At 34.4% G+C, this 72089-nt stretch overlaps 1 protein-coding gene, 1 long non-coding RNA gene, 2 other non-coding genes and 1 pseudogene across 10 annotated transcripts; 3 read left to right on the top strand and 2 right to left on the bottom strand.

Annotated features, from left to right (window-relative positions):
* The first annotated feature begins 3845 nt into the window (after positions 1–3845).
* On the top strand, positions 3846–3952 carry LOC136231574 (small nucleolar RNA R71). Its single transcript, XR_010689947.1, has one exon. It is a non-coding gene; the product is annotated as a small nucleolar RNA R71 (small nucleolar RNA).
* A 12148-nt stretch (positions 3953–16100) lies between these two features.
* On the bottom strand, positions 16101–16207 carry LOC136231556 (small nucleolar RNA R71). Its single transcript, XR_010689928.1, has one exon. It is a non-coding gene; the product is annotated as a small nucleolar RNA R71 (small nucleolar RNA).
* A 24848-nt stretch (positions 16208–41055) lies between these two features.
* Positions 41056–47584, bottom strand: LOC136231194 (proton pump-interactor BIP103-like). 7 transcript variants are annotated; one of them, XR_010689720.1, is made up of 13 exons: positions 47458–47563; positions 47341–47365; positions 45498–45549; positions 45311–45401; positions 45138–45196; positions 44916–44993; positions 44778–44827; positions 44629–44694; positions 44427–44494; positions 42467–42655; positions 42137–42295; positions 41500–41599; positions 41056–41405 (listed from the first exon to the last, which is right to left on the bottom strand). XR_010689720.1 is itself a non-coding variant. In XM_066020505.1 (12 exons), exons 10-12 carry the CDS (start codon positions 42142–42144, stop codon positions 41277–41279), a joined length of 237 nt encoding a protein of 78 aa, XP_065876577.1. In that variant the 5' UTR covers positions 42145–42300; positions 42467–42655; positions 44427–44494; positions 44629–44694; positions 44778–44827; positions 44916–44993; positions 45138–45196; positions 45311–45401; positions 45498–45549; positions 47341–47580; the 3' UTR covers positions 41056–41276. The 7 variants fall into 7 exon arrangements, 1 of the variants encoding a protein (XP_065876577.1); XR_010689723.1 differs by having other exon boundaries at positions 42137–42300; positions 42467–42594; positions 47341–47584; XR_010689719.1 differs by having other exon boundaries at positions 44916–45004; positions 47341–47583.
* On the top strand, positions 46000–47140 carry LOC136229669 (probable WRKY transcription factor 40; annotated as a pseudogene).
* Positions 47585–65388: 17804 nt separating the features above from the next.
* On the top strand, positions 65389–68252 carry LOC136230743 (uncharacterized). Its single transcript, XR_010689516.1, has 6 exons — positions 65389–65417; positions 65496–65604; positions 65743–65901; positions 65986–66144; positions 67896–67994; positions 68095–68252. It is a non-coding gene; the product is annotated as an uncharacterized lncRNA (long non-coding RNA).
* The last annotated feature ends 3837 nt before the right edge of the window (positions 68253–72089 follow it).

Genomic DNA, 72089 nt, shown 5'->3' with positions numbered 1-72089 from the left:
CCCACTTTGAAACATAATCTACGGCTACTAATATGTAATTTTTGCCAAAAGAAGTAGGAAAAGAACCCATGAAATCGATCCCCCATACGTCGAAGATTTCAACTTCCAATATGTTCGTAAGAGGCATCTCATCTCTTCTTCCTATATTCCCGGTTCTTTGACATTTATCACAGCGGACAATAAATGAACGGACATCTTTAAACAGAGTAGGCTAAAAGAATCCGCATTCAAGTATTCTAGCTGCTGTTTTGCTTACGCTATTATGACCTCCGTAAGCGCTAGCATGACATTCCAACATTATAGAGTCATATTCAAACTCACTAACACATCTCCTAAGTATTCCATCGCCGCATGTTTTGAACAGAAATGGATCTTCCCAAAAATATTTCTTAACTTCTGAAAAGAATTTCTTCTTTTGCTGTTGATTCAATCCATCCGGCACAACATGTGCAGCTAAGTAATTGGCTATATCCGCATACTATGGAGCTATGACACTTTGTACTTGCATGAGATGTTCATCGGGGAAATCATCTCGAATGCCTAATGTTTCACCGATGGGACCGTTTTCACCCTCAAGTCTTGATAGATGATCGGCCACAAGGTTTTCAACTCCCTTTTTGTCTTTAATCTCTATGTCAAATTCTTGCAATAATAAAACCCATCTAATAAGACGCGGTTTTGCATCTTTCTTAGCAAATAAATATCGTAAAGCTGCATGATCTGTATAGATGATGACTTTAGATCCTAACAAATAAGATCAAAACTTATCACATGCAAAAACTACTGCTAACATTTCTTTTTCAGTTGTGGTGTAATTTAACTGTGCACCGGACAATGTGTGACTCGCATAATATATAACATGAAGTTTCTTATGCTTCCTTTGACCTAATACACATCCTACAGCTAAGTCACTCGCATCACACATAATTTCGAAAGGTAGATTCCAATCGGGTTTCGATATTATAGGTGTACTGACTAAAGCCGTTTTCAAAGTATTGAAAGCTTGTAAACAATCCTCATTAAAATCAAAAGTTGAATCTTTCATAAGCAAATTAGTAAGTGGTTTGGAGATTACAGAAAAGTTCTTTATAAACCTTCTGTAAAAACATGCATGACCTAAAAATGATCTTACTCCCTTAACAGTGGTTGGTGGGGGTAATTTTTCTATAACTGAAGTCTTTGCTCTGTCCACTTCTAAACCTTTTTCAGATATCTTATGACCTAAAACAATTCCTTCGTCTACCATGAAATGACATTTTTCCCAATTTAATACTAAATTCGTTTCCTCACATCTAGACAATACTTTATCTAAGTTCTGTAAACATGCATCGAAAGAATCTCCATAAACTGAAAAATCATCCATGAAAACTTTCATTATATCTTCAATGAAATCATTAAATATTGCTGTCATACATCGTTGAAATGTTGCTGGTGCATTACATAGACCAAAAAGCATTCTCCTATATGCAAATGTTCCGTAAGGACACGTGAAGGTTGTTTTGTCTTGGTCATCCAGATAAATGTAAATTTGAAAGAATCCGGAATAACCGTCTAAGAAACAATAAAATGCATGACCGGCTATCCTTTCGATCATTTGAACAATGAAAGGTAGAGGAAAATGATCTTTCCTAGTTGCTTTGTTTAGGTTCCTATAGTCTATACAAACCCTCCAACCGGTGGTGGTTCGTGTAGGTATCAATTCACCTTCATCATTTCTTACAACAGTTATGCCTCCTTTTTTCGGTACACAATGGATTGGACTAACCCATTCACTATCCGAGATCAGATAAATGATTCCATTGTCTAAAAGTTTAGTAATCTCATTTTTGACTACTTCTTTCATGTTCGGATTTAAGCGTCTTTGCCTATCCGCTTTAGGTGGCTTATCCTCTTCTAAGTGAATTCTATGCATTACGATACTAGGATTAATTCCTTTTAAGTCTGAAATTTTCCATCCCATACTTCCTATCCTATTTCTAACAACTTCTTTCAATTTTTCTTCTTGATCAATTGTTAATTTGTTAGAAATAATTATAGGTAGAGAATCGCCTTCTCCTAAGAAAGCGTACCTCAAATGACTGGGTAACTCTTTAAGTTCTAATTTAGGGGGTGTTAGAATCAAAGGCGGAACTGGTCCATCTTCTCGAATCAAAGGCTCTGGGTCTTTATCTTCTAATTCCTCACCTATTATAGGTTCAATTATTTCTTCACTATGAATTACATCATTGACACATTCCTCGACTAAATCAAGTTTCATACAAGCGAATTCCTCCATAGGGTATTTCATCGCTTTGTTCATATTAAACTCGATCTTATCTTCTCCTATCCTTAAAACTACCTTCCCTTCCGACACATCTACTAGAGCGCGTCCCGTGTTCATAAACGGTCTACCGAAAATTAAAGGGCAATTTACATCATATGCAAAGTCTAATATAACAAAATCGGTAGGAAAAATAAATTTATCGACTTTGACTAAAACATCTTCAATTATACCATATGGTTTCTTAGTGGTTTGATCCGCTAATTGCAAAACCATATTGGTACGTTTGATATCTTCTTCTAAACCTAACTTGTTAAAAATAGACAACGGCATTAAGTTTATACTTGCTCCTAAATCACAAAGACAACTTGGGAATTCAATATCTCCCAACTTGCACGGAATAGTAAAACATCCGGGATCTTTGAGTTTAGTGGGCAAATTACTTGACACGATTGAACTACAGTCTTCAGTTAACGAAATGGATGAAATTCCTTCCCAACTGATTTTCTTTGAAATTAAATCCTTTAAAAACTTACCATAGTTAGGAATTTGCATGATTGCATCCATAAACGTTAAATTGATGTGCAAATTTTTAAGTTTATCCAAAAACGTTAAAAGTTGTTTGTCATAGTCCTTATTTCGGAATTTGTGCGGAAAAGGTGGTTTGGGTACAAAAGTTTTGGTACTTGTGTCAAATGGTGAACTATTTGTGTTTAAGATATCTTCTTTGGATTTTGATAAATCAGTTCCTAGTAATGTTGCATCTTTGGGCATTTCCGGCCCTTGATAATTTTTCCCTGAACGAAGAGTTATAGCCTTCACATGCTCTTTCGGATTTTCTTCCATATGGCTGGGAAGACTTCCCTCTTTTCGGGATGGAATTGATTTAGCAAGTTGACCAATTTGAACCTCCAAATTATGGATGCTAGATGAGTGGTTTTTAATAAGCTGATCGAATCTATTTTCAATCCGTTTAAAACCATCGTCGTGATTACTTATTTTTCCATTGATAACATCTATAAACTTGTCGATTTTAGAAGATAAAGTGCTAATCGTATCTCTTGACTGATTTTGATAATTAGTGGTACGATTTTGATTAGCACTTGCATTATTGTTATTGTTATCTTTCCAGTTAAAGTTAGGATGATTCCTCCATCCAGAATTATAAGTATTAGAATAAGGATTATTAGTTTGGTTTTGCCCTTGGACAATATTTACCTGTTCGATCTCACTCATGTTTTCGTAATCCACATCCGTTTGGACTGGATTACCATTGGTATCGCGTGGTGTCATAAACTTGTCAATTTTGTGCGATAAAGCAGAAAATTGGGCTTGTAGCATCGCGACTGGATCAAGTTCAACTATACCTTTAACTGATGGTGTGGTTGAGGATGATGGTTTTGCTACCGGTATATGTCCACGTTCTGCGGGCCACATATTGATGTTGATTGCCATTTCCTCCAAAAGTTCTCTCGCTTGGGCTGATGTTTTCTTCATAAATAGCCCTCCCGACATAGCATCCAATGAACCCCTAGTTGTAGGATTTAGTCCATTGTAAAATGTTTGCATTAAAAGTTCAGCGGGTAATTGGTGGTGTGGGCATAAACGTTGAAGTTCTTTAAAACGTTCCCAAGTTTCATAAAGAGACTCATTATCATTTTGAGAAAAAGATGTTAACTCCTTTATGACTCTTGCGGTTTTTGCTAAAGGAAAATATTTCGATAAAAATGCTTGGGCTAATTGTTCCCAAGTGGCAAAAGTTGCGGCTGGCATAGAAGTTAACCATTCTTTGGCTCTATGCTTCAAAGTGAAAGGAAAAATGCGAAGTTTGATTGCTTCTGCAGTCACATCTGGGATTTTAAAAGTGTCACAAATTTCAAGGAAATTTGTTAAATGAGTGTTAGGATTTTCGTTAGGTAACCCGTAAAATGTTACATTATTTTGCAACATATTAAGCAAAGCTGGCTTAATTTCAAATTGGTTTGCGGTGATTCTGGGTCTAACGATACTATTGGTCACACCGGCCACACCTGGCCTAGCGTAATCCATAAGTGTTGGTGGGTCTGCCATTTTTTCTGGCTCGGTAAATGTTTTTACTGGAGTCTTATTTTTGTTTTTCTTGTTTTTCTTGTTCTTCCTAATGGTTTTCTCAATTTCTGGGTTTATAGGGTCTGGTACAATGCCTGAACTTCGAGAACTGCGCATGAACCTGAAATCTTGCACGAACCAAAACTACCTACAAAACGGAATTTGAAAAAAAATAAAATAAATTAGTAAATGAAAATTATTAAATTATAAAAGTTAAAATAAGTATGTTTAAACCTAGATTCGAAATAAAACGTCAAAAATCTAAAATTTTGTCAAAAATTTTGGCGTTCCCCGGCAACGGCGCCAAAAACTTGTTGAGCGATTTCCGCAAGTGCACGGTATACGCTTGTAGTAATAAAAGATATCGAACCCACAGGGAACGCTTTTTAACTAAAACTTTATTTAATTCAGTTTTAATTACGTGTTTAGGTTTAAAAAGAAATTCGTTTAATTGATTGAATTGGTTTAGGTAAATTAGGATTAGATAAGAATATTATATCGAGTTTAGAGAACAGTTCCGTCTTGAGATTTTGATTACAAGACAGATACTTCCGTAATTGGAATAAATAGAAGGTATAAAACTTATTTTCATAAAGCAAAGAAAACAACTTTAACTTTGGAAAGACTATGGACATGTAATAATATAGGGATTTACTCAATTAAATTGCTTTGAACCGTAGAAATCTCTCTGGATCGGAGCAGATTGCTACCTTAATCAAACTAGTATTTTATATCTGATAAGCCGCGATCAGCGATCATATCATCCATAAAAACTAAATCTGTCAAGTGTTCAACAAAGTTCTTATATAAATAAGATGGAATAGAACGTTTTAATAAAAACACCAATTTATCATTTTGAAAATCATTTTGTCAGAACAATATCAAAATAACAACATAAAGAATGTATTGAATAAATAAGTATATCATTAATGAAATGTGAATCTTCACAAGTTAACAGAGAAGTAGAAACTTGGAGAGCATTGCAACGAAAACTTTGAGATCCGGGTTGTCAATCTTTCCCTCAAACTCCGTAGGTTTGTCAGACCCCATACGCTTCAGCCGTTAATTCTTCTCGCTGAATCTTCATAATAGAGACTGGTCAGTCTACTACCAGAATGAAAACTTGTCTCTGATCTACCTTTGAAACTAAACTAATACTGTGTTTATAACTAATCTAATAACAACTTGTGTACATCAAGTTTGTTTACAGAAATGAAATCTAACTTTCTGACTCTTTTCTGATTCAGAAACTCAACATAATAACTCTCTTCTCTAACTTTTCTAACTTAACCAACCTCTCAAATTTCTGAAATGGATCACTTATTTATAGTTGTTGAAGGGTTGTAAATGATGGGCCGTGTCCGCTGGTGAAGAGTCGCTTTTATCCAAACGAACAGACGCGTTTCTCGGATTAAAACATGTGAAATATGTGCAGAATGCTTCACTGTCGCGACTGAGATTCTAAAAATCTCAGTCGCGACAGGGGGTACAGGGGCGAGTTGAAGATTTCGTTCTTCTTCCGTGACGCCTTTCGTAAGTCGCGACTGAGATTATAAAAATCTCAGTCGCGACAGGGACTTGTCTCCCTGTCTCTCGACTGCTTCTCGTCCTCCTTGAGTGTTCTTCTGACTGATATGCATTCTTGGTACGTTTTTTAGGTTTTTCCTCCATTTTAGCTCCGTTTTAGCTCCTATTTGGATTTAACCAAATAATTAAGTACCTTGCATCAAAGAAGTAAATAAAGACGTAAAAGTATTCCAAATGAATATAATTAGCACGATTTCAATGTAAATTTAACGTATTTATATATGATATTTTAGGTATATTTTGGGCTTAACATGTACTAAAACACAGAAAAAAAATATATATATACACCTATTCATTTTAAATGAGAGGTAGATTCTGAAAACAGAAAAATAAATATATACATAATCATCATTTGATATTCATCAACTTACTTTAATGTTTTGGGGATTATGGATATTTAGAAAAGAATTCATAACAATGATCCCGAGCTAAAGTAAACGATTTCGTATGGACAGACTAGAATTTATGACGGATTCATCTATAAGAGGTAATATTTAATATTATTTTCTCTAGTAATAATTATATATTAAAATAGATTATTCGTTAGCGATTTCGGTCACGAACGGAATTGGTGTTAGTTAATTATTAAATTGTCGGTCTAAATGTTTATATATTGAAAAATAATAATAATATAAAGAAAATAAAAATAAAAATTTGTACGGATAGGCTCCTAACAGTGTCACGAGTCTAACTGAACCTTCGGTCAGAATTAATGATATCAGTTTAGTGTGACAGTTTACAATTTCGGTGACGAACATAAATAGTCTAATAGAAATGTTCGGTTTAAAATTTAATTCTATATAATAATTAAGTGACATTAATTTATTGAATTAAAATAAGTTATAAAATTAGAAGGAGTAATACCGATATTTGTTAATTAGGTCGGTATAAAGTTAAATATAAAATTGGTACGTGAATACATGAATTTGAATATAAAATTAGTTCAAATAGACTTATGATAATAAACGAGTCTAACGGTACGTATATTCGATCTAAAATAGCTGTTCGGGTGACAGATAAAAATAAGTTTCAGTTTTAAATGATTTACGTGGTTTTGAATATATTTTATTAAATCGTTTAAGATATATTGTTTAAAATATTTATATACTTTTGATTTTGATTATTTGAAGAATGATTATTTATTATCGTGGTATTTTGGAATTTTGGTCGAGAAAATGAATTCGATGATCTTATACGAATTATTTTTGGATTGAGATAGTTATTGCGGTTGTTATTATTTTGGATGATTTTCATGAGTTGTATAGTTTGAAAGATAAATAAAATGTTTTGTCCATCTAGGATTGCCCGGGGTAGGGTTAGTAGTTGTAAGACCATACCTAAGGGCGGTTGTTGAGCGATTTCCGCAAGTGCACGGTTTCGCTTGTAGTAATAAAAATATCTATCCCACAGGGATACGTTTTTTAACGAAAAACTTATTTTTGAATCTGTTAATTTCGAACTTGTTAGATTTACTATTGAAGTTAATGAAAAGTGAAATTTGTCTAATTGAATTTAGGAAAAATAATTGTTTAATTGAATTTGTGGACTTTGAGTATTTGAAAATGCTAGAATAAGATTTTATATTAGAATATATCGATTGTTAGAAAAGTTTTCTGATTTAGGGATGAATTTTACAAAACAGGAACATTTAGAACTCTTAGAAAAACAAATAAATGTATTCGTTTGCATTGAGCAAAGAAAACAACTTTAAACTTTGTATTAATTATGATGATGAAATAAATGACGGAACCTCTAATTAATTGGCTTTGAACGTGGCAAAACCCTTTAGCCGGCATAATGCCCTTAACCAAATTAAAACTCTACCGAGATAATAATTTGCCTAAGTGTTCAACAAAGTTTCCTTGTAATGATTTTGAATTAACTACGTTTTAATGAAAACACCAGCAATCACTTTAGTGGATTGGTTACCATAAGTGCTGCATAACGATTTATCGAATAGAACAGACTTTATTAGATGAAATATAAATTGATACAAGTTTACAGAGAACATGGAGCATCGAGTTCTTCGAGGGCGTGCAAGTGAACGGCTGATCAGTCCTTTCCTTGGGTTTCCTTAGAGGTTGTCAGGCTCAGGGGCGAACACTCTACTCAATCTTCTCGATGTAACTTCGTAATAGGGATTCGGTCGGCCTCTACCAAAATGCAAACTAAAACTGGAATAATGTCTAAACGCTACTGTGTTTGTAATTAAACTATAAACAATATGTGTACCTCATCTTGTTTTGTACAGAATCTAATTTCTAACTCTCAAATTGTTTTTACTTAGAACTTATACATTAGTTCTACACTCTGATTCTATATCTATATTACATAACATTACATTACATTTTTCTCTCAACATCAACTCTTTATTTATAGATGTTGAAGGGTTATGATTGAAGTGATATGTCCTTTTGTGAAAAGACGTATTCGTTGGTAAAGAGTCGTGTCCGTTGTTTAAGATTTGTGTTCTTTGTGAAGAGTCGTTTCTATCCACCCGAACGAAAGTGTTTCTTGGATTTCAACATGTGTTCATTGTACCTTTGGCAGAATTCTGCACTTACCGAGAATGGGGATCCTCGGCCGTGAATGGGGGAACATCAAGTTTAAGCTTTGGACGAAGGGAGGAAGTAGCTGCGTGTCGCGGACGTGGGTGGTGGATTCGCGGTCGCGACACGGTTCGTTTTTTCACTTCTTTGCTCTCGTTCGTGACCTTGACTTGGTGCTTTTGATTTACGTCGTCTTTGACTCTTTTTGTAGGGTTTTTCTTCTGTTTTTGATCCTTTTTCGTTCCTATTTGGATTTTACCAAATATTTAGGTACCTTGCAAGAAAGAAAGATATTCGAGAGTAAAAGTAATCTAAACAGATATAAATAACACAAATTTGTAATAAAAATGATGTAAATATTAATGATATTTTAGGTATATTTTGGGCTTAACAAATCTCCACACTTAATCTTTTGCTAGTCCCGAGCAAAATTTCACTGAATTTATTCCTTAACTAATCTCTTTATGAAAATAAAACATATATCTTTGTGTTTACCTTTTAAATTAGTTAAGCCGAAAAGACTAACTTCGCATGGCAAATTTATACGCAAAATATCAAACTAACTTAGTATAAATACGATATATCATTCGTCTTGTATTTCAATGTTTAATTTGAAGTATTCGGGACGATGTAAGCACGCTGTTATTGAGTCTTTCATCTCAAGGCATTTCAAAGCACCAAATTTCCTTTCCCAAACTTGAATTATTATATATGATTTATTAAGTTTAATTTATTTGCTTAGTTACGCCCGTGATATGGGTGGTCTCGACCGTAACTTTATATGCATTTTATTTGTGTTCGCTTAAGAGGTATCGACCATGCCATGGGTGGACGCAATCGTTACTTTAAACTTTAAACACGCTTAATTTTTTCTTATTTAAACGTTCCTTCCATACATCGATTGTGATAAGGGTGGTCGCAATCGTGGCCAAAAGTACGCTTTTACTTATTTATTTCTTCCCTTTCATACCTCGACTGTGATAAGGTTGGTCTCAATCGTGGCCAAAAGTTAAGAATATGATTTTTTGATTATGAATTATAAATTGTAACTTGGGAAAAAGAAAGTTAGCACATTCATCCTATATTGACTTAAAATTCAACATGTATTATGGCTATAGTTTCCTTAAAAACTTCAATTGGTGTTAATGTAGGACAAAATCAAAACCGAGCTAAAAATTGTTAGTTCAATTTAATGCCTATAAACCTAATTTGAAAATTTAAAATAAGATCTATTGTATCATGAATTTCATGATATAAAATAGAGATTAAAATTAAAGAATTTATTACTTAAATACATTCACTCGAGACAATTTTTACTTAAAATCGTGTCGAAGATTTGTGAAAATTTTTAACTTATGATTAATTTATAAATGTATAAAAATGTTAAGTTTATAAAAGTGTTGCAATATACGTTGCATTTGTATTTGTTGCATTCATTTATTCATTCGTTGTATAAAATGATATATGTATATATCTCCTCCCACACTGAAATTGGACCATGTCCTCATTGGTGTAAAAGTGAGATAAAACATTAAAGATAAAACATACGAAAATAAAAAAAAGATTAGTAAAGAAAAACATGCAACATAAAATTAAATTTGAAATTGTACGAAACATAATAAATAGAAATGTACGAAACTGAAATTAAAACAATATAATAAGAAAATGAAAGAGAAAACCTAAACATTCGGCGGGGAATCCGGAGGTGTTGGTGAAGTCTCCACATTTCGGCGACGGAAAAATGAAAGCATCCGATGCCGAGTCGATCTATGCTCACGCCTCAAAGTATTGAGGTGGTCATTCATCACCATGTTGTTCTCCACCAAATCATCAATTCTTAAATTCATTTGTCTATTATTTGCATTGATTTGGTTCAAAATTCTCCTCAAATCCACCGGATCATCATCTTGAGTTGCTTGGGCTTGTGGTGCATCGTCCGCTCCTTCCTCCGCACCTCCTTCTTCGGTACCTACATTTTGGGAACTAGAAGTACCTCCACCCATAGTGCCACGAAGATGTGCAACACGGGAAGCATAAGAAATAAAAACGGGAGGAACCGTAGAAACCAATAAATGAGCCCGCTCAAGAGCCGCAATGTCCAAAACCGGAACATACCCATGGTAGGTGGACATGTCATAAGTTGCCAATTCATCCCGTGCTCCCAAAACAATAGCGGTGATTAAATTACCGAGAGGGACTTGATTGGTATGAGCCCTCGAAGCACGATACAAATTGTCAAATATCATTCCAATGCTATCAACCCTTAAACCTTTGAATAAACAATCCCAAACAAACAAATCCCGGACTTGAATCTTCGAACTCTCAACACGACCAAATAGTGAAAAACTCAAATATTTGTGAAAGAAGAACACACAATTGTCCTTAATCAATTTGCTTGAAGTGTTTTTAGAGTCGAAAGAAGTTTGATCCGAAAGAGTTTGCCAAAAAGAGTTATTGTCAAAATCCTTAGGCTTATCATAAAAATCACTAGTAGGGAAACCAAACATATTTCCCATAGCCTCATAATCTATGGTATAGGTAGTACCATTATTCCTAAAAGAAATTTCCGTTTTCTTTTTGTTCATCTTCAAAGTAACCAAAAACTCAACCACATAATCTGTAATTTGGGGAAAACGCATAGAAGCAAACGTTTCCCACCCCAAAGTCTCAATAAAAGTATCAATTTGAGTAGTGAAGTTCAACTTCCTTACCGAATCAAAGTCAAGAAACTGCATGTCCACGAACTTACGAGTGGTGTTTGAAAAATGCTTGAAACGTCCAACTTCTTCCTCGGAATGAATATCGAAATAAGCCCCGCAACTAACACGAAGGCGATTAGCCTCGGTGACAGCCGGCTTGTGTCCAACACGCTTTGCTCTAGGCATGGTTATGGTGGTTAGGGTTAAAAAGATGAAAAGAGAAAAGCTTGAGGTTGAAGATGAAGTAAAAGTTGTATTGAGTCTTGAATTTGAAAGGTGTAGGTGATTGAAAAGGGTAATGAATAAATTGGGAAGAGTAAAAGTAAGGTATTGGGAAGAGGTTAGAGTAAGGGATTGGTTAAAATTGGAGGTGATGTGAGGTTTGTGTAAGTAATAGGGATATATAGGGTTGAATAGGAAGAGTAATAGTTAGATTAGGAATAGGAATAGACTGAAAATAGGCAAAAATCCGGACTGATGAGTGCCTTAACCGCGCGTGTCGCGACCGAGGACGCACATCCGCGGCCGCGGCACGCGTTTTTCAGAGAATTTTTCTTCGAATTTTTGTGTGCTGCTTGCTGAAGTTACCGAGAATCTGCCATTCTCGGCCGCGGATCAGCCCCTGGTCACCCAAATTCTGCATATTAACTCCATTTTGTGTATTTCCTTGATAAATTTTATCCTGAACTCCTTGAAAATGTAATCTGTACTTAAAAACATAAATGTAAAACATTAAACGATAAGGAAAACCAAAGGTTTATCCTTATTAATGGAAAAATAAATGTAAATGCTTTAATTAATGTATGTAAGTTAAGAATATTAAAGGTTTTGAACTAAAATTAATTGAAGCATTTATGTTTGTTTAATAATGTAAGTTAAATGAATCTTTATTTAAGGAATTAAAACTTAGTTATTAACATTTAACTAGTCATGAATTTACTAAAGTTTCATTTAATAGATTCATTAGTGTAGAATAATGAAAATAATGATAGTTTAACCTAATAATCAAAATCAAGATATAATGCAAAAGAGAAATTTTTATTTATTGGAAATATGTACAACATATATACAAACAAAACAAACAAAGCTATGCTATAAATTCGTTCCTTTCAATCGGGATTTCCTTAGCCCTATAGCGGTCTATTTTCATCTGCACGAAAGCTTGACGTTCTGGTGCAGAAAGAAAATGTGGGCCTGATCGAAATACTCGTTTCACTAGACCTTCATATTCTAAAAATTCATAGTCTAGCGTCGGAAAAGATTCATCATCACTCCAAGGAACAGAAATACTTCCCTTGGTCCTTAGAATTATTCCACATATGATATTCCCGAATCCAACCTTCTTAGCCTTGGATCTAGACGCGGCAACAAGACCCTCCATCAGAATCTTTGAAGAATCAACTCTGTTGCCTTGAAATATATCTCCAAGAACATAAAGATCAGTGTCTTTGACCACACTACTGAATGTGCGACCGAACAGACTGTGACTTAGAAATTTATGCAAATACAGCATAGAGTTGGAGTGAAAAGACTGATTATAGGCAAGTTTAGGATTGAAATGCCAGAATCCGGTGAGCATTCTCCAAATATTAGTGGATGTCATGTCTCTTCCAGGATGACGTTTGATAGTATCCTTTAAGGGAAAACCAAACCAAGCATGCAATTCAGGATATCCAAAAGTAAAGGTTTTGCCATCCCGACGAAAGCTAAGACGCACCCGACGCTTGTTAACAAAACGAACCATACAGAAGAATTCGAATATCCAGTCTCCAATTATAGGAAACTTCATATCAACGAATTTGGTCCATCCTAAACGTTCCATATAGCGACTCATATCGTCTCTAATTCCAAGTTGATCGTTAAGAAAGTCATCCATGTATAACATTCCTACAAAGAATGTATATCGATGCCTCAAGAAGCGCCTTCCCTCATCATGATTGAAGATAGGAAAGTTACATCCATAGCGCTCTGATATGTCAGTACGTTTATTGCGTGAAGCAACAACTTTCTTAGATGGTGTGTTTTTAGAAGTCATGGTGTTTGGAATGAGTAAGGAAGCAAAAGGTTCTGAACTTAGTTTCTGGTTTGATGAATTGTAAGAATATCAGAGAATTGTTCTGACAGAGATGAAAAGAGTGTAACAGAAAACTGAACCTCTAGAAACTATTTATAAAATCCTAGGATGAAAAAGAGGTGTTGTTTTGAAGTGAAAAGGCATAAAATCAGAAAAATGAAGAAACTCAATTTTTCGTTTCTGAAAAGTTGTGTCTGCTGGAAGATGAAGAACACAGGTCTGATTTCTGCAGAAATTCACCGTGTCGCGACCGAGGATTCTGAGCCGCGGTCGCGACACGCTGATTTCCTTGCGGAAATCAGGCGTCAAAACCTCTATTTTCTGATCCTCTACCGAGAATCCCTATCCTCGGTAAGTTCAGAATTTTCCTGTCTATTTGAAAATCAATTGAAGTCAGAATTCTCAACTGAGAATCCCAAATCCTCTGTAATTTAAAAGTAAACACAAAGATATATGTTTTATTTTCATAAAGAGATTAGTTAAGGAATAAATTCAGTGAAATTTTGCTCGGGACTAGCAAAAGATTAAGTGTGGAGATTTGTTAAGCCCAAAATATACCTAAAATATCATTAATATTTACATCATTTTTATTACAAATTTGTGTTATTTATATCTGTTTAGATTACTTTTACTCTCGAATATCTTTCTTTCTTGCAAGGTACCTAAATATTTGGTAAAATCCAAATAGGAACGAAAAAGGATCAAAAACAGAAGAAAAACCCTACAAAAGGAGTCAAAGACGACGTAAATCAAAAGCACCAAGTCAAGGTCACGAACGAGAGCAAAGAAGTGAAAAAACGCACCGTGCCACGACCGCGAATCCACCACCCACAGCCGCGACACGCAGCTACTTCCTCCCTTCGTCCAAAGCTTAAACTTGATGTTCCCCCATTCACGGCCGAGGATCCCCATTCTCGGTAAGTGCAGAATTCTGCCAAAGGTGCAATGAACACATGTTGAAATCCAAGAAACACGTTCGTTCGGGTGGATAGAAACGACTCTTCACAAAGAACACAAATCTTAAACAACGGACACGACTCTTTACCAACGAATACGTCTTTTCACAAAAGGACATATCACTTCAATCACAACCCTTCAACATCTATAAATAAAGAGTTGATGTTGAGAGAAAAATGTAATGTTATGTTATGTAATATAGATATAGAATCAGAGCGTAGAACTAATGTATAAGTTCTAAGTAAAAACAATTCGAGAGTTAGAAATTAGATTTTGTACAAAACAAGATGAGGTACACATATTGTTTATAGTTTAATTACAAACACAGTAGCGTTTAGACATTATTCCAGTTTTAGTTTGCATTTTGGTAGAGGCCGACCGAATCCCTATTACGAAGTTATAGCGAGAAGATTGAGTAGAGTGTTCGCCGCTGAGCCTGACAACCTCTAAGGAAACCCAAGGAAAGGACTGATCAGCCGTTCACTTGCACGCCCTCGAAGAACTCGATGTTCCATGTTCTCTGTAAACTTGTATCAATTTATATTTCATCTAATAAAGTCCGTTCTATTCGATAAATCGTTATGCAGCACTTATGGTAACCAATCCACTAAAGTGATTGCTGGTGTTTTCATTAAAACGTAGTTAATTCAAAATTATTACAAGGAAACTTTGTTGAACACTTAGGCAAATTATTATCTCGGTAGAGTTTTAATTTGGTTAAGGGCATTATGTCGGCTAAAGGGTTTTGCCACGTTCAAAGCCAATTAATTAGAGGTTCCGTCATTTATTTCATCCTCATAATTAATACAAAGTTTAAAGTTGTTTTCTTTGCTCAATGCAAACGAATACATTTATTTGTTTTTCTAAAAGTTCTAAATGTTCCTGTTTTGTAAAATTCATCCCTAAATCAGAAAACTTTTCTAACAATCGATATATTCTAATATAAAATCTTATTCTAGCATTTTCAAATACTCAAAGTCCACAAATTCAATTAAACAATTATTTTTTCTAAATTCAATTAGACAAATTTCACTTTTCATTAACTTTAATAGTAAATCTAACAAGTTCGAAATTAACAGATTCAAAAATAAGTTTTTCGTTAAAAAACGTATCCCTGTGGGATCGATATTTTTATTACTACAAGCGAAACCGTGCACTTGGGGAAATCGCTCAACAAGTTTTTGGCGCCGTTGCCGGGGATACGCCAAAATTTTTGACAAAATTTTTATTCTTCGTATTTTATTTTCGAATCTAGGTTTACACATTATTTTTATACAACTTTTACATTTTATTTATTTTCAGTTTATATAACATATTTATTTTCAATTTTGTTTTGAAGGTAGTTTGGTTCGTGCAACAATTTCAAGTTCATGCGCAGTTCGCGAAGTTCGGGCACGCCACCAGACCCTCTTGATCCAGAAATTGAAAGAACACTTAAGAAAAACAAGAAAGACAACAAAAACAAAGATAAAACACCCTTAAAAACTAAAGTAGTCCAGCCAGAAAATATGGCCGATCCACCGACACTTATGGATTATGCTAGGCCAGGAATGGCCGGTGTAACTAATAGTGTAGTTAGACCCCGTATAAACGCAAATCAATTTGAAATTAAGCCTGCTTTGCTTAATAAGTTGCAAAACAACGTAACGTTTTATGGACTACCTAACGAAAACCCTAATGCCCATTTGACAAATTTCTTAGAAATTTGTGATACTTTTAAAATTACTGATGTAACAGCCGAAGCAATCAAACTTCGCCTCTTTCCTTTCACTTTGAAGGATAAGGCAAAAATTTGGTTAACTTCTATGCCTGCTGCAACATTTGAAACTTGGGACCAATTAGCCCAAGCGTTTTTATCAAAATATTTTCCTTTAGCAAAAACCGCAAGAGTCATCAAAGAATTGACATCTTTTACCCAAAATGATAATGAAACTCTTTATGAAGCTTGGGAACGTTTTAAAGAACTTCAACGTTTATGCCCACACCACCAATTGCCAGATGCACTTTTAATGCAGACATTCTATAATGGATTAAATCCTACGACTAGAGGTTCATTAGATGCTATGTCTGGAGGGTTATTTATGAAGAAGACGTCCGTCCAAGCAAGAGAACTTTTGGAGGAAATGGCAATCAACAGCAGTATGTGGCCCGCAGAGCGTGGACATATACCAATGGCGAAATCGTCATCCTCAGGTACATCATCGGTTAAAGGTATAATGAATCTTGATCCAGTTGCGATGTTACAAGCCCAATTTTCTGCCTTATCGCACAAAGTTGATAGGTTTATGGCACCGTGCGATCCTAATGGTAATCCGATCCAGACAGACATTGATTACGAAGGTATGAATGAGATAGAACAGGTAAATTTTGTCCAAGGACAAAACCAAACTACTAATTCTTATTCTAATACTTATAATCCTGGATGGAGAAATCATCCTAACTTTAACTGGAAAGATAGTTATAATAATAATAATGCAAATGCTAATCAATATCGTGTAAATAATTATCAAAATCAAACAAGAGATACGATTAGCACTTTATCTTCAAAAATCGACAAATTTATAGATGCTATGAATGGAAAGGTAAGTAATCAAGACGATGGTTTTAAACGGATCGAAAGTAAATTCGATCAGCTTATCAAAAACCAATCATCTAGCATCCATAATTTGGAGGTTCAAATTGGACAACTTGCTAAATCAATTCCATCCCGCAAAGAGGGAAGTCTTCCCAACCAAACGGAAGAAAATCCGAAAGAGCATGTTAAGGCTATCACTCTTCGCTCAGGGAAAAACTACTTAGGTCCGGAAATGCCCGGAAATTCAACTTTACCTGGAAATGATTTACTAAAATCCAAAGAAGATACATTAAAATAAAAAGATACACCAATTGACTCTGGTACGAAACCTTTTGTACCAAAGCCACCTTTTCCACACAAGGTCCGAAATAAGGACCATGATAAACAACTTTTATCATTTTTAGATAAACTTAAAAATTTGCATATAAATTTAACATTCATGGATGCGATTACGCAAATTCCTAACTATGGAAAATTCTTGAAAGATTTAATTTCAAAAAAGATTAGTTGGGAAGGAATTTCATCCATTTCACTTACTGAAGATTGTAGTTCGATAGTATCAAGCAAATTACCTACTAAACTCAAAGATCCCGGATGCTTTACCATTCCGTGTAAATTGGGAAATATGGAATTCCCAAGTTGTCTTTGTGATTTAGGAGCTAGTATAAACTTGATGCCATTGTCTATTTTTGAAAAATTAGGTTTAGAAGAAGACATCAAACGTACCAATATGGTTTTGCAATTAGCGGATCAATCCACTAAAAGACCATATGGTATAATTGAGGACGTTTTAGTAAAAGTTGACAAGTTTATTTTTCCTACTGATTTTGTTATCTTAGATTTTGCTTATGATGCTAATTGTCCGCTAATCTTTGGTAGACCGTTCATGAATACGGGACGTGCTCTAGTTGATGTGTCGGAAGGAAAAGTAGTTTTAAGAATAGGTGACAATAAGATCGAGTTCGATATGAATCAAGCAATGAAATATCCTATGGAGGATTTCGCCTGTATGAAACTTGATTTAGTTGAAGAATGTGTTAATGACATTGTTCAAAGAGAAGAAATAATAGAACCTATAATGGGTGAAGAATTAGAAAGTAAGGACCCAGAGCCTTTGATTCGAGAAGATGGACCAGTTCCGCCTTCAGTAGTAGTTCCACCTAAATTAGAACTTAAAGAATTACCAAACCATTTGAGGTACAACAAAGAATATTGGGCTATTAGAAAACTTAATTTTGATTTACAACAAGCAGGAAAGAAACGTTTGCTCAATTTAAATGAGTTAGATGAGTTACGTCATCTATCGTATGAAAATGCGAGGATTTATAAAGAAAGAGTGAAAAAGTGGCACGATGCCAAGATCAAAGTCAAACACTTTAATGTTGGAGATAAGGTGCTGTTATTTAATTCACGGCTTCGTATATTTCCAGGAAAACTTAAGTCCAGATGGACAGGACCGTATTTAGTCGTCAAAACATTCGACTATGGTTCTTTAGAACTTGAGGAAACTAACGTCAATCGTTTCAAAGTTAATGGTAATCGATGTAAAATTTATTACGAAAATATTTCTGAAATAGGAATTGATTTCGTAACAAGATTACCTGACATATAAATCATTTAGTTTTTCTACACACAGTTTATTTTTATTTTTATTTTTTTTTTTTATTTTTTTTTTTAGATTATATCACTTTATATTAGAATTTTAGATACATAAAAAAATATTCAAGTCGTGATTTTAATTAAATTTTAGGGATTTAATGTGAGTTAGAAGAAATTTAGTGATTCTCAGTTGAGAATTTGGAATTCTCAGTTGAGAATTCACATATTTAGAATTCTTAAAAAGATAAGGAATTTTCTGAACTTATAGAGAATTTAAAATTCTCAGTTGAGAATTTGGGTATTTCTAGTTAGCTAGGGAAGTTCTGAACTTACAGAGGATTTGAGATTCTCAGTTGAGAATTCTGACTTCAATTGATTTTCAAATAGACAAGAAAATTCTGAACTTACCGAGGATAGGGATTCTCGGTAGAGGATCAGAAAATAGAGGTTTTGACGCCTGATTTCCGCAAGGAAATCAGCGTGTCGCGACCGCGGCTCAGAATCCTCGGTCGCAACACGGTGAATTTCTGCAGAAATCAGACATGTGTTCTTCATCTTCCAGCAGACACAACTTTTCAGAAACGAAAAATTGAGTTTCTTCATTTTTAAGAGGTCTGATTTTATGCCTTTTCACTTCAAAACAACACCTCTTTTTCATCCTAGGATTTTATAAATAGGTTCTAGAGGTTCAGTTTTCTGTTACACTCTTTTCATCTCTGTCAGAACAATTCTCTGATATTCTTACAATTCATCAAACCAGAAACTAAGTTCAGAACCTTTTGTTTCCTTACTCATTCCAAACACCATGACTTCTAAAAACACACCATCTAAGAAAGTTGTTGCTTCACGCAATAAACGTACTGACATATCAGAGCGCTATGGATGTAACTTTTCTATCTTCAATCATGATGAGGGAAGTCGCTTCTTGAGGCATCGATATACATTCTTTGTAGGAATGTTATACATGGATGACTTTCTTAACGATCAACTTGGAATTAGAGACGATATGAGTCGCTATATGGAACGTTTAGGATGGACCAAATTCGTTGATATGAAGTTTCCTATAATTGGAGACTGGATATTCGAATTCTTCTGTACGGTTCGTTTTGTTAACAAGCGTCGGGTGCATCTTAGCTTTCGTCGGGATGGCAAAACCTTTACTTTTGGATATCCTGAATTACATGCTTGGTTTGGTTTTCCCTTAAAGGATACTATCAAACGTTGGTGGCTTCGCGGTCGCGGCACGGTGCGTTTTTTCACTTCTTTGCTCTCGTTCGTGACCTTGACTTGGTGCTTTTGATTTACGTCGTCTTTGACTCATTTTGTAGGGTTTTTCTTCTGTTTTTGATCCTTTTTCGTTCCTATTTGGATTTTACCAAATATTTAGGTACCTTGCAAGAAAGAAAGATATTCGAGAGTAAAAGTAATCTAAACAGATATAAATAACACAAATTTGTAATAAAAATGATGTAAATATTAATGATATTTTAGGTATATTTTGGGCTTAACAGCGGTATGGCCAGAGTGCACAGCTGGTAGTCCTAACGTTAGGCAAGGCGAGATATAAATGAGATATCTCGATTATTGATATGATTGATGTTATGATAAGCTACACGGGTGGAATTCGAGGATGGACACACAAATACGAGTTTTGTATTACGTTTTTGCAATGTGTGATGATTTGATTTGTTACAGATTTTGATAAAAAGGTTTGTTTGATTACGAGTTGGTTTGATAAAACGATTACGGATTGGTTTGATTATGATTCGGTTTGATAAAATGTTATTTGAATTGTTTTGTCTGTAAAAAACGTTGATATTTATTTCGTGATTTGAATTGATAATATGATTTTTAAGTTTAAAGTGTTATACCATTGAAGCCATAAAATATTCGAATATGAAATATATTTTAAGTAGATTATTAAATAAATTCGAGATATTAAATATTGGTTTAGGTCCAATAACCATATTATGAATAATAAAATTATATAGTGAAAAAGTGAAATATACAGTTCAATGATTAGCGTTGATTAGTGTGTCGATTAACATGTCAATTAATTAAGAGAACTACCTAAAATAGGTAGAACTATGTGGCTTTGATTCCCGGTTTAAATATTATAAGACGTTTGGGATACGTAGGAAGTTTGATAGAATTATCAAAGTCCAAGCCAAATAATTAATAAAATTTTAGGGAGTTCAAATAAATTTTTATCTATTAGAAAATAGGTTCGTCTTTCAGATTGTTAAAAGTTCGTTATCCTGTTTTCCGTTCATACCCGATGCCGTTTTGGGTCGGGTGTGACAATTTGGTATCAGAGCAAAGGTTATTTTCTTCTTACCTAGTGTGATGGATTGTGATTTAAGAATGTGAATTTTTGGGATAGAAGTCTGAACGTTATATAGCTCGATAGTGGGTTAACAACAAAATCGTAATTAAGTAATTGTAACGATTAATTATAATTATTAACTGTACTGAATAAAAATCGGTATGAATTTCGAGGACGAAATTCTTTAAGGTGGGAAGAATTGTAACGTCCGTGTCGAAAAAATTATTCGATATAGATTTTTAAAGTATTAATTATATTACTAAATTTAATTTAATGTGTAAAATTCTGATTATGTTTTATAAAAATTTAAAATTAAGAGGATTTTCTTAGATAATTATTAAGTGTATATATTGTATACGAAGATATACAATTTATTTAAAAGAAAAAAAAACGAATTTGCATTCTAAACTTTTATATTATTATATTAAATGAGTAATTAACATTCTAACCCATTTCAAATGTTATTTTAATATAAACATCAAACACCACATATTAATAAGAAGTGGGGTTTGAGGTAATAAAAGAAATATATATATACATATAAGTGTAAAATATGAAAACTAGGTGTCAAAATATAGTTTTAAGTGGTGGCATTCTTTTTCAAGATGTCTAACATGCAACAATTAAAATGACAAGTGTACTAAAACACAGGAAAAAAAAATATATACACCTATTCATTTTAAGTGAGAGGTAGATTCTGAAAACAGAAAAATAAATATATACATAATCATCATTTGATATTCATCAACTTACTTTAATGTTTTGGGGGTTATGGATATTTAGAAAAGAATTCATAACAATGATTCTGAGCTAAAGTAAACGATTTCGTATGGACATACTAGAATTTACGACGGATTTATCTATAAGAGGTAATATTTAATATTATTTTCTCTAGTAATAATTATATATTAAAATAGATTATTCGTTAGCGATTTCGGTCACGAACGTAATTGGTGTTAGTTAATTATTAAATTATCGGTCTAAATGTTTATATATTGAAAAATAATAATAATATAAAGAAAATAAAAATAAAAATTTGTACAGATAGGCTCCTAACAGTGTCACGAGTCTAACTGAACCTTCGGTCAGAATTAATGATATCAGTTTAGTGTGACAGTTTACAATTTCGGTGACGAACATAAATAGTCTAATAGAAATGTTCGGTTTAAAATTTAGTGGTAAGTTATTTGTATAATATTTAAGTGATTTTAATTTATCGAATTAAAATAAATTAACAAATTAGACGGATTAATACTGATATTTGTCAAATTAGAAGGACTAATGCCGATATTATCTAATTAAAGTCGGTGTATAGTTGAATAATAAAAATTAGTAGAATAATTTGAATATAAAATTAGTACGAATAAGACATCTAGTAATTTAACGAGTCTAATAGTATTCATAATTCAAATTAATTATTCAGTTTACAATTTTTATTTCGGTGATCGGAACTAGTCCGATAACAATATTTATTTTTAAGCGATATTAAATTTTTATCGATATAATATTTTGAGCTATTTAATTTTCGAAGTTTGATTAAATTATGAATCGGTTATTTTATACGAGTTTTTAATAATTTTACTTATATTAAAAAAATATTTAATTTAAGGGATTTTGGCATTTTGTTTATTAACTATTTTGAATAATTGTGATTATTTGTGAAATAGTGAATTGAAGGAAAATGGTTTTGTAGTTATGGAATTATTTGAAAATTTGATTTTGGAAAGAGATTGAAGACATTACGATCTTATGATTTTTATATCCATCTAGAGTAATCCGGATCGGTGTTTTGATATTGGAAGACTATGTTCAGTGAGGGACATGGCCTGCTACACAGTGTAAAGACCTAGTCGGGTATTGGCAGCGAAGTGTGGGGTAAGATCAATATGGGATTAGGCAAGGTTAAAGAGACGTCTCGACTGTATGATTTTTGATATGTATGGTTATGGATTGAAACGTAAGGGGAGAAACTCTAGAATGGATATAAGGTTTTATGTTTTCGGTTATGAGTTGATTTTGATATGAGGTTTTACGAGTTTGATTAATTACGAGTTTGATTGATTACAAATTTGGTTTGATAAAACGTTTGATTGATTACGAATTAGTTTGATAAAATATTTGATTGATTACGAATTTGTTTGATAAATTGCTGATATAAAGATATCAATATTTATTTGTGATCTGATTTGATTTGATAACGTGATATTATTTTAGACGATTTTAATAAGACGGTCTGAATAAGCGTTTTTGGTCCATGGTCCATTTCGAAATTAAGTTAAGTTATTAGGAAATTAAATTAAGTTTTTAACGAGTTAAAAATTGAGGAGTCGAATTCGTAGATCGGGATACTAAACATATTGTGGATAGTAGTAGCGATAGAACGAAATTATATAGCAATAAAGTGAAGTCTATTAATAAGTTGAGAGAACTACCTAAAATAGGTAGAACTACGTGGCTTTGATTCCCGATTTAAAGATCAAAAGACGTTCGGGATACGTAGGAAGCTTGATAGAATTATCAAGTCCAAGCCAAATAATTAATAAAACTTTAGGTAGTCCGAATGAATTATTATCTATTAGAAAATTAACTTAAGAATTGAACAAGTTGAAGATTGAAGAGCCGAATTCCTAGATTGTTATCCTGTTTCTTTTTCATACCCGATGCCGTTTTGGGTCGGGTGTGACAGACACGGCCTGGGAAAGATGATGGACGAGGTTATGGATTGAATCCGACTCTACACATGTCGTCGCCCTGATACAGCAGAAATCGCAGACGGTTCCCTGGACAATACGGCAACAATGGCTGAAGTGCCTCTTCCAATGCTCACAAATGGAAATAATTGCTACTCACATCTTCAGGGAAGGTAACAAAAGCAGCGGACGCGCTGGCCCGATTCGGGGTTACAAAGTCGTGTATTAGATGGTGGCCGACCGCTCCGGCGTTTTTTCAATCGTTTATTCTGAATGATATTTGTAACGCTCCCAATTTTCGCTTTTCTTAATTTTGTTATTCCTTTTTCCTCTTGTAAGAACTCTTTTCCTTTTTTATGATAATGGGTTTGTCGGTCTGGGGGCCTGGGGTGCCAACTTGGCTGGGATGTTAGGTTCCTAGGCTGACTCGTCCCAATCTTTATTAAAAAAATTAAGAAAAATCAGGTGATTCATAATTAATTAAATTATTTTTTGATTAATTATGCTAATTAATCAGTAAATTATTTAATTAAAGGTTAGTTACAAGTAGATGCTACGTAGTTACACGGATTTGCAAATAGATACCTGTTGTATTTTTCTTTACAAACGCAACACTGTGGTTTGTAAAATTTTGCATTTTTTATTTTGTCAAATTTGACCGATAACGAACTTAAAATGGAAATTTTTAAGAATTAAAATTGTTTAGTATCATATTTACTATGGAACCATATTTTTTATTTTTCAAAATCATCATTTTTTGGAGTTTTCTCTCTCTAAACATAACTTTCTCTCACATAAAAAAAAACATCTAAATCACCTCAAATCTAAAAAGTTGAAAACTTAAAGTTGCTTAAAATATCATTTAACTCTTGAAAATTTTCATTTTGAGATCGTTATCGGCTAAATTCTGACAAATTGAATCCAAACGTAAAATTTTGCAAACCACATGATTACGTTTATAAAAAAACATATATAACCCATCTGTAAATCGACGAAATCACAGAACATCTATATGTAATTAGCCCTTTAATTAATTACTAGTTTTAGACCCGTGTTTTGCACGGTTTTTTTATTTGGTTTCAACACTATTATGTGATATTTCATGCAATGCACAAGACATATTATAATTTTAAAAATAATAATTATTACAACTTTTCATGTATTTTTTTTACAATTTCATAACCATTGATGTTTTTATTGTTCTTTTAAGAGGATGAGTTTAAATCCACGATCTCTAACCTTTTTATTGTTTTTTAAAAGGATGAGTTCAAACCTGCACTCTTTAACCTCTAAATTCAGAGGCATACCAACTGAACTATACTCCTTTAGTGATTGTTGTATATTATTAAAGATGTTAATTTGGTTCATATGGATTTGATGAAAAGTTGGCAGGAGGTTTTGGACCTCGGTTCGGTTGGAATTGGTATAGAAGCAATTTTTAGTGGATCATGGAGCATGTTTTGTGGACGTGGGGAGGAAGTTAGAAGCAGTTATTGACAGGGTATTTACAGTATAAATAGGAGGTTTAACACAACAAAAAGACACATAACAATACAAAAAATCACTCTATTCTGAAATTTACAATGTTTATTTAGGAATTTTTTCTGTTGGTTTCTGTCCTCTAAGAATTCTCCCTTATTCATTTGTTAAATTCTTGTAAGTTTTATGCAATAATTGCTCATTCAATTTCAATTATCAGCTTATTTTTTATCATTTCAATTTCAATTCTCTAAGTTTATTTCCAGTACAATTTCAGTTATTTTTGGTGTATTGTTTTTCAATTAATTTGAGTTCCGTAGAATTAATTGTTTTACGTCCTTTCAGTTTTAACACAATTATCTGATTCAAGAAGTTGGATTTGACAAGTTTTGAGATTTTTTCGCAGAATCTCTAGCACGCTCGCGTATAGGAAACAAAAAGGCGAAACAATTTTGGCACGCTTGATGGTTCATGGAAAATTCTGCCAAAGAAAGGTTTTAACGAGAATTCCATTATTGCGTCTGATGATGCAGATGCATCCAAATACTATTTAGCCTAGAGTATTTTTCACAACAACTATCATAACCAAATCTCATTCCCTTGTGAATTTACTTAATAACCTAACTAAATATCTTTGCATCAAGTTAAAACATACAAATAACCAAGAAAGTATTCCATAAAATAAACATTAATCAACCAAATCTCTTTGAATTTATAATACCATTAATCAACCAAAATAAACATTCTTAATGACAAATATATTATTGTAATAAGAGTTTATTATGTAACTATTATTTGTTTTCTATCATAAAATATTATGATATATTCATTATAAATATTTTAATGAGATTGTTTTTAAATCATTTTTTTATTTAAAAAAATTTACGCACAATGCGCTTACATTAAAGAAAAAAGAAAAATCCCCACTAGATCCGGATGTGATTTGAACCCATGATCTCCCTAGTCATAGGTAAACTCTCAACCACTAGGCTAAGATTTAATATTATGATATATTCATTATAAATACTCTAGTGCAAAGATTTAATTATCGTTAATTTATTTTTGTAATAGGGATAAACATATTATCATTGTATGTTTATAATGAGGATACCGCTTTGCCCCTATTAATATTTTTTAGGGAGCCGTAAAATGAAAGACATCATGAATAAGGCCTTGTTTGATAACTGAAAAAATCACTTAAATTAATATATTCAACACTTAAATTAAATAAGTGTGTTTGATAATCACTTTTTACATCCCACTTAAATTATTAAATTAAGTTGAAATTCACTTAAAAGGGTAAGTTAAAAAATTTGACTTAAATTTTCTGCTTAATACGCTCAGTTACAGCATTTTAATTGCTTTTAAACCAATTTACTATTATACCCTACTTTGAACGTATTCCACGCTTCTTCTTCCTAACAAACGTATATTCCTTAATCTTTCTGATACATTTTCCTTCCTATTTTTTCTCTTTATAAAATTTATTTCCTCATTTCACGTTAATTTTGGAATTATGGCTATCTTTTCTATATTTTATCCAGATTTTGAAATTTGAAAACAGTAAAAGGATGGAGTTTCAAACAATTGAACTGTTGCTGAACGTTAATTTTGAACTATTAATAGCTGGAAAAAAGGGTTGGGAGGCTCCTTACGTCTTTGTTTCCATTGTTGTTCACTCTTTGCATATATTGTTCCAGGTAAGATTTCAAAATCTTTTTCCTATTCTTTAATATATGCCTGTTTTCACTTGATTTCTGGTTTGCACTATTATTTTTCCTGATTTGCTTGTTATAGCTTTAACATAAATATCCTCTTATTCTTTGATTTTCTTCCAATTCTTATGAATAGAATAAGATTCATATGTAGCAATAAAATGAGTTTTGGATAAGGAAACTTGGGTGTTGTCAATGATGATTTTTTTTTTTTGATAGATTTGACAGAGAAGTCTTTATTTTTGAAAGATCCACAAATAATGTTTCGATGAACACTGAAGGGTCGGTACATGGACACACACAGATCAAATGTTTATGAGCGGCTTGCAAGATCAAATTGCTAATCAATTGTTTAATGTATAATTTTTTAGTTTCATTTGAGTATTCATAATATTGTTAAATTTATTGTATTTTTTTCTTTGGAATAATGGAATAATATTAAAGGATAAAACTTTATATATATATATATATATATATATATATATATATATATATATATATATATAAGGATAAAGTTTTCCAATTTTTTATTTTATATTTTCTCGTATTATAGTTATCAAACAGATTGATTATATTCAGCACTTAATTTTCAAAATAAACCAAACAGTTTGACAGTTTAATACTTTCAGTCTTTATAAAATTCAGCACTTAATTTTTCAGCACTTAATTTTCAGTTTTATCAAATAGCACTTAATTGTTCTCACTAAAACTGATTTCCCGAGGATATTTGAATTTTTAGTGAGAATATTCCCCCTCGTTAAAAAATGATATCATCACACAATACACTTAAAAGACGTTTTTTAAGTGTATTGTGTGATGATATCAAGGTGTTGTAAAAAATGATAGGTGCTAGTCGTGCTGACATGGCTCTCGGGAATTAGTCGATGATGGATCTTATTTGTAATTTTGAATTTGTTATTTGTAAATAAACAAATTATTATATAAATTCAATAAAAACATGCATTGTAATATCTAAAAATAATAATATAAAATGACTTAATACAGTAAAACATATAAAAATATAATTTTCAACAACAATAGCATTGAAACAACTCAAACAAATAAAATATATTTTTTATAAGTAATACAATTCACCAAAAGCTATAAAACAATATCTTAAACATCTTAAATCATATCATGAAAATAAGTATAGAACGGAATTAAACCAAAATATCCAAAAATGATAAACAATATTCAAGAATAACCATGCGATAATGTTTAAAATTGAAATATAATAAAGAAAATAAATCATAATAATAATAATAATAGACGCTTTCAGCGGCATCCAGACATCACGAGATGACTTAAAATCACCTAAAGGGTCAAAAGAATGTAGAAAATGACTAATCAGAAAAAATAAGAGCGAATTCTCCAGACAGGTTTTTTTTTTCCTGAGGCTGGTTGATTCATATGAATTGCTTCACTGCCGTTGAGCCTAGGCTGTTACAAATGAAAATGAAATAGAAATATAAACCATAAACATACCAAAACGAGGAAAGTGGGGTTCATAATCATAAATAATTAAATATTATTGCCTTCTTTTTTTTATCATCATTAATTATATGACACATGGTATAATAGATATTATATGAAATGACTCACGACAGGTGGCATTACAAAGATGCTCGGATCAAGCACCACGTGTCATAACATAAGTTAAATCTTCCATGAAAGGGAAACTCAAGTGGCTAGGTCGGAGACTCCATATCCTCGAACACTTCTTTTTAAAGCCAGCTTCCTAATAGAAGAAAAAATCCTAGTCTCAAAAGGATTCCTAAATTCCTAACCTTCCCTTATTAATAGACAGACACTACAAGAAACCCTGTTATTTGTGACAATAATTTAATTGTCACATAAATTATTGTAACAAAAAATCTATTACTTATGACAATAATTTTTAGTTATCACAAAAAATAATTTTGTGACAATTGTTTTTGAAATCATAACGAATAAACAAATGATTTTGTAACAATAATTTTTACTTGTAAGTAAAACTTTTATGTGACGATTATAATTGTAACGACAAATATAAAATATGTTATAACACATTTATAATTGTCATAAATTTTGTTTTTGTGACAAGTGAAAAGAAATTATCACAAATTATTTATTAATTTTGTGACCATAATTTTTGTTTGTAACTAAAATACAAATACTAGTTGTAACTAAAAATCTAAAATACGTGACAATATATTTATAGTTGTCATAAAATCTAATTGTGTGACAATTTAAAATAATTGTCACAAATTATTTGTAACTAATTTTTTTTTTTTGTTATAATTAATAGTTATGACTACAACTTTAAAATACTTACAATATAGTTATAGTTGTTAATTAAAAATTAAAACAAATATTTATTAATTTTGTTTTAATTTTTAATTAACAACTATTACTATATATTTATAGTGGTTATATAAATTTTTATTCTATGTTAATTAAAAATTAAAACAATAAAAAAAACATATATAAGCTGTTTTATAAGCTTTATTTTATATTAATTAAAAGTAAAAAAAAGATGTGTTTTACAAGGATGTTGATACAAGGTTGTTTAATTACAAAAACTAAAAACATAAAAGAAATATATATAAATGGATGTGCTTTAAATCGTGCCCATCTTCTCACCCACAATCCCCACTCCCCTAATCTTTCTCCTCTTGTAGAATTCTCTCTCTTAGTCTCGCATTAATTTTGATTAATTACAATTTCTTCTTCCTCTCTTTCCTTCCCAAAAACTCTACGTTCCCCTAAATAATTTGGCTCAGGTTGCCTCGCGATGGAGATCCGGCTTTCAACATTAACATGAAGATCAAACCTGTGTTTTTCTTGAGCAACTTCTTATATTCTGTATAGAATTTGAATTCTAGAATTTCGCCAGCTAGTCTGCTAGAATTTCAGATGCTTCTGTTACAATAGTATCTAACATATGTTCTGCATCATAAGCTGCTTCCGTTAGCCTTGAAAGCCAATCTTTGAGGGTTTGGTCTTCATATTGGCTCTTCTCTGCATCGTTGATGGTTGGTTGGATGTTAATAAGAGTCATTGACAGCTTCTCCAGTTCATCTTTGTAATGGGAAAAAGAGCAAAGTCTTCTTCTTGGATGAGTGAATCAGAAAATTTCTGTATCGATGTACATAACACTGAGTTAAAGTTATGATATAGTTTGATTTAGAACTAAGTTAATAATATGGAAATCAATATATGAGTTGCTCTTACACCCTCATCCATGGTTGTTAAACATATTGAGTCGCTTGGTGGCCAAATGATGTAGGAAAAAATACAATGAAAATATTCCATGGTCTTCTTACTAGGCCAAAAAAGCTCTTTATGATTGTTGTTTCCTTCCATTGCCATCTGAGAACACAAGCCGAAAATGATGCAACAGAAAACTTTATTCCACTGAACCCACCACGTTAATAAATGTGAAAGAATAAGGAAGATGAGAATCCTTCTATTTTCTGGTCTACTCTTAAACAGTATCTAACTGTACAAGTTAAAATTATATTAGTAAATATATTTTATGACAAAAAAAAATTGTTACAATAAAAAAATTGTTACAAAATTACATTTGTATCGATAATAATTGTCATGAATAATTCTTTCAGTGACAATTAACGAAAGTTGTCACACAGTATTCATTAAATTTAAAATATAATATGTGATAACATACACTATTTATGACAATATTTTATTTTTTAATTACAATCAAAATTGTAACAATTAAAAGTAGCGTGACAATATATTTATCATCACAAAAAATAATAATTTTTGTGACAATATTGTATGGTCACATTTGTCAAAAACTATTAGCAACGGAGTTTTATGTGACAACCCCTGTGACAACTGCTTATTGTCACATAAACTTTTATGTGACAACATTTCAAGATAATGTGACAATAATTATTGTTACAAACAGTGGAATTTCTCACTGTGAGATATGGTCTCACTAAAGAGGTACATTAACATTATTATCTCATAACTAGTCTCTTCAGCCTTACTAAAGCACCTGAATTGAAGCGAGTTCACTCTGACCTCACTCTAACTCTTAGTTCTGTTTTACAGATTGATTTCGACAGGACATTTAAACTCACTCGCAAATTCAAATACACATCTATCAATTATATACTGCGAGTTTCAGTATATATATCTAGACTATTTGAGTTTCATTTGGCATAATAAAAACTAACTCATCATCTTCTACGTGGGATTGAAGTTGAGTTTATTTCCAAAGAATTAATCAAGCCATCATCTCCTACACCACATCATCTCCATAAACTCAAATTCTCATTCATTGATCAAAGTCAATTCCCATTTTCCATGCCTATAGTTCTCTTCTATGAAAAATCAAACATTCCTAACCAAGAAAGATGCAACCTTTTAAAACAATCTTTATCAAAGGCTTTAATTGAGATGTAAGTAGGGTGGGGACCCGGTCCCCGTCTATGACCCGCCCCGACGGAGACGGGGAATCACCGATAAGAATCCCTATGGAACGGAGATGATGATAATTTTATCCCCGTGACAGGGATGGGGAATGGTATCCCCGCCCCGTGGGGATCCCCGATTCCGTCCCGTTAATCCCCTCGGGATAATCGCCAACGGATCCAATTATTCCCAATTATATTTTAAATATTATAATTTATACTAACATATAACTCAAATTAAATAGACTTATCTTCAAATAAAAAATTAAATGGGATAAATAAAATATTAGCCAATGACTAAATGAATATATTTCCTAACCTACACTAAACTAACGGCATAATATATCTGTCATTCTTACAAAACCTAGAATTAGAAACGAGAAGAGAAAATAAATATATACTGATTTTTTTCCAAATATAAATGGTGATTTCCCACAGAGATGAGGATGTGGAACAAGCATAAAAGTATTTTTAAACGAGGATGGGGATCCCCGTGAGGACGGGGATAGGGGACAAATCGGTCATCGTCTAACTCGTGGGGATGGGGATGGGGAATCCCCGACCAGTCGGAGACGGGGATGGGAAATGCATTCCCTGCCCCGGCCTGCCCCGTTTGCATCCCTAGGCTTTAACCATATTCTACCTTCTCGTCGGTCTTATTAACAACAACTCCTACAAAGATTGCATCGACGAAGGTGCTCTCTTCATCCAAACCAAAGCTAACTGCAAACCAAATCCGCAAAAATTCTATTTTAGTCTCTATTTTATTTTTAATTTTTTTTTAATCTATATATTTATTTATTTACTTTTTTAATCCTTGAATTAATTTCACTTTTTATTCTTATACTTATATTTTTTTTTTCAAAAAATATATTTGACTAAATTTTACTTTTTGATTTTTATATTTATTTATTTATATTTTTTTATCTCTAGACTAATTTCACTTTTGATCCTTATACTTATTTTTTTTACCTTTTTATCCAGAAAAATAATTTTGATAAATATTTTTCTTTTATCATATGATTCAGTTTTAATATTTATTTTTTATTATTTTAAAATGATTATTTTCTTTTTAAAATAGAACATCTATGCATTTTTCTTGATGTATTTTATTTCAGTTTCCTCTGTTTCACGTCTTTTGATTTTAATGGTTAAATAAATTGATTTTCATTTTTACATTTACATGTGATTAATTTATTAATACAGAGTCATGTATGTATAGAAATTATTGTTAAAACTACAGCTCTGATTTATTATCTCATTTGAACCAAATAGCCACAAATGGAATCAGTGGTATATCATTCCATTTGTGGAACTAAAATAAATAAATAAGGGAATTCAGAGTAATTCCATTTATTTCTCCTTGTTTCCTTTTCTTGATTTTATTTTGTTATCCCTGCACGGACTAAACGCCCCATTAGTTAAATGCATGGGTAGTTTTCATGCTGTTTTGCATAAAATGACTATTAAGGAAATTTTACCTGCAGTGTATGAGATTTTTATGAAATATAAAATTTTATAACATTACGATAATTGCTTGAAAATGTGCAATTATGACAATAAATAAGTATTTTTTTTATACAATAAATAAGTATTTTTAGTGCATGGAAAACTACACCACAAAAGAAACATAATTAAGATTGAAATTAAAGTTCAATTTGGTTCTTGAAGTTGGTAGATACTCCCTCAAATCAAAGTGCAGGTATTAATTGAGTTTGAAGTTTGTCATATTTGATAAATTAGCCTAAACACAATAATTTTAATAAGCATAACACTCATTTCACCTTTAAATTAAAACTTCAAAGTGATTTAGGACTCTAAACTATTAAAATCATCAACTAGATTTTTAAATTAAGCAAAAATCGTCAATTGAGCCTTTATTCTATCTTAAAATCAGAAACTGTGACTATTTGACATGGTCTGTGATAATCTCTACATTGGCTCAAAATGAGTTAGGGAAAGATGGCCTGAAACTGTTCAACTCAATTATTTTCGATAAGAACTGACTTAATGATTTTTGCTTAGGTTGAAGACTCAATTGATGATTTTTTCTTAGTTTAGAGATCTGATTGATGATTTTGATAGTTTAAAGTCCTAATTAACCTTGAAACTTTAGTTTAGGGGTCAAATGAATGTTATGCCATTTCAATATCAAAAAAATTGTTAAATTTTAACTAATTTATTAAATATTAATAACTTTAAAACTGAATTGATACATAAATTTCAATTTGACTAAACTAAAACTTTGGGTAAATTTCAAAAAAAAACCTCTGTGGTTTGATGTTTTTCCAAAAAAACCCTTGTGGTTTGTTTTTACAAAAAAAAAGGACCGTGGTTTCACCGTTACCCGAAAAACGGAAAATGACTTAACACCGTTAAAAGTGCTGACGTGGCAAGGGGTAGAGTTGGAAAAATATTTTTTTTTTAATTTTTCTTTTTTCTTTTTCTTCTTCTTCTTCCTCTCCTCCTTTTCTTCTTCTTCTTCTCCTCCTCCTCCTCCACCTTCTTCTTCTTCTTCTTCTTCTTCTTCTCTTCTTCTTCTTTTTTCTTCTTCTTCCTCTCTCTCTCTTCTTCTTTTTTTTCATCTTTTTTTTCTTCTTTTTTTTAATTTCCAGAATTCTGGAAAATTCCAGAATTCTGGAAATTTTCCAGAATTCCTGGAAAATTCCAGAATTCAAATCTGTTGTAGCCTGAACTAAATAATAAATTTGTAAGACGGGAAATCAATCGTTGAACTTCTGAAGGAAGGCGGTCCTTCCAATCAGGATGATGATGGTCGACGTTCCTTGAAGGTTGAACTTCCTGGATGAAGATTGAACGTCTCTGGATGAAGGTTGAACGTCCCTAGATGAAGGTTGAACGTCTCTATGAACCGTTGGTCTTCTTTGAGGATTAAACCTGTTACAGTGTGGGAAGCGATCTTCCCACAAACGCTCCGATGCTTAAGTTAGATCTAGTAAAATATAATATTCCTTTCACCCTCTAAAAACCAACCCCTTCCTCTTCAGCTTTCAACCTATTTATAAGAATCAAGGAGGAAGTTACCTGTGAGCTATCGGTAAAAGATCGTGCTGAACATGGGTACAATTATCTAAGACGATAATGGAGTACGTGGGTAGTGGTTATATCAATTGCTCCCCACTGTTATTTTCGGATTATTTTCGGATTATTTTCCAAAATAAGAGTGAGAAAAATAAATATTCTTAACCGCTCGAGAAATGATTCTAAAAAATAGTAGCACGAATCTCCCTAACAGGATTATCGATTTCGTACAAGAAGTAAGAACGGAATAAGTTTTTTGGAAAAATGAATGAAAAAGTCGGGTTCTTTCTCGATGAAATAAAAAAGAAAAGCATCGAACTTCAACATTTTTTTGATGATTTTTGTTTCGAAATAATTGACCTTCAATGGAGTTTGCATTTTTTGTTTTGTCCAACAGTTCGAATTTCACCGTTTTTCCGACCTTTTGAGTTTTTTTGAATAAAAACGATCCTCGAGGTTTTTACGAGTTCGAACAAAACTTGAACCTCTAACGTTTTTGTGTTTTGAAAAACGATCCTCAATATTTTCAAACGAGACTCGAGCCTCTACCGTTTTTTCGTTTTGAATAAAAACGATCCTCAACCGCTTTTTGCGATTTTAAACAGAACTTGAACCTTGGCCCTTTTTTTGCGTTTTTTCTATTTTGAGTGTGGATCGATCCTACGACGTTTTTGCGATTTTTGTCTTTACAAAAAAATCAAACCCGCAAACGTCTTTTGCGATCGAACCTCAACACTTTTTGACGATTTCCATGGTTCAAACCTTTTCATTTTTTCGTCTTAAGCATTTTTCAGCTTTTTCTTCTGCAGCTGGCTTACTTAGTCTGAGGTAAATTCCTCTTTGAGGTAGATTCATCTCTAATGTAGATTCCTTTTTTACAGGAAGCTCAGCGTAAAAGATGCTTTTGATTTGATTTTTAACCTGAACTCTTCTGGATTCAATCATTCCTGCTCCCTAATCACTTGAAATTCAAACTGAATTGAATGTGATTTTGATGAAATTTATTGCTTTAATAGAAATAACTGCGTGCACTTTGGTGAAAGCATTTGGCTTTTTTCTACACCATGTGTCTTAACAGCCCTGATAATTGCGTGCACTAAGGTGAAAGCATTTTGCTTTTTTCTACACCATGTGTCTTAACATCATTGATAACTACGTGCACCATGGTAAAAGCGCTTTGCTTTTTTCTACACCAGGTGTCTTAACAGCCTTGATAACTGCGTGCACCGTGGTGAAAGCGTATATGCTTTTTTCTACACCAGGCGTCTTAACAGCCTTATGTCTTAACAGTTTTGATAGAGACAACTGCATACACAATGGTGAAAGTGTTAGCTTTTCCTCCATATTATATATACATATATATATAAATTCAGGAGTATGTATCATAAATAAGGTAAGATGAGAGGTTAGTTGGTGAAGTCCTGAAGGAAGGTGTACCCTCCAACCAGAATGATGATGAAGGTCGAGTTCTTTGAGGATTGAACCTCCTTTGAGGATCGAACCTTCTGAGTTCTTTGAGGATTGAACTTCATTAAGGATCGAATCTCCTTGATGATCGAACCTTCTTAAGGATTGAACTCCTGAAGGAAGGTGGTCCTTCCAATCAGGATGATGACGAAGGTCGAGTTATTTGAGGATTGAACCTCCTTGATGATGGAAACTCCTTGAGGATTGATGCTGTTGGGGTTCGAACCTTGGACCCTTCAGCTACACTTCACACTCCTTACCACTGAGCCATTTGATTTTCTTTGCCAGAACTTTCCACAACTTTGTGGATCTTTAAGTTGTTTCCTTTGCGCTTCCCTCCTTCACGTGGTTCTGAGATTTCATCGTGTGGTAACTCGATCTCAGGACCTTTTTCCTTGTTTCGAAACTCTTTGTCTCACATTTCTTTTTGGAAAAAAAGCATTAATTCTTGGAGTTGATTATTGTTTTCTTCAAAAAATTTCTTCAACTCTTTATAATCTGCCAAGGGAACAGTAGGTGGATTTGTTCCTGATGGCCCCTGTTGGTCTTCAATGTGTTCAACACGTTCTCCTTTGTTGGTTGGATGTGTATCGTGTTCGTCCGGGATATGGGATACTTGAGAAGGTAGAGCTTTTAGATTTCTTCGGAGGCATCTTTTTATTACGAAAAAGTAGATAATGTAGAAATGACTTTTTGATCTTTTCCCACAGACGGCGCCAATTGTTGTAGCCTGAACTAAACAATAAATTTGTAAGACGGGAAATCAATCGTTGAACTTCTGAAGGAAGGCAGTCCTTCCAATCAGGATGATGATGGTCGACGTTCCTTGAAGGTTGAACTTCCTGGATGAAGATTGAACGTCTCTGGATGAAGGTTGAATGTCCCTAGATGAAGGTTGAACGTCTCTATGAACCGTTGGTCTTCTTTGAGGATTAAACCTGTTACAGTGTGGGAAGCGATCTTCCCACAAACGCTCCGATGCTTAAGTTAGATCTAGTAAAATATAATATTCCTTTCACCCTCTAAAAACCAACCCCTTCCTCTTCAGCTTTCAACCTATTTATAAGAATCAAGGAGGAAGTTACCTGTGAGCTATCGGTAAAAGATCGTGCTGAACATGGGTACAATTATCTAAGACGATAATGGAGTACGTGGGTAGTGGTTATATCAAAATCCATTAATATGTTCAAATAAAATTTGAAAAAACCCAAACAAGATCCAAACTTTCAAATCCATTAATATGTTCAAATCCATCAAGATCCAAACTTTCTAGAATTTCAAACTTGAACAAATTGCTGCAATAGCTTTCCAATTCTCTCTCACCACCACCACCGCGATCATCCATTGTCGACGACGAATTATTCAACTGAACCGGGCTTGATAATGGCGTCGAAATTACTGATTCGACATTATAATTGTTCTGAAAAATCAAATTCTGCTGAGAAATATCAAATTCTTCTACATTTTGCTGCTGCATAATGATTTGATCATGATTTTGATTAATCAGATATGGATTATCATCGGATTGTTGAATTGGGGGATTCGGAAACTGTTGATTTTGATTTTGATTTTGATTTTGGATTAGTAAAGTGTTGAGAAATTGATGATTATTGAGGATTTGTTGATTGCATAAGAGAGATTGATAAGTGAAGATGGATTGAATAAGGCTGAAGTTATGATTGAGGATAGATCGAGACGCGAGGAATGCGTAACGGGATCTATTCCGTTGCGGAGTAGTCGTTTTTGTATGTGTGTGTTCCAGTAGTTTTTGATTTCGTTGTCTGTTCTTCCCGGTAATCGAGCTGCTATGGCTGACCACCTGAAAAAATGGAGTGAGAAATAAGAACGTCTGGATTTCAGACGTAACGTCTGGATTTCAGAAATTTAAAAAAAAATAGAAGAAGAGAGAGAGAGGAAGAAGAAGAGAAGAGAGAGAGAGGGAAGAAGAAGAAGAAGAAGAAGAAGAAGAGGAGGAGGAGGAGGAGAGGAAGAAGGAGAAGAAGAAAAATAAAGAAGAAAAATAAAAAATAAAAAATAAAAAAAATTTCCAACTCTACCCCTTGCTACGTCAGCATTTTTAACGGTGTTAAGTCATTTTCCATTTTTCGGGTAACGGTGAAACCACGGTCCTTTTTTTTTTGTAAAAACAAACCACAAGGGTTTTTTTGGAACAACATCAAACCACAGGGGTTTTTTTTGGAATTTATCCTAAAACTTTTTACCAACTTTAAGTCTTTGGGACCCTTAGTTTGAAAAGTTTTAATCATTTGATTGACAGCTGGCAACACCAATCCTCAATAAACGATCAAATTTATCCTTCAATTTTGCATGCAAAGTAAATCTAATCTAAATAAAGCTTTTGGTATTAACCCAGTCTTTAAAATTGACGTTAAAGATTAAATTAACCCATAATCAAATTAACCCTAAAAAGTATAATATATTTTTTATACCTAAACTTTATTTTGTTTACATTTTGATACATAAATTCTAATTTTATACTTAAAAGATGTTGAAACCATACTAATAACGAAAATCTCTAAAACACTCTCGAAATAGAAGTATAGCCACAAACAATTAATTCTAATAGAAATCCTTAAAACAGAGCCAAAAATCTCACTAAATCCTTCAAACTAGTATATTTTTTAAAACACTCACAAAATAATATTAGTGCACTCATGTATCTTGTACAAAATTTATTCTTTTATTTCTTTTAAAGAATTTTTTTTCTAAATTTTTAGCTAATGAAATAAGAATATTAAGTAGTTAACATATGACACAAATAAATTTCAGATATATTTTATTTATAAGCAGAAAATATCCAATTTTAGATAATAATTAATTAAATTTATAATTTTAATTCTTTTAAAAAAATGAAAAAAAAATTGCTAATGAAATAATTCTATTAAGTGATAAAATATGAGAAAAATAAATAAAGGCCATAGCTGCATTAATAATAGAAATCTCTAAAAATCCATCGAAATATGAATATAGGTAACCAACAATTAATTCTGATACTCACTAAACCTCTCAAAACAGTATTGGTGCATCGATATTCTGATGAGGGCATCTTGCAGTCATACACGGAGACACGTGGAGCGTGAATCCAGAGCCAAGAAGAGAGGGAGAAACCACGCGGAAGGGAGATCACTAGAGCATTCCACGCGGAGCGTGTTGTCCAGCGCGCGGAGCGTGGATCAGGCCTTCAGAGAGAACCAGTTCCAGGAGGTCATATACGCGGGGCGTACTCTCAGGGGCGCGAGGCGTGACGGGCATCAACGAGAGTCTTCCAGTCCAGAAGCTCACTCACGAGGGGCGTAAGAAAATCTACGCGGAGCGTTCCCAACTGGGAGAATACTTCTTCTCCAAGTTCCGGCTGTTAGGAACAAGTTCTTCCACCCTCTATTTACTATTTTGCCACTCCCTAATTACAACTCTACCTCTCCTATATTTACACCTATGCCACCTCTTATTATTACCACCATTTTACCCCTAACCTTACTCTTTAATTAATTAGGTTAAGCTAGCCTTTTATGTAATTTTGTCATTTAGGTTTGAGGTGATATAAATTCGTCTCTTTCTCTTTGTAATGGTTAACTTTTTATCAATCAAATTAATATCTTCTTCTTGTGAAGCTTTGTTAAGGTTTTAACCTTCAACAATGGGGGATTTCATTATTCCTATGTATTTAGTCCATAAAACCGGGATTAACTCCTAGTTTAGCTAGAGAAGAAATATCTTTGTTAGTTTACGATAAAAACTAACTTGTCCCGAAACCGATCTGTATCATATTCTACATTGGCGCATAAAGAAATGCACTGACGCCAAATCGTTATACGGCTGTGCATAATATAATAGTTTTTCCGTATAAAAATAGATTTCAAGTATCAAAATAGAAACATAATAAAGTTCGAGCATCAAAAATATATTATATTTTTAGAGCTGATTTGTGAAGGAAAATAGGCTAACGTATAGCAGCGGAAATATAAAAAATTTAACCTATTTCCATTAACCCCAAGATCCGTTAATCGTTATTTCATATAAACAGGGATAAAAGAAATACCTTTCAGAAGTTCTATCTACCGTTGCAAACGAAGTGCCCACAACTCTTACTTCGAGTTCCCGAGCACAAAACAAAACAATGGAAGATCAAGTTAGAATCAACTGTTTATAACAACCAAAGTAGATTGTCTCTAATTAATCAACACAAGATCAAGGATAAAGAGAAAGAGATGAAAATCAATTGAACGGAAGCAAGCGGTAGAAAATCTCGTCCTCGAGCTAGGGGTCGAAATTCTCTCTCTTGATTGCTAGGGTTGGATTTCGAAAATCCCTATAGATTGCATCTAATCCTAAGTTAGATAGAATTAGGTTATTGAAATAAGAATTTAATTCGGAATAGAATTCTTAATTATTATCCTTTAATATATCTAAATATAAAGATAATAATAATAACCTTATTGGATAATAATAGGAGTAATATAATCTAATTAAAACTCCTAATTTATTTATCCTTTAATTAATTTAATTCATAATCCTAATCTAATTAGGATTGATAAAATCAAACTAATTATTTATGTATTAATATACATAAATCGCCCCCCCTTAGTAATTGGGCCTTATTGGGCCCAATTGGGCTTCCGTCAATTAATTAACATCTGTCTCTCTTTTGGGTTCCAAGTCTTATGTGTGACCCATTAGGTTCTTATCGCTTCTAGCCGTATGCAACTATTAAATTAATTTTCAAAGAATTATATTTAATCTTTTGCATAACGGAATGATGTACAAAGTATGTGATTAGCAAGTCCGTAATCATTCCCCCAGAGCTATAAGAAGATAGGTTGATTCTGTCGTTGACCTTTCCGTATTAGTTACGGTATAATTCGATCCTTTATCAACTACGTCCTTGAACTGAATCTTATGACTATGGATAATGTCAAGTCACATATAGCGAGACGTTCGTTTTACTTGTTCTGGCCGAGTCAACTCCAATTAGATAGGTTAAGAGAAATCCGCATTTCAATCTTAAGCTATCACCTTGCAAGGATTTAGATTCAAGTCTTCCACAAGCGATCCATGGACATATCTCCCATTTATCGGGAGTGATAAATGCTCAATCCAATGTATAACGATCCCGCAATTACTTCCTGTGATACCCAACGTCTGCTGTTCACACCCCAGAGTCATCTCTGTTAAGGATCGTGTTACAACAGGATCAAAGCGTCACATTCCGTAATCCAGAATACCAATTAACATTCCTTTGAGTCTGAGGATTATTTATACCTATTAATACCAATGAGATGAACAGGTGACAAGGATGAATCTACCCATCCTGTTATCTCAAGTCGGGTCCCCAATCCTAATGAACTATTTTTCATTGGATCCACGTAACTGTCCAGATATCTGTATATGTGAAGCTTGTGAGATCAGCTTTCTGTCGGGACAAAAGACATTGTTACATGCAAGTCTCAACAGTGATATGTCAATCCTAAACATATTACTTGACTTGGGGTGGTTTTAAGTTTATTAGTTTATTATAAAGTTTCGTCTCACTTTATAAATATTATAAATATTGAAAGACCAACCATTGAATAATTACAATATATATGTACTTCTAATATGTGTTCAAAAACTTGTTTGTAAAGTTAGTTTCATCAAGAGAGAATTTCCTATTTAGCTAACAAAATATATCCCAAAAGTTATTCTGATTCAGAGGCTACTGGTGTCTCAGGTGCTACCAGTGGATTCTCATCACGTTCCTTTTTCTTCCATCCTTGATTCCCTGCTCATTTGTCGACTATCAAGTGATGGGAAAATTATTTTCTCGTAAGCATCCCCAAAGGCATTGTTATTGCTCCAAAGTGACATACATTTCCCAACCTAGATAACAATATCAGGAACAAGGATCAAAATAAAGGAGAAATATTCAAACAAATAGGTAATGACCTGACTACAATAAGTACTTGTCTAATACCTCTCCATGGGAAAGCTTCTCCAGTGCCATTGTATCTTTCTTGCTAGCCAGGTCATTGGCCTCAGTCATGGCTTTGGCGACTACTATAGACGTGGACATTCTAATAGAGATAGAGACAAAATTAATCAAATCACAATTTTGACAGCTAAATTTAGCAGTTATTTTGAGAGCTCAGATGAAAACCGTCATTTCAGTTGTTACAAATGACTAATGCACAAAACATTGCGAAGGGGACAAAGAAAGATGAAGGAACCAACCCATAAGCCTTTTTATACATACCATAACTGAGGACATCTATTATACAAGGGCCTTCCAGGACCAACATATTTTCACCATGAACAAAACAAGTTATTCAACAATTTTGCATCAGGTACTAATTTCCACAAGGCTAACAGCTGGTAAAAGCTTAGAGTTCTATAGGCCATATATATACTCTTCATTATGACCAAATTCCCTTTGTTTACTCTATAAACAGTTTTGAAGCATACAAAGTTGGTACAGCAACTATCCAAGTTTAGAAAAAAAAAACATAACTTAGTGAAATCAGTTAAAAATCATTAATCAACGAGACTATAGATAGAAACAGATTTATGTACTGAGAATAATAGATTTTCAGATAGTTGATGAAAAAACATACCTCATCATGCAATTGCCTTAATGATTTGATATTTTTAAATGCTTTGTCCTTCTTCTAGATCACAGCTGAAAGCTTAAACTGTAAGGTCTTCATTTCATTATGAAAAACCTTCACTTTATCCCTAAGTTGATTAATTCTTCCCCAAACTGACTGATGTTCCTTTTCTTACCCCATCCAAATCAGAATCCATAAGATACAATAATATAACTAAATTAGCAAGTTACCGGGCAATTCTGACTATAACATAAATTAATCACAAGAACTAATACCAAGAAGCTAGAAAAACTACAAAAATTTAGCACAAGAGAATCAAAATTTCAGATTTCTTACTTTGACATGGTTTTGTATAGCTTCTTTCTGGTCCATTGAATCCTGAATCTTTTCGCTCATAGCAGCATTAGCAATTACTTTGTCCCATGTCCCCTCAAGCTGTTTTATTTCTCTGATGATTTGCTTCTCTGCAGTCAATGGGATGCTGTTGTGATGTATACCATATTTCAAACTATAGATCGCATTTATCTGAAACAAAGCAAAGAGTTCCAAACAATGCATAAAATTTTACTACGACTGAAAGAAATAACAAAGGTCCAACACCATTTTGAATGCTAATATAATGTGTATAAAAAAGTTAATAATAAACAGAATTAGCTAAAGGTGTGCTACAAGGTCCTTGAACTTTTGAAAACCTTATCAAAAGGACGAACTGTTATTGCTCTAAGAATTCAACTCTTGAAATACAAGTAAAAAAATAGGGATTTTGGTCTGAAATTAAGGGAAGGTGACACCTTGCATTCCTTTTGACAAGACATACCTAATCCATCAATTAAGGGACATGGTAGATAAAATAAGAGAAAAAAATTCATAAACTTGCATGCTAAAGCAATAATATGACCTTCAGAGCAGTAAAACCTATCCACATGTTTGATAGTTGGGTGTGCAGTCTGCAGGTTTGAAAGTATGAAAAAGAGTCCTCAATGCCATTATGACTAGCAGGTATATACGCTAATATGTACATTTCCAATGTGCAGGCATGGCAATTATGGAACAAAGGAAAAGAAACAGAACTGGTCGATCAATTGCAGGAAACAAGTTCAACTGAAGAAATTGTTAGGTGCATAGACATCAGACTACTTTGCGTGCTAGCAAATCCGAAAGACAGACTGAGTATGTCAACGGTACTCGTTTTGTTGGGTACCGAAACATTGGCTCTTACTGAGACAAAACCACCAGTCTTTTTGGTTTGCAAAATAAGACCAGTTGACGGTCATTCAACAAGTGATCCTATTATGTATATCCATGGCAAACACCAGATTTGTTGAATATTATCAATTATTTCATATGTTTTAGAATTTGTCATAAAAAGGTCAAAATCAGACATCTAAGTATGGCTTGTCAAATAGCTGAAGCAACTCATATCGAAATCAAAAAGGTTCCATTGATTTCTTTCATTTTGATAAGGAAAATGGCAACCAAGATAAAGTCCAAATAGGTTTTGCAGGAAAAGAGAAAACCTCTGTTGAACAGAAGAGGAGAAGCTTGAAAGAAGTGATCTAGGTGATGAAGAAGAAGAGGATTCCTCAGAGGAAACTAGAGGATGACACTGGATACCAGTTCTAGATACAGGACTCGATACTAGTTCTGGAAACAGAACTGGATACCAGTTCTCTTTCCAGTTCTGTTTCCAGAATTGGTATACCAGTTCTAGAAACAGAACTAGGAACCAGTTTCCAGAACTAGGATACCAACTAGAAATACAACTGGTATCCAGTTCTTTTTCCAGAACTGGTATACCAATTCCGGAAACAGAACTGGAGAATTGTTATACCAGTTGTATCAACATGTTGAAACAACTTTACCTTGTGCTATATCAGTTCTGATAACCTTTTACTTTGCATGAAACATGTTGAACAATATTACTACTGATTGTATCATCTATTCCGATCTTGTACTTATTAACTAATACATATCTAATTTGATGCTCCAAATATTCACTTTTTTTCAATTTTTCATGTTCTTTCCTGCAAAATTTTCTTTCCGTTCCTATGAATCTACATACTGAATTGAAATGCTAATCTGCATCACTATATTTTAGTAGCGATGACAATTATGTACACCAACCATACAGTTACATTGCTCATGCCAGTTAGGCCGATCTCATGCAAGCGATCAACTAGCTTGCAATCATCTTTAGGAGCACAATGCAGGGTACATAATTCTAATACACTGGCTTCCACATATTTATCTCAAAGCTCAGCTTTAGTTACATGTACAATAAAATTTTAATACAAACCTCTTGCAGATGGAAAGACATCTCAACTTCCACAGTAACATCGCCTAGGAAGGCCAGTTGTGCATAACCTAGTTAATGAATTGTTTGTGAGTAAAAGAAGATTAAGCAAAAAATACAGAATCCACACACAAAGCAGAGTAGTTTGAGTAATGAGACCACAACTTTGCTTTTAAAGGTGATTTTGATAAAAAAAAACCATTACCAATTATGAAACTGTGACTTGTGCATTATATGCTTTCTATTGGCATTTGCTCCAACGTTATTGACTCTGCAAAGATTAGGGACAGAAGATCATATAGTTAGAACTTTTTCATGTCTTTCTAAAACAAGAAATATAGTAACTATACTTACCTGATTAAAAGTATGAATATCAACATTTGCTTTTGAGTCTTCTCAATAATCTAAGAAGATAAAACTTAATTAGTTTATCAGTACTGTGAATCGGGAAAAAAATAACAAAAACTCATGTAAATTATCAATTTCAGGCACCTTTTACGTGTCATCATGAGTATTGAATGAGTTCATCAAGAGCAGTGGAACATTGCACCCATACTTCGAATTAATATTCTACATCAATCCTAAAGTCAATCACATACACAGATAGAACATCCCAAAAGAATATAAAAGAACACATAAAATTATACTATGTATAACTAGCAGAGAGAAAGAAGTTTCTACCAAAAAAAAAAGCAGAGAGAAAGAAGTAATAACCTCAATCTGGATGACAATAAGGTCAAAGAATGTATCCATTACGAACTTCAATAACAGACCTGCAATAAGCAAGAAAGAAACCCATCAAATTAACCCCTATGTCCATTGATGCACTCACGCTGATAGTTTATTATATAAAAAAGAATCATGAAACAAGTATTTGAATGATATACTTAGGTCTAGTGCAACACATAGTTGTTCCCAGTCCTCCAATAAGCTGCAAAACAACGAGTTTATCGAGAAGTTTCTTAGTTTCTTCTGGATCTGCAACAACCAGATCAACCATTTGAGCATACTTTTGAAAATACAAAAGAAAGGAAGCGATGGAAGAGGGGCCAAGGTATCATAAGGAACAACTACTTCATCAGATGGTGTTTGAATATTGCTCTATTCAACCCGTTGAGCTTCCCCACTTTCATGCCACAATTTGACAGCAAAAGGAGCACATAATCAGTAAATTGCAAATCTAAAATGTCAAATCAGATATCAATGTCATACAATAATATAATCTTTGAGTTATAAATGAATTAACAAGGCAGAAAAAACAATTAAGAATGGAAAAAACTCAATCAAATATTAGGCTTAAGTTCCATCTGGGTTATGTTTGTCAGTTTGCTTCAATGGTAATTTCTACCAATTGGTTTGAGTTCATGTGATAGTGGTAAATTCTATCACTATATTAAACACTTCTCAACCTGCTGGAATTCAGTTGGATCTTTCTAATTATTTTATTTATTTTCTAACGAATTTTCATTCCCACACAGACTCTTTTGCATTTCATAAATTGAAATGAAACCATTAACATACAACAACATATATCTACTTTTAACAACTTTTACGAGTATCAGGTGATAATCGCAACCAAAACAATGAACAAGCTTTAATTTGACAATTAAATTATTAAAAGTGCAACATAAGGAACTAGAAAGCAAATAACAAGAAACATGAACTCATTCTCTAATAAATCTTATGTTTAGACATAAATTGAAGACATTTTATCTAATTGTGTTAAAGTTTAAAACAAAACCAGTAAATATTGAAGGGCATGATCAGATATTTGGTGGAGAAATTGAACAGAGTAAGTACAGAAACCTTAACTAGGATGTGTGAAAACTACAATGCTTTAAGAAGCCAATTGGTGGATTATATGAATAAGAAGTACAGAGGAGTAATACTACTAACAATAGTATTAATGATAACACATTAGCAATGAATGGTAACTCTGAAAGCAGCTCAATTGATGAAGAATCTTGTAAAAGCCTACGAGAAGTTATCAAAACTAGATTTTAAGAGTTTATGTCAAGTCTGAACCATCTGATACAAGCCTAGTAAGTCCTTTAAAAACATGAATTGTTAACATTTTTTCTCATTACTCATAATTAACTGAATTCTAATTGATTTTCAAGTTATCAAGGATGGATATCAATGGAGGAAAATATGGTCAAAAGGTCACAAGAGATAATCCTTCACCAAGAGCTTATTTCAAGCGCTCATTTTCTCCTACCTGCCCTGTTAAAAAGAAGGTAATTTCAAATGCAAATGGACACAAGGCCATACATAAAATAACTCTTTTGTGATAAATCTAAATGGGATTATTAGTTTCTAAAGTATAGTTCTTTTGTTCTACAATCTTCAAATGCAAAGAAGCATTGAAGACCAACAAGTGTTAGTTGCAACATGTGAAGGTGAACATAATCACCCACATTCAGTACCTTGCTCAGCTTCACTTCATCAGCCCCAACAATTACTCTTGATCTCATAAAACCAAGAACAGAAACACCTCAACTAAGGAAGTTCTTAGTGGAACAGAAGGCTTCTTCCTTGACAAAAGATACAAATTTCACATTTAAGACCATATTAAATAGCTTTAGGTAAACTAAGCTGGTAAGTTTACCTAACATTTAACCTGTCTAAACCTAAACCGAATACTAAGGATGTTTAAAAGATTAGTTAATAATGCTACTACATCTTATAGAGATTATGCAAAAATAGATAAAATTAGTTTGCCCATCCTCAAAGACGAAAAACTTCACATTTAGCAAACAAATCTCCAATTATCACAAGTTGTCAAAGTGAGAAACATGCCAAAAGGATCATTCGGTGTTACAATTTTATAGGTCTTTTCATTATATTTGAACTCTAACTCAATGTTGAAATGTTGGTTCTCCAATTTATATATAACCTGAAAGAAGCAAAAACTTACCAGTAATTTGACACAAAGTTGGGAACTGCAAGAATTTTGAGGATGCAACTGAGAATCTAGCTGAAAGGGGGAGCGGAAGAAAAGTGAGAGAGAGAATGCAAGTGTTTGAAAACGTACCTGTAGAAAACCCAAAGGAAGTGAGAATCAAGGGATTGGGATGGAACGCACAGTAAGGGTTTAGGTTTTTAGAGGAAAGAATGAGATCATCCAGCTCGATTGAATAAGTTGGGTCTGCCTGCAGAAGGTTTTTTGCACGATTCGTTTTGGTGTAAATAAAATATGGTCTGAATACTACTGAATACTGAATTTAACTGAATGCTACTGAACTTAATTGAATGCTACCGAACTTAACAATAATGATGATATTAGACTTTAAAATAATTTTCATGATAATATTGGACATTAATGAACTTATAATAATAATAATGGTTCTAATAAATTTAATAATATCAATAATAAATAAATATATTATTAAAGATAAAACTAAATTGAATATCAAATAAAAGCCCGGGATGATAAAATCTTTGCTCGATAAAAGCCTATGAAATTAAATAAAAATAAGTCTAATTTAAATTAAAAATACAAATTACATACAAACACAAATTTATATATAATTTAAAGCCTATGAAATTAAATACAAATCTTCATATGAATACAAACTCTTAACTTTTTATTTTAATTAAGGGTTAAAGTGCAAAAATAACGTTTTGGGTCAGAAATAATTTTACCTCTAACGTCTAAAATGGTGGAATTTTATCCCTAACATTGATAAATTGGATAAATTTGAGAAATAATTCATAATATGGATGCAGTTCCTAATTTTTAAATATGGATGCATACTTTAGTTTTATTTTTTTTATTAAACCATATATACTTTAATAAACTATCATTTTTTGACTTTTATCTAATTTATAGATAATGATAAACTATAAATAATAATAACAATAATAAATGATAGATAAATGATAGATAAATAATAATAATAATTATATAATGATAATATAATAAATAATGATAAATTACTGAATACTGAAACTGAATGCTGAAACTAAATGCTGAACTGAACTGAACTGAACTGAACTGAACTGAATTGAACTGAACTAAACTGAATTGAACTAAACTGAACTGAATTAAACTGAACTGAATTAAACTGAACTGAACTGATTGTTACTGAAATTAAGTGATAAAGAACAGGGCCTAAAAGCAAAAGTGATCAATAAGGGGTTAATGTGTTATTATTATAATTAATTAGTGTTCAGTTTTTTCCATTACAATTTGTAAGGGGTTTTAATTTAGGTATTAAAATAGAAAATAAAGGGGTTTTAAATTAGACTGAATTAATAAGGGGAATTTTTGGTAAAATTTATTAAAAAAATGTTTTGCTTTTTAATTAAATAGTATTAGAATTTAGGCTTATTAGAAGTATTGAGAATTTACTTTTAATAAGTGTATCTTATACCCTTGTTAAATTTTGCTTGCTAATACCCATTTTTCTTGTAGTGTTAACCTAACTATAAATATTTATTCAACCTGATTGAAAAACTTCTAAATTTTTCATATATGAAATAACGGATTTAACGCATGCTCTGATACCACTGAAGGAAAATAGGCTAACGTATAGCAGCGGAAATATAAAAATTTTAACCTATTTCCATTAACCCCAAGATCCGTTAATCGTTATTTCATATAAAGAGTGATAAAAGAAATACCTTTCAGAAGTTCTATCTACCGTTGCAAACGAATTGCCCACAACTCTTACTTCGAGTTCCCGAGCACAAAACAAAACAATGGAAGATCAAGTTAGAATCAATCGTTTATAACAACCAAAGTAGATTATCTCTAATTAATCAACACAAGATCAAGGATAAAGAGAAAGAGATGAAAATCAATTGAACGGAAGGAAGCGGTAGAAAATCTCATCCTCGAGCTAGGGGTCGAAATTCTCTCTCTTGATTGCTAGGGTTGGATTTCGAAAATCCCTATAGGGGGTATTTATAATCTCTTACATCTAATCCTAAGTTAGATAGAATTAGGTTATTGAAATAAGAATTTAATTCGGAATAGAATTCTTAATTATTATCCATTAATATATCTAAATATAAAGATAATAATAATAACCTTATTGGATAATAATAGGAGTAATATAATCTAATTAAAACTCCTAATTTATTTATCCTTTAATTAATTTAATTCATAATCCTAATCTAATTAGGATTGATAAAATCAAACGAATTATTTATGTATTAATATACATAAATCGCCCCCTTAGTAATTGGGCCTTATTGGGCCCAATTGAGCTTCCGTCAATTAATTAACATTTGTCTCTCTTTTGGGTTCCAAGTCTTATGTGTGACCCATTAGGTTCTTATCGCTTCTAGCCGTATGCAACTATTAAATTAATTTTCAAAGAATTATATTTAATATTTTGCATAACGGAATGATGTACAAAGTATGTGATTAGCAAGTCCGTAATCATTCCCCCAGAGCTATAAGAAGACAGGTTGATTCTGTCGTTGACCTTTCCGTATTAGTTACGGTATAATTCGATCCTTTATCAACTACGTCCTTGAACTGAATCTTATGACTATGGATAATGTCAAGTCACATATAGCAAGACGTTCGTTTTACTTGTTCTGGCCGATTCAACTCCAATTAGATAGGTTAAGAGAAATCTGCATTTCAATCTTAAGCTATCACCTTGCAAGGATTTAGAGTCAAGTCTTCCACAAGCGATCCATGGACATATCTCCCATTTATCGGGAGTGATAAATGCTCAATCCAATGTATAACGATCCCGCAATTACTTCTTGTGATACCCAACGTCTGCTATTCACACCCCAGAGTCATCTCTGTTAAGGATCGTGTTACAACAGGATCAAAGCGTCACATTCTGTAATCCAGAATACCAATTAACATTCCTTTGAGTCTGAGGATTATTTATACCTATTAATACCAATGAGATGAACAGGTGACAAGGATGAATCTACCCATCCTGTTATCTCAAGTCGGGTCCCCAATCCTAATGAGCTACTTTTCATTGGATCCACGTAACTGTCCAGATATCTGTATATGTGAAGCTTGTGAGATCAGCTTTCTGTCGGGACAGAAGACATTGTTACATGCAAGTCTCAACAGTGATATGTCAATCCTAAACATATTACTTGACTTGGGGTGGTTTTAAGTTTATTAGTTTATTATAAAGTTTCGTCTCACTTTATGCTTGTATGAACACTTTATAATAACTTTAAACAAACTTACGGATTTCCTTTTATTAGACTTTATTTAGTTCTTAAAAGGAATTGCCTTTATATAGTTATAAAACATATATCTTATTAAAACAAATGATATAAATAACACTTACATTAAATTTGTATCCCAAAACAATTGTCTTATAGGACACTAAACCCCAACAATTTGATCATGCGCAAACACTTTAAAGATGGAGTTAATACCAAAAATTGATTTCCACTACCCTACATGCCAAGTTGAAGGGTGAATTTGACCCTTTATTCTTAAAATTACATTAGTCGTAGATCTGAACATCAATTGTACCATACATGTCTAATGTTCGTTTCTGGCAAAAGGTTCTTTTACATGAACAATTAATAAAGACTTTGCCATTAAGTTTGAGGACTTACATATAGTTCCATTTATGAAAGTTTTAACAGAGACACCAAGATAATGAAATTGAAATAGAAAATTCTAGGAGATAAGTGGGGTTGATAATCATAATATGATTAATATTATCATGATTTTTTTCATCATTATTATTATTCATTATTTCCTCACTTCATCATCTCTTCTTTTATGAGAATTCTGCACAACTTGCACATTTCAAAATTAATTCCATAATTAAAACTAACTCATCATCTTCTACCTTGTCACAACAAAATGGGGATTGAAGTTGAATTCATTTCCAAAGAATTAATCAAGCCATCATCTCGTACACCACATCATCTCCGTAAACTCAAATTCTCATTCATTGATCAAAGTGAATTCCCAGTTTCCATGCCTATAGTTCTCTTCTATGAAAAATCCAACATTCCCAACCATGAATTATGCAACCTTTTAAAACAATCTTTATCAAAGGCCTTAACCATATTCTACCCTCTTGCCGGCCGTATTAACAACAACTCCTACGCGGATTGCAACGATGAAGGTGCTCTCTTTATCCAAACCAAAGCTAACTGCAACCTCTCAGATATTCTTCAAAACAGAAACCAATACTATGATCACAGTGAAAAATTCATCACTTTACAACCTCATAAAGGTATACATCAGTATGGATCTTTGTTTCAGATTACCTACTTCAACTGTGGCGGATTAGGCGTTTCATTCGCGATGCCACATATGCTTGGTGATGCTTTATCAATGTTCATATTCCTCAACAGTTGGGCTGCGGTTGCTAGAGGAAATATAGTTGAAATTCCTCCCTTTGGTTCATCTTCCATCTTTCCACCTAGAAACATATCTGGATTTGATCTCACGCAATGGGTCTTCAAGAAAAATGTTGTGACTAAGTCATTTGTGTTCGATGCTTTCACAATATCCGCTCTTAGAGATAAATATAGTGCTAATGGTGAAAAGGTGTCTCGTGTGCTGGCTTTAACTGTTTTCATATTGAGTCGGATAATAGCCGCAACTAATAATAACAGGTGTGTGGTGATGAATGCGGTGAACTTTCGACAATTATTGGATCCGCCAGTCTCAAAACATTCATTTGGGAATTTTATATGGACGGCTCCAACAGTGATTGATAGCACTGATGAATATTATGAAATTGCGAGAAAGATAAAAGATTCTAATGAAAGTGTGAATGCAGGGTCTCTAAGGAAAATTAAGGATGGAGAGTTGAATTTCTCTAAGGAAACATTTATGGAATCTATAAAAGGAAATATAGTTAGGTTGAATTTCAGTAGTTTGTGCCATTTTCCTATGTATGAAGCTGATTTCGGATGGGGACAGCCGGAATGGGTAGCCACATCAATGATGTTTCTTGACAATTTTATAATGCTTGCTGACACTAAAGAAGGGCAAGGAATAGAGGCATGGATTAGCTTGACAGAGGAAGACATGACTAAATTTGAGAATGATAAACAACTTCTTTCTCATTTATCTTCCAATCTAAATGGGAATAGAGGCTTGAATTCACGATTATGAACAAGCATATCCATCTTTTGTTGTTTCATAGATTTGTTTGCTTTGTGGCTTGATTCACTCTTTCAGTATACGTGTGTTGCATGCCATTTAATTGGTCTTTCATATAGTAATTTTTCTTGGGGTTTGTTGCATGTTAATTAAATAAAAATAAATTTTTGTATATTCACTAATATTTAATGTTGTCATGCTCCGCACAAAATATTACTAGTTAACTAACTTTTCCAAAAAGAAAAATTAGTCGGGGTGAGTTTGACAAGAAAAAAAGCTATGTCGCAGCCTAGCAGATTGTTGTTGCACGAGCAAATTGTTGCCCCCATTGAAGTTGTTTGAATTGTCAGTTAAGGAAGTATTGCGTGTAGTGCGACATACTGATGCTAGAACACTATATAACAATATATAAATTTTAGGATAAATAATTACAAACTCCTTATGTTTTTACTTAACACGTTAATAAGTCCACCATGTTATTATAAGGTCCTTAAGTTTTATCTTAATCAATTCCTTAGTCCTTCCATTTGTATTTGTAAATGAAAGTCCAAAATTGCCCTTAGTTATATACATAAAAAAAATTATATTTTAGTTTCAAATTTAATCTAATTAATTTTAATGAAGTTTTTGAATTACATATACACCGAAATTAATATACTTGAAAAAATATATTATTAATTTTCTTAAATTGTAATTATTTTTTTCTCCATTTTTAATATAATATCTTTAAACTAACATTAAATTTTATTATAATTTTTTTAAAAATCATATATTTTTTTCTTAATTTGTAAAATTTATTAGATTTGTAAAAACTTTTTACAATGATAGTCTTACTCCTATTTTAATAATTTTTGAAATATTTTTCATTCATTTTTTTAGTCAATAAATTTTACGTATTAAATTAAAGTTCTATAATTATATAAAAATTAATAAATCAATTACTTTATATTGGAGTTTATATTGGAGAGATTGTGATTATGTAGGAAAAAAGATAAAAAAAATAAAATAGAAAAAATAGAAAATTTTATTATTAAAACATAAAGTAAAGGGTAATTTTGGTATTTTAAAATTTATTTAGTATAGTTTGACAATTGACCCAATCATAAGGACTAAGGAGTTAACAAAAACAAAAACTGAGGGACTATATAATTATTTCTAAAAACATAGGGACTAAGTAGTATATTAGGTAAAAACATAGGGACCTTATAATTATTTACTCTAAATTTTAAGATGATTCTTCCTTAGCTTTCCATTAACAATAATACAGATATATACAATCAAAACCTAGTCGATCCTACTAGGAGTATTTTCCTAAATGAAGTCTAACTGTAACACCCTGGTCCAATACCATGTAGATATTGTCCGCTCTGGCCCAAATCCAACACCTTAGGTCTCACGGCTTTAAAACGCGTCTGCATGTATTGGATTCTCATCTTACTAATAAGCCACAATCACTCTCTCCATTTCCGATGTGAGATTCAGTTCATTCCTGCCCTCATCGTCATCCCTTAGGGCCGCTCCTTGCTCAGGCCTTCTACTCCGGCGCCACCCTCTCCAGACCGGGTCGTTACACTGACTCTATGCGTAAGTAGTACAAATGAACTAGAAAATATATTTACTTAACGGTGAAGGATTCTAATCTTCAACAGGCAACGGGTAAAAAATTGATTTGGACTTTACCCTACTACCTTTAAAAAAAATAAAAATTAATTTAAACTTTGTTTTACCAGAACATCACCATGATGAAATTTGGTGAAACCGCATTTATTTAGTATGTGATACACTTAATCCTTTCCAACTAAAGAAGGATTGAATCACTCAAGTACAATTATAATCAAAATATAAGGAGACTTGGTTGGGATAAAAGTTGTGGAAAATACTCTAGGCTAATCAAATAAGTGGATTGCTATTTATCGCCCCCAAATTACTTATCATTGCTTCCTTTTGGACATTTTTGTCATTTTCATTTTTTAAACTCAAAAACTGAAATTCTCTCAAATTTCTTCGAAATTCAAAAACCCGAACAACATTCACGGAACTTAAACACGGTAAAGGAAAAAGACTAATAATTCCCCGGATAAGTATTTTTATTTGAAAATTGAATCGAAAACACGAGTTTCATCTCCGGATTCGGAAAAAAAATTCATCGAAAATGTACTAAACAGGTGATCCACCCGTTTACGCCTAGAAAGAAACGGATAGTGCATCCGTTTCTAACTAGGCAGAATGGTGTGAATGACCCGTTTAGTACATTTTCGATGAATTTTTTTATATATTGATTAAATCGGTTAGTTTTTGCAGACGAATTTCAATTAGTGTAAATAGGAACTGTAGTTATTTGATTTCCTCGACGTTTTCGGGTCCATTTTTCATAAATCTAATTTTTGGCTCGAGAGAGAAGATATTAAGTTTTTTAATGGAAAAATGAAAAGCGCAAGAGGGAGTGGTGATAAGTAATTTGGGGGCGATGAATAGCAAAACCCATCAAATAATTGTCTAGAGATCTTTTACTCAAGTAAATGCATTATTTGTTAAACTTTACAGAATTTCAAATGCCCCAACTTGCCTTTAATCATTATTTCTCACTCTTATTTGTTCTCTTGCCAACCTAATTAGTTAGATTAGTTGATTAGGATTAGTTTTTATGTCACATTTGTATCCTTAATTTTAGTTATTATACCCTAACATTAGGTTACCTTATAGTTATTTATTGATTGGTTAGTTAATTGAGTATTATGGATATAGTTTGGAAGCAAATGTCATGCTTTAAGTGTAAAATTAAAAGTTTAGAGTAAGTTTTTAAATAAGTTAAATTTTAGAGGGACCAAAAGAAATATTTTTCCTTATTGGGAAAATAAATCTCAGATATTAAGAAGATAATTTTTTGTTTCAATGAGCACAATCTGATTAATTCCCCTAAAAAAAATACCATCTCCATCTTCTCCTTCCTTGTTCTTCATTCATCCTAAATCTGCCCAGCTCAATGATGTTTGATATCTGAAGATAGAACAGTCTGATCGAGCTAATGTTTTTACAGTAGATTCTAGACATCCTAATGCACATTTTGGGTGGTGTGGTTTGGATTTGGAATTTTCTATCATGGGTTCGACCTAGTCAGATTTGATGTTTAATGTGTTTTGCTCTCAATTATGGCTAAGGTAAGTAACTATCAACAACCCTTTTGAGTTTTTTTATGTATATATATATATGTATATACAACTCTATATTTTCCATAAACTTAAATTTTTATTGAGGTTTTTGCTATGCATTTGATTAATTGGGTTTTTTTATGATTTAGTTTTTAACATGAGTTTAAAGTTAAGTTCAAGTATTTATATATGTATTTGCATGCAAATTTCAGCCTATACAGTAAAACCTCGATAAATGCATATCCTTGGGACCGGAAAAAAATATTCATTAAGCGAGATTATTTATTTATCGATAAATGAATAAATTATTCATTTATCGATAAATCAATATTTATTATTTTATAGATAATTTTTCATTGTAAAATACATACATTGTATGTGGCAAGAAAAATCAAAAGACATCAATTAAAGTATTATAGAGTCAATAATGAACAATGATGATGGAAATGATCCAGAGCCAGATGATAGTTGCGTTGTCGCAAATGTATCGTTAAAAGAGACCTTTCAAGCAATGATCACTTTAAGCAACTACTTGCTACAAAATGAGCAAAATATACCCAAAGTTGTGTTTGCATTACAAAAAGTTAAGGATGGTGTTCATTTTGGTTTAGGTGGAAAGAAAAAACAATCAACTATAGATGCATTTTTTCAGAAGAAATAACTTCTAGTTGATTGATTGAAAGGTTTTGGTGTGTGTATATATATATATATGTATATATATATATGTTATGTAATTCAATAATTATTAATTTATATTTTCATTGGGCCTTTAAGGATTTAAATATTTTTATTACTTAATGCATTTAGCGAGATTATTACTTTAGTCCATTGGCCCAAGTTGGGACTGAAAGAATTTATTATATAAACGAGGTTATTACTTTATCGAATATTCATTTATCGAGGTTTAACTGTAATATACATATTTTGTGCTATGTTTTGATGAAATTTAATATATTTTGATTAATAGTTGTGTAAGATTTGATATTTTGAAGAATAGAATTAAAGAAAAGTGTATTGAGAAATTTTATTGAAATTGATTTATGAATAAAAGTATATGTATATCTTAAGTGATTTTTGATAACATCCAAATATTATTTACGGGACTGAAAGAGCAATTGACCAAACGACCGCGTATTAAGACGGTCGGGAAAGCTATGACGTATCAAGCAAGTCACCTGGATGCCGGATCACATAGATTCCTCCATACGCTATCCGTAGTCAAACATACGGGAGACCTGCCATCTCGCCTCGATCCGCCCCCCTGAACGGCTGGGCCGATTCCCGATAAAGGCAACTAATAACCCATTAATGAGCTAACGGTCATGCTTGAATAAGATCAGTAACCGCCATTAATGAGGCATTGATGGAGACTTCCTAGTTACCGATAGTTACAACTACATGACTATAAATAGCTTGCATCCCAAGCTATTGAGGTACACATTCATGCTCTCCTTAACCCTTCTTTATGCATACAGTTTATCCTACTACATTATACTAACTTTAGCATCGGAGCTTCCCCCCGCCGATCCCAACGGCGCCCCCCGCAGGGAATATCACCGATCAAGAATTCACCACTAGTCATCAATTGGTGCGGTGATCGTGGAAGTTCTAATCCAAAAAAGGACTTAGTTCACAATCACAAAAATGGCAAGTGGAGGGTCAAATCCCTCAACTAGAACAACAACACCATCAATACCAATTTCAGTCAATAATCCCCAAGCGAGCGCCGGCCGTATTGATCTTGATGCACCGATTATTCATGATGAAAAAGAAATGTCGCTAGATTCTTTCATGGAAGTTTGTGCAGGACCAGTGGGAAACATCTATGGACCAATTATGGCGGATTGATTGAGGGCCTATCTGGAGAATCCCGTTGTAGGTGGACCCACAACAGGGACTGTCCCCCCTCTGAACCGCCACCCGCCTAGGCCGAGTACATCAGCATGGCAAGCCGCTTTTTTCAGGCCAGGAGCTCATCTCGACTCGGCATTCTTGCTCTCTCAACCTACGGATTATGTGGTCACCAACCTAGAGCTAGCAAGTGCCCTACCAACAAATAGAAGATTATTTGAGGACGTTCCAAAAGGAAGTCGGAGGAATAATCAGGCTCCCCCAAGGAATACGGCGAATCTAGGAATCACTATTGGCGGACCTCGAATCCCTCTGGTGCAAACTGGAATGCAGGCTGGTCAAAGGCCAACTAGTGAGGCCGCGGTCATCCGTAAGGCGGACGTATTGATCGCAGACACAAAAGGCGGACCAGATCTAATGAGCAAAGACGATCTAGATCTTGTTCCCACCGTAGGCACCGAGCTAGATCACCCCGTCAGGGAAGGTCACCACCACCCCCGGAGCAAGAAGGGGGGGGGGGGGGACGCCGAGCTGGATCACCTCGCCAAGAGATACCGCATCCGCCACCAGAGCAAAGAGGAGGCGGACATCCACCACCAAGAGGACGAGGAAGAGGTGGAAGAAGATCACCATCAGATCCTTCATCAAGATCTAGCTCCTCCTCCTCTCAACGGAGTAGATCCCATAATAGGAGACGCCCGAGAATGGATCCCAATTTCGTGGCCGAGCAGATCCGGGCGGAAATACATAGGCAGAATGAAGAGAATGCAAGACACAATCCTTTTGCCAATAGAGAATCGCCCTTCACAAGGCAGATCGAAGATGTGGAAACTGATAGGCAATCCAAAATTCCAAACATACTAGCTATTCAGGGGATGACAATCCTGAGGCCAATGCAAGGAAGTACCGTATGTTGCTTGCGATTAACGGCGCTAGTGAAGCAGTCTTGTGCCGAATGTTCATAACCACACTGAAAGGACCGGCATATGATTGGTTCCAATCTCTCCCACTGGGGTCAATTGGTAGCTGGGATCAGTTGAGTAGCAAGCTCTGTGCAAAGTTCGCAGGGAGCATTCCGCCCGTTGTTTCATCGCGAAAGCTCTTTGAGTTAAAGCAAAAGGAGGATGAGTCTCTCAGAGATTATGTCAATAAGTTTAATAAGTTATGCATCTGGGTGGTGGATGTGGATGTCTCCACGGCTGTTGAGGCAGTGATAAAAAATACAACTTGCAAAAGTTTACAAGAGGATCTGATCAGGCGCAAGCCTAGGACCACTGCAGAATTGATGGAAAGATGCAAGGATTTTATGGAAGTCGATGATATCTAAAGAGAATCTGCTTCTCCTTCTAAAAAAGGGAAAGGCGAATCCCGAAGGAGAGATAAGGAGAAAGAAAAACTCCCCGATTCATCCTCCAGAAGCAGATGGAGGGGTTCTAGGAACAAATCGGCGTATACACCATCGTTCACACCATTAAACACCTCCAAAAGTGAAGTACTGATGTGGCTAGAAAATAGCCAACACAAGCGGAGCATTTCATACCCCGAACCAAAAGGGGGGAATACACCAATACGAGGAGAAACGCCAAAAATTATTGCAAATATCACAGGAGAAATGGCCATGAAACAGACACATGCTGGGAACTGGCCAGGGAGATTGAAAGGCTTATTGAGAGAGGAAAGTTGGATAGGTTCGTCTAGAATGACAAGAAGGGAGATGATGATAAGCCAAGAGATGATCCAAAAAAGAAGACTAAAGGTGTTATTAACATCATCGCTGGCAAACCAGGATATCAGCCCTCAGTCAAAAAATCCAAAACTACTGCCCTTAATAGAGCATCACTCAATCGCCCATTCGCAGACATTGGTCCTGCGATTCCTCCATATGCAGATGCTCTCGTTATCACCATGATGGTAGAAGGTTGGGAGATGAAGCGAGTAATGATAGACACAGGCAATTCATGCAACGTCATCACCAGAGGAGCTTTCACCAAACTTAAAGTTGATCTGATCCAAATAGAGACCACCATCGTGGACATTTTGGGAGTAACAAGCCATACGATTCAAACAAAGGGGCAAGTAACTTTGGAATGTGAGTTGGCGGATGACGATCAAGCATGGATTGGAGATCTTGAGTTCTCCATTATGGATGGACAATTGGCATACAACATCATCTTGGGGACGCCCTTTTATCTCAGAAGTGGCGGCTCTAATATCGATACGCCACTTGGCGATGTACATCCCTACGGCCAATGGAGGAGTAATGATCAGTGCGAATCAGAAAGTGGCTCAAGCGACATACTCTGCATCTTTATCAATTCGCCCACAATCTAAGGATGAGGAAGAAGATGAGCTTGTTACAGCCGCCCTTGGAGATACAGAAATGTTCCTCATTGCGGATGGAAAGCCAGTATGGATCGCCAAAGGATTGAAAGCTAAAATTAAGGATGATGTCACGAAGGTCCTCCTTGAGTCCAAAGACATGTTTGCATGGAAGGACGAGATCCTTATAGGAGTTAGCCCGGACGTGATCACCCACAAGCTGAATATCGCTGAAGATGCGGTTCCCGTGGCTCAAAAAAGAAGGAATCATGGTCCGAAGAGACAGAAAGTGATCGAGGAAGAGATATCTAAACTGAAAAAAGCAGACGCCATTGAGGAAGTTATTTATACGCAATGGCTGGCGAACATGGTTCTGGTTAAGAAGGCAGGCGAATCGTATCGCATGTGTATTGACTTCACAGATCTTAATAAGGCATGTCCCAAGGACAACTACCCCTTGCCTTGCATTGACATCTTAGTTGATGGAACTGCGGGACATGGCATATATTCCTTTACAGATGTGAAATCAAGCTATCATCAGATCCCCATGGAGCCATCTGACAGGATCAAAACTTCCTTTGTAACCCACCAGGCAACCTATTGCTTTAAGGTTATGCATTTTGGGCTCAAGAATGCTGGAGCGACCTACTAGCGGATGATGAACAAGATATTCGAAGGAAAGAAAGGTAATAACTTCTCGGTGTATGTGGATGATATGATCATCAAAAGCACCACAATGGAAAAGCATGCTGAGGACATAAAGGAAGTCTTGGGAGTCCTTCGACATCACAACATCAAGCTGAACCCAGAGAAGTGTACTTTCGGGGCAACTTACGGAAAGTTCTTGGGATATATGATCAGTTAGAAAGGAGTGGGCCCTAATCCAGACAAGATCAAGGCTGTATTTAATATGAAAGCACCGTAAAATGTTAAAGAAGTGCAACGCCTCAACGGGCGGATCATAGCACTTGGCAGATTCATCTCATGCTCTGCTCGAAGATGTCAGCCATTCTATGAGGTGATTAAGAAGAAGAAAGCGTTTGAATGGAACGAAGATTGCAAATTAGCCTTCGAAGGAATCAAGCGTTTCCTCACAGAACCGCCTTTAATGAGACGACCCCTTGAATGTGAGGATCTATACATGTATGTTTCTGTCACTGATAAAGCGGTTTGCACTGTCATGATCAGGGAAGAAGGTGGCCAATAATATCCAATCTACTATGTAAGCAAAGTCCTAAAGGATGCAGAAACTCGGTATTCCAGATTGGATAAGATGGCGCTAGCCGTGGTCACTACCTCGATTCGCCTTAGACCCTATTTTCAGGCTCACACAGTCATCGTCTGCACCAACATACCTATGAAGAAGGTACTACAGAGGCCAGAAACTTCAGGGAGGTTAATGGAATGGTCCATCCGCCTAGGCAAATTCGACGTCCGCTATGAAGGCAGATTCGCCTTGAAAAGCCAAGTCTTGGCAGACTTTGTGAACGAATTCACTGAAGAAGGTATTAATCCCCCTAAGCCAAAGTTGGAGGAATGGACGATGCACACCGATGGGGCTTCATCAGCAGCAGGCACTGGGATAGGTGTAGTAATCAAGGGGCCTCGCTACATCAAGTTAGAGTTCCCCGCAACAAACAACGCTGCAGAATATGAGGCCTTGATACTCGGACTACGCCTGTTAAGGGAGATTACACCAGAACGAGTTGTGATCTACAGTGACTCCAAACTTATGGTCAACTAGGTGATCAAAAACTTTGATGTGAAAGATGAAACCCTGGTCAAATATGTTGAAGAGGCCAAAAAGCTATTGACCCACTTGGAAACCAAAGAAACAAAATAGGAATTGGTCCATGTACAGAAGCGGGTCACCTGGCTAAGTTGGCTTCTAGCAAGGATTAATGGGCGGATCTACAATGCCCATTCAAAGTGAAAACCAGACCAGCATTCACCTCTGAAGTCATAGTTCTTCTTACATCCGCCGTAGGTGACTAGAGATCGCTAATCCAGCAGTATCTTACAGATGGATCTTTGCCTCAACATAAAGAAGAAGCTAGGCGGACGGTGAGAAAAGCAGCACATTTCTCCATGATAAACGATCACCTGTACCGAAAATCTTTTAGCCAGCCTTGGCTGAAGTGTGTTACAACAGAAGAGGGACAGGAGATCATCAGGGAGTTACATGAGGGCGCATGTGGAGCCCACAAAGCATCCGCCACCATTCTCAAAAAGTCCAGGCTATCTGGATTCTATTGGCCTACTGCGGAACTTGATGCTCAGAAGTTGGTGGAGTCCTGTCACAACTTCCAGGTTCATGCAAATGAATCCCATATGGTCAAACATCTACAAAAGCCTATCATCAAAGTATGACCATTCGCCACATGGGGTATTGACATTGTCGGTCCTTTTCCTTCCACAAAGAAACAGAGAAAATACATCGTAGTAGCTGTTGATCACTTTACAAAGTGGGTAGAGGCTGAAGTTGTTTCCACCATAATTGCAGAGCGAATGGTAGAGTTTGTAAGGGACAATATTGTTGGAAGATTCGGAGTCCCCCACACAATTATCACCGATAATGGAACGCAGTTCAATTGTGGGGAGTTCAGGTCAATTTGCGAGAATCAAAGCATCCAGAATAGATTCGCCTTGGTATATTACCCACAATCAAATGGAATGACCAAAGTCACCAACCGAATGATTGTGAAAGGCATAAAGAAGAGATTAGGTGAGCATAACAAGAAGTGGGCGGATCAGTTGATGAACGTCTTGTGGGCATACAGAACCACTCCTCGAACTGCCACAGGTGAAACGCCATTTGCCCTCACCTATGGAGTAGAAGCTTTTATTCCCATAGAAGTTCAAATCCCAAGTGATAGAGTCATATTCTATTGTGAGGACCAGAATGATAAGAGGTTAAGGGAAAGTCTTGATCAACTAGAGGCAAAAAGGGAGAAGGCGTATGTCCGAATCGCCGCTTACAAGCAAAGGATGGCAGCCTATCACGATAGAAACGCCAAGCTCGTGGATCTAAATCAAGGAGATTTGGTGCTCCGGAAAGCTAACAAAATTCAATCCATAGAGGGCAAAGGAAAACTGAGAGTCATATGGATAGGGCCATACAAAATAGTCACCAAGATTGGACGCGCCACTTTCAAGATTCAAGACATGGAGGGAAACACACTACCATGGACGTGGAATATCCAGAACCTCCGCAAATACTTTACCAGAGAGTAAAATGTAGTCAAAGGTCTTGAGTACTCGTTTTCCTTTAGTAAGGTTTTATCATATGTGGTTTTTCTTATTAAAGGTTTTAACGAGGCTCACATAAAGGACCAAGTTGCTGTAATAAGGTGAATAGCCTCTAAACTTAACAAAGGTTATGAAAGATTCGCTTTGTCGCTTTGAAGGCTTATGGAGGGATCGGAAGACCCGAGGAGCAAGGGTTACCCCAAGATTAGAATCTAAGAAACTATCTAACGCCATGTCTAACCAGCCGTTTGGATGCAGCTGACTGACAGTGATCCCAAAGAAGTCAAAGATATCTCCCATCACTCGAGGAAGAGGAAGATGGAAGCCCCTTTCGACGTGGCTTCTATACATAGAAAGAAATTCCCTAGGAGGACAGGCGGGTCGCTGGTGGGCATCCACCAATATGATCTCATAGTTCTTCATCCACGGATAACGATCCGCCAAATTGGCAAGATCCGTGGGACTCATACGAGATGAAGTGATCTCCGCACTAGGCCCCTTTTTTCTAATCGGGGTCGAAAAAGAAGCCTCCATCCTGGAAACGATTCTAAAATTTACCACTAGAGCAACAGGGGCTGCAGTGGCGGAAGAATTCTGGGTTTCTGGAAACCCAAAACAACGATTCTTACGCTCCCTCACGACACTGTGCAATTTCGACAAATCGCAACTCGGAGTACTCTCAGACGAGTTCGTACTCTCAGAGGAATCTAAACTAAGTGAATAAACAGTGGAAGTGGTTAAATTGAAGAGCTCAGTAGTAGAACTGGAAGAAGAACTCACAAAAACAAGACGGCAGCTAAACGAACGGAATGTAAAAACCAACTTACATGAAAATTCGAAAGCTTCAGATACTCGAAGTTCTTAACACAGGGAGAGCTCTGGAAAAATGCAGGTGAGAATCAAAAGCTTTAGCAAATGACAAAGTAAAACGGAAGAGAGAGAAAAAAGGAGTTTTAGAAGAAAGGCACCACTTATCTCGAGCGGTGTGTCCCTGACACCTATCCCTCGGTGGATGGCCGGGGACAAAGCAGCCACTAGTGGAAAAATGTTCATTTGCATCGCTGTATTTGCATCGGCCCCTTTTGATACGCGATGCAAATAACACATTTGCATCGGCCCTTTACTAAGGGCCGATGCAATTGTCATTAGATACAGTATTTGCATCGGCCCCTTAGTAGGGACCGATGCAAATACGTTTGGTATTTACATCGACCATTGCTAAAGACCGATGCAAAAGCCCATTCACGTGTTTGCATCAGTCGCCTTTAAGTGGCCGATGCAAATGCTTATGTTATTTGCATCGGCCCCTTATTAAGAACCGATGCAAAAGACCGCTTACATATCTACGTCGGCCAATACTGTAATCATTTGCATCGGCCTTTTTCTAGCCCGATGCAAATGAAACATTACATTTTCCCCATCAGTCGAGTCTTCTTCTTGTCAACAGGAATCGTTGACGGCGCTAGAAAGGGATAACCCTAGACCCATTTACGCTTTGTCTTCGTTGGTGTTTGTTCCTCTTCCACCACACCTCTGTTTCTTTAATTCATTTTAATCTCCGCTAACCCGTTTCATACTTATCTTCTATGAAACCAAATCTTTCCCTTCGCCATATCTCAATTGGGTTTCCTTCGTCAAAGAGTTCTTTTTCTCTTTGCGCCATTCCTTTTCCTCCTTAAATCTGGTCACGCTCGGTTGACTTGTCTTTCTTGTGGTGTTTTTGAATCAGGTATGGGGTTTGATTTGCTGGAATTCGTTTTTGTTATGTTTGGGATTCAATTGTTTGTTTTTGTTTTCCTGTATCAGTGATCTGACTGCGTTTCTTTTAATCTATTGGTATTGGTTTTTGTTTTTGTTTCGTTATTGAGGATGGTGATGTTTGTTTGATAGCTAGACGTGGCCTCAGAGAGCTGCATTGATGGCTTACTCACCGAGATGGTTTCTTCATACTGCAATCGCCTCGACGCTAACAAGCCTAAGCTCGCCGGCCGTCGTATCGAAGCTAATGGCTATCAGGTCGGCCAATCTTAAACATCTTTCAAATCCTTTAATTCCCTAATTTTTCCGATCTTGTTGATTTCATAGTCCCGTTTAGTTTTTAGTAATATTTATTCTATTTTCTTTAGATTGGATCTTTAAATCTAAATTCTAATTTTGAGGTGTTGTTTGGTTATTGTGAAAGTCTAGAAAAGAATAAAAAATTTAGGTTTGAGGAATGGATTAACAGAGATTTACTTTCTCAGGTATACTATGGAGCGACCAAGGTTTAGTGACCATTTAGAGGCAATAAAGTTCATATGTAAAGACTTTTGGCCTGAGCTTTTCAAGAAGTAGATAGACAACTTGAAGACGAATCATCAGGTAAGTTTGCCATTCAATTCTTAATTGGATCTAAAAATATTTATGGAGATCATAATCTCGCTTATGTTTTTCTTACAGGGCACCTTTGTATTGCAAGATAATAAATTTGGATGGCTTGCTCGCATGTCAGTTGATCCATCGATCGAAGATATATGAGTATCACAAGATCCTTCTGCCATTGGCGAAAGTAAGGTTGCCCAAGCAATGAGCATGCATCTCTATTTTCTTAGGATGGTGGTTTTGGTTTGACTGAATAACAAGCAGAGACTGAATACTCCTTTTTTGAGAACTAACATAGCGTTTTGCTTGATTGAATTTGCTGCAGACATTTCAAAATAAAAGACTTGCTCATGCTGTTAAAGAGAGCACTCTGGACAGTCTAATAACAGAGCTTCTACTTTGGCTGTTGGATGAAAGGGTTCCTCATATGGGCGACGACAGCCAACTATTGAAAGCATTGAATGTGCTTATGCTTAAAATTTTGGTGATGGTTTAACTGACATGCTTCTTTTCTTATCAAGTTTAAGATATGTTTTACTTCCTACCTTATAAGTGGTTGTACATATAGGATAATGCTGATCGAACTTCATCCTTTGGTGTCCTGATTAATCTCTTAAGTCCACTGGATCCCTCAAGATGGCCTTCACCCGTGTCAAGTGAGACATTTGCCATCAGAAATCAGAAGTTCTCTGATCTTGTTGTCAAATGCCTGATTAAACTCACCAAGGTAATTTTAGTTGCTTCTTTGAGCCTTGCCTGCTTGCTTGAGAGATATGGTACAGTTGGTGGTCTTACGTGAAATGGATAATTATCCTATGGAGTCTGATGCCAGATTACATTTGTTGTTAGTAGCTGTCATAGAAATTCACAGAAAGTTGTTCCCTAATAGCACACGATTTGGATTATTGATGTCATGGTGGCATTAACGGTTATTATATGGTTTACTCATCTTTATCGTTACCAAAGGAATGAGCTGATAAGAGAGAGGACCAAACGAAACGAGAACGGAAACATTAAAATTCTTTAAGGAACTAGCTATTGTTGTTTACCTTAAGTGTCTCAAATTGTCAAAGTGCATCAATGGTTTACTGGACTTCTTGTTAATGATACATGAATTTTCAGGCTCTGAATGGGCGTTAAGCTTGCCTAGAGCTTGAATGAAGGCAGATTGAGATTGCATATACTGTTTAAAATATGTTGTATCATTTTTAGGTACTGGCAGAAGAGTATAATTTTTTCCCTAAGAAATACTAGTCTTAGTTGAACCATTTCCTAATATTGTTCTCTTCTATTGTATCAATAATTTAGAAGTGTAGAAAAGAGTAGAATTTCATCTTTTAGGGGAGCGTCCTTCAGTTTCCGTAGCACCCGTGTTCACCAATGTGTGAATTATCCAAGCATATATTCTTGAATTTCTTCAAGAGTGGTCGCAAGGTGGGGAAATTTTGAAACAATTACATGCATGACTGTCACCACTGATTCTGCACAATTGTCAATCCAAAATAGAAGAAAGATAGAGGAGAGGCAAGGCAAGATTTGAGATAAGTGCTCAATTGTTCCCTGTCAGTGAGGAATTCCTCCACATCTGCAACCTGTGTGGAGTTGGGGATAGTTGCTATAGGAAGTTGAGGAATTTGACCATAGAGGGCTTGATTGGGACTCATTCTGATAGAGCTATGATAACTGTTATTATACCAGTATTCTGTGTTTTCTTAGACATTGGCTTTTGATTTGGGTTTGTGTTTTCTCTATATCTTCATTTTAATCTTTATTGCTCAAGTGAACGAGGTGCTTATGTATAGATTATTCATTAGAAAAAGACTAACCAGCTTTTAGCAAGATTGTACTGTTCAATATTTTTAATATATTATTCTTACTCTCTTGGTATTTGAAATTCCAATGTTAAGTTATGCTGAATTTCCACCAAGTAAATGCTCTGCCCAATTGCAACTTTATGAAAATCTAAATGCTCTAATTACCAACTTTATATACTTTTCGTGCTACTAGCATCAAAATTATTGTGGGCGAGTATGTCTCAAGTAATGTGGAAATGCTTAGTGCTTTATTTGATTTCTTTTTCAGCATGCTACACTTTCATTGTGTAATATTTTGTGACTAAGCTGTGTAATCTTTTGTTGAATAAAGTGTGTTGCCATCGACAATCATAATAATGTCTCTTAGGTATGAAACTCAGGATGATTTTACAACGTTGTTTCTATTGCACATGTTCATTTTTCAATTTTCATTTGTCTTTTGCTAGTGGGGTGTTATATGGTCGAGGGATTATAGTTATAAGATGAGAGGTATGAACTCAGCATGTTCATTTCATCAATGAACTCGGGATGATTTTCAATATTGTTTCTATTTGCACATGTTCATTTTTCAATTTTCATTTTTTGATGTTAGTTGTCATTTCTAATTTATCAAGATACTTTTAATTGTGTGTATGCTAAACAAGCTTGAGTATTTACGTGTTAGGTTCTTAAAAGAAGCACACCTTATTCCGATGATGAGATAAATATCGTTAGAGATATTTGGGCGGCGTATTTTATAACCAATGCGCCAATTTAAGATTCGGTGAGATATTATGTATTGTTGCTTCCATTTATTATGTTTTATTTCGGATTGGCTTTGCTTATATTAATTGTTTTTGTTTCATGATTTTTGATTGACACAGGTCGTAGGATTTTGCTGCAATTTGAAGGGTTGATTGTGCATTTCGTGTTTTTGTTTCACGTTAAAGTTAGAATGAAGTCATTTTCCTTTTTGTAAATTCGTAGGATTTTGCTACACTAGAATGAAGTGTTTTTGTTTTTTTGTACCAAAAACTTGGAAACAAATGGTAACCTTTTTATTCTTATTAAACTGTTAATTTGTATGCAATATATTGATTTAGTATATTTTTTCTTCAAATTGAACAAATCTGAATGCAGGATAATAAAATGCAGGATATTAAAATTAAATTCTGGAAAAATAAATAAATTTATTTGTACAAATAAATTCATTATTTGCATCGGCCCTTAAATATGGCTAATGCAAATAATACAGTCATTTGCATCGACCCTTAAATATGGCCGATGCAAATGTTATATCATTTGCATCGGCCCTTGAAAAGACCGATGCAAATAAAGAATCATTTGCATCGGCCGTTGTAAGGGGCCGATGCAAATGATTGTGTCATTTAACGTGGTTGACATATCATTTGCATCGGCCCCTTACAAAGGGCCGATGCAATAGAGGTGGCCATTTGCGTCGGCCTCTTTAAGGGGCCGATGCAAATGACCACCTCATTTGCATCGGCCAGCAGCCGATGCAATTGCATTTGCGTCGAGGGCTTTTGCATCGCGTTGCGGCCGATGCAAAAGGCCCTAAACGGCCGATGCAAATGGCCCTTTTTCCACTAGTGAGCCATCAATGCGATGCCTATTGACGGCATGCCAGGAAGGCCAAAAGCCCTAAAGGACTTTAGCGGCACTTAGGGGGGGCTTTTGATAACATCCAGATATTATTTACAGGACTAAAAGAGCAATTGATCAAACGACCGCGTATTAAGACGGTCAGAAAAGCTATGACGTATCAAGCAAGTCACCTGGATGGCGGATCACATAGATTCCTCCATACGTGTTGGAAATTAGGCTAAGGTATAGTAGCGGAAATATAAAAAATTTAGCCTACTTCCTTTTAACCATAGGATCCGTTAATCGTTATTTCATATAAAGAGGGATAAGAAGAAATACCTTTCGATGATCAATCTACCGTTGCAAACGAAGTGCCCACAACTTCAAAAGAGATGGAAACTGTTTACCAATCTGCCCCTATCCGAAACAGACATTCCAGACCTCCGAACGACAATCCCTTCGGTGGAAATGTGGAAGAATATGTCTAGAAGCTACTGTCCAAAAATCGCGACGATCCGACGGTTCAATCTCCGGGAATCCGCGAAATAGTGAACTGACCTGATGTAGGTGAAGAAAAACGAATTTCTCCCTTTTGTTTGGTTTTCCTTCTTTCATGAACACAGTGAGATTAAGTTAGAATCAACCGTATGAGATGCAACCAAAATAGATTGCCTCTAATTAACCAACACAAGATCAAAGAGAAAGAAAGATAGATGAAATTAATCGATCGATGGAAGCCGTATGAATTCTTGTCCACGAACTGGGGAGTCGAATTCTCTTTCTCTCTCTAGCTAGGGATTTCGAAAATCACAAAGGGGAAAGTATATAGCTAAGTCGAAATTCATGTAGTAGGGGGTATATATAATAACTTGTATCTAAACTCTAGTTAGATATGAATAGGTTACTTAATAGGAATTCAATTCGGAATAGGATTCCCAATTATTATCTTCTTATATATCTAATATATCTAGGATAATAATAAATAACCTAATTGGATAATAATAGGAGTATATTAATCTAATTAAAACTCCTAACTTAATTATCTCTTAATTAATTTAATTCACAAACCTAATCAAATTAGGATTAATGGAATTAAAATAATTCCTTATTTATTATATATAAATTTCGGCCCCCTCTATTTAAATGGGCCTTACTGGGCTCAATTGGGCTTCCATCTATTAATGACATCCATCTCTCTTTTGGTTCCAAGTCTTATGTGTGATCCATTAGGTTCTTACTACTTCTGGCCGTATGCAACTATTAAATTAATTTCTTCAAGAATTATATTTAATCCTTGCATAACGGAATGATGTACTGAGTATGTTATTGGCAAGTCTGTAATCATTCCCCCAGAGTCCGTTAAGAAGACAGGTTGATTCTGTCGTTAACCCTTCCGTATTAGTTATAGTATAATTCGATCCTTTATCAACTACATCCTTGAACTGAATCTTATGACTATGTGTGATGTCAAGTCACATATAGTGAGACGTTCATTTTACTTGTACAGGCCGAGTCAACTCAAATAGATAGGTTAAGTGAAATCTGTATTTCTACTCTTAAGCTATCACCTTGCGAGGATTTAGAGTCGAGTCTTCCACAAGCGATCCTTGGATGTATCTCCCATTAATCGGGAGTGATAAATGCTCAATCCAATGTATAACTACCCTGACATTACCTCCTGTGACACCCAACCTTTGCAGTTCACACCCCAGAGTCATCTCTGTTAAGGATCGTGGGACCACAGGATCAAAGTCTCACATTCAGTAATTCAGGATGACCAATTAACATTCCTTTGAGTCTGAGAATTAGTTATACCTATTAATACCAATGAGATGAACAGGTGACAAGGATGAATCTACCCATCCTGTTATCTCAAATCGGATCCCCAATCCTAATGAACGACGTTTCATCGGATCTATGTAACTGTCCAGATATCTATATATATGAAGCTTGTGAGATCAGCTTTCTGTCGGACAGAAGGCATTGTTACATACAAGTCTCAACAGTGATATATCAATCCTAAACATATCACTTGACTTGGGGTGGTTTTAAGTTTATTAGTTTATTATAAAGTTTTGTCTCACTTCATGCTTGTATGAACACTTTATAATCACTTTAAACAAACTTACGGATTTCCTTTTATTAGACTTTATTTAGTGCTTAAAAGGGATTGCTTTTATATAGTTATAAAACATATATCTCATTAAAACAAATGATATAAAGAACAATTCATTTACATTAAGTTTGTATCCTGCAACAATTGTCTATAGGACACTAAACCCCAACATACTCCCACTTGGACTAAAGCCAATTGTTTCTAAAACTTATCCCAGTAGAAGTTAAATGACGATCATGTACTTTTTGGGTTAAAGGCTTTGTCAACGGATCTGCAACGTTGTCCTCTGTAGGTACTCTTTCTATTCTCACATCTCCTCTAGCCACAATCTCTCTAATGATGTGGTATCGCTTTAGGTAGTGCTTGGATGCATTATGAGACCGTGGTTCCTTTGCTTGCGCAATGGCTCCATTGTTATCACAGTACAAAGTAATGGGATTGACAATGTCAGGCACCACTCCTAGTTCTGTAATGAACTTTCTAATCCAAACTGCTTCCTTTGCTGCTTCCGCAGCAGCGATGTACTCTGACTCGGTCATAGAGAAAGCTACGCTTCCTTGCTTGGAACTTTTCCAACTGACCGCGCCCCCATTCAAGATAAACAGGTATCCTGATTGGGATTTAAAATCATTCTCATCTGTGAGATGACTAGCGTCTGAAAATCCTTCAATTTTCAGATCTCCTTCTCCGTACACTAGGAACATATCTTTAGTCCTTCTCAAGTACTTAAGAATGTTCTTGACGGCAATCCAATGCTCGTCTCCCGGATTCCCTTGGTAACGACTCGTTACAGATAACGCGAACGCTACGTCAGGTCTAGTGCATAGCATAGCATACATAATCGAACCGATCGTGCTGGCGTACGGGACTACAGCCATGCGTCGTTTGTCATCATCAGTTTTAGGACATTGATGATTGTTTAACTTTACTCCATGTACCATGGGTAAGTTACCTCGTTTCGATTCAAGCATGCTAAACCGATTTAGCACCTTTTCAATGTATGTAGCCTGTGAAAGACCAAGCAGTCTACGCGATCTATCCCTGTAGATCTTTATACCAAGTATATAGGCTGCTTCACCAAGGTCTTTCATTGAGAAGTTACCGGATAACCATACTTTCACCGATTGTAATAGAGCAATGTCATTTCCCATTAACAGT

Source organism: Euphorbia lathyris, chromosome 5 (genome assembly GCF_963576675.1).
Source record: "Euphorbia lathyris chromosome 5, ddEupLath1.1, whole genome shotgun sequence".
Taxonomy (NCBI): Eukaryota; Viridiplantae; Streptophyta; class Magnoliopsida; order Malpighiales; family Euphorbiaceae; genus Euphorbia; species Euphorbia lathyris.
Note: the sequence above shows the minus strand (reverse complement) of the source record. Positions and strands in the feature narration are given on the sequence as shown.

Bases quoted from the DNA above. Each gene is read 5' to 3' on its own strand.
- LOC136231194 (XM_066020505.1), bottom strand. The intron at 41,406-41,499 runs GTATTAGACAAG...ATTGTTATCTAG, and splicing joins AGAAGCTTTCCCATGGAGAG to GTTGGGAAATGTATGTCACT.